The sequence below is a fragment of the Diceros bicornis genome, chromosome 35, assembly GCF_020826845.1.
Source record: "Diceros bicornis minor isolate mBicDic1 chromosome 35, mDicBic1.mat.cur, whole genome shotgun sequence".
NCBI classification, from domain to species: domain Eukaryota; kingdom Metazoa; phylum Chordata; class Mammalia; order Perissodactyla; family Rhinocerotidae; genus Diceros; species Diceros bicornis.
In genome coordinates this window covers 9,248,132-9,318,780 of record NC_080774.1, presented here as the reverse complement: position 1 = coordinate 9,318,780, position 70,649 = coordinate 9,248,132, and the positions used below count along the sequence as shown (strand labels likewise).

General features: G+C 51.9%; 2 protein-coding genes across 2 annotated transcripts; one reads left to right on the top strand and one right to left on the bottom strand.

Annotated features, from left to right (window-relative positions):
- Positions 1-7,894: 7,894 nt before the first annotated feature.
- On the top strand, positions 7,895-14,609 carry MYL2 (myosin light chain 2). Its single transcript, XM_058532271.1, has 6 exons — positions 7,895-7,978; positions 10,560-10,635; positions 11,787-11,891; positions 12,714-12,792; positions 12,878-12,926; positions 14,511-14,609. The coding sequence occupies exons 1-6, from the start codon at positions 7,943-7,945 to the stop codon at positions 14,607-14,609; spliced, it is 444 nt and encodes a 147-aa protein (XP_058388254.1). The 5' UTR covers positions 7,895-7,942.
- Positions 14,610-17,521: 2,912 nt separating this feature from the next.
- On the bottom strand, positions 17,522-48,003 carry CCDC63 (coiled-coil domain containing 63). The gene is made up of 10 exons (XM_058532270.1): positions 47,824-48,003; positions 44,802-44,991; positions 37,498-37,617; positions 33,989-34,170; positions 32,520-32,701; positions 31,573-31,793; positions 25,789-25,863; positions 22,963-23,155; positions 21,204-21,407; positions 17,522-17,719 (listed from the first exon to the last, which is right to left on the bottom strand). Exons 1-10 carry the CDS (start codon positions 47,880-47,882, stop codon positions 17,568-17,570), a joined length of 1,578 nt encoding a protein of 525 aa, XP_058388253.1. The 5' UTR covers positions 47,883-48,003; the 3' UTR covers positions 17,522-17,567.
- Positions 48,004-70,649: the final 22,646 nt, after the last annotated feature.

Below are 70,649 nucleotides of genomic sequence, written 5' to 3'. Positions count from 1 at the left end.
TTCCGGCCTCCTCAGCGAGGTGACGGCTGGCACTTCTCCAGACGTCTCCCAGGCGCCTCGTGGACCAGAAAGGCCCCAGTGGCCCGTGTGTGTGTGTGTGTGTGTCTGTGTGATGACACCATTAATGTGAAAAAGTACATTTGTATGTGCATGTATGTGTGGTGTGATGTTAACGTGAAAATGTATATTTGTGTGTGCAAATGAGAGACTGAGAGAGAGACAGAGAGAAGTGGAGAAGTGCAAGGTGGGATCCTGGCTTAGATCCTGGAACAGAAACAAGGACAATAGTGGAAAAACCAGTGAAATCCAGATCAAGTCAGGAGTTCAGTCAAAAGTAGTGTACCAACATCGGTTTCCTAGTTTGACCAACACCCCACGGAAACGTAAGATGTTAACATTAGGGAAACCGGGTGAGGGGCGTGTGGCGACTCTGCCACTTTTCTCTAAGTTCTAAAATAAAATTTTTATTTAAAAAAAGTCTGGGAGGAATTTTCTGAACTTCTAGAACAACAAAACTAATTTATGGCGCTAGAGGTCAAAAAATGGTTACTTTTGGGGGTTTTGACAAGGCGGGGTACCAGGGAACCCTCTGGGAGCTGGAATGTTCCATGCCTCAACTTGGGTGGTGATGTGGTGTGGACATACGTAAAAACTCATCGCTCTGGGCACTTACGAGACGTGCACCTTACCACAGGTATATCTCGATTTAAAAAAGCAAAGAATAAAAAAAATGTCTGACAGACTTCACACCAAACCACAAACACTGTTCCCTCTGGGGAGGATTTGGCCGCAGTGACAGAAAGGAAGCTTTTTATTTTATTTATTTATTTATTTATTTTGCTGAGGAAGACTGGCCCTGGGCTAACATCCGTGCCCATCTTCCTCCACTTTATATGGGACACCGCCACAGCATGGCTTGACAAGCGGTGCGTCAGTCTGTGCCCGGGATCCGAACCCATGAACCCGGGGCCACCAAAGCAGATCTCAAGAAAAAAGGAAGCTTTTTAGTCAAAATATTTCTGTAGCGTTTTATAGTAAGAATGTATTCATTCACGTCCTATTAATTTGAACTTTTATGGACATGTAACATGCATACAGGGCAGGCCACAGGTCATAAAAGTACAGCTCGACAGATCTTCCAAACACAAGACATGTGTGTGACCAGCTCCCAGGTCAAGAAACAGAACATGCCCAGCGCCCCCAAATCCCCAATTATCGTCATGTATCTCAAATGCCGATTTAACTGGGCGTTCTGTTTTTTTTTTCTTTTTTGCTAAATCTGGCAACCCCACAGATTCATTTTGCCTGCTCATCCATATGTTTTAAAATGTAAAATGTTAATGTTTACTGTAGAAAAATACCAGGAGCAGGGATCAGCCAAGCAGAACCGAAGGCTTATAGGAACCCAAAGTTCCCTGACTTGTCCCCCTCATTCCAAGCCCCCTGCTCCCCATGGAAACACAGTCCATCCGGGTGAAGGCGCTGGATTCGAGTTCAAACAGAGGCATTGGCCCTGAGGCCCTCCCCGGTGAATGGTCATCGGAGAGAGGATTGGTCCCCCTCCACCGAGTTAGAACACGTTTTCCAGGCCTGAGAAAAGGTTGGAAACGTCCCGGCCCCACGTCTTGGTCGCCGGGTCTGCCAGTCAAGCGCCCCACTAAGCTCGGTGGCTGACGTGTCTCGAGGGCCCGCAACGCCCTGATTTCATCCTCATGACAACCCCACGAGGCGAGCGCTGTGTCGTCCCCATTTCACAGACCAGGAAACTGAGACTAGAGAGAGAAACCTGCTCAAGACCACACAGCCAGCCTGGACTCAGACCCTGGATTATTTGATTCCAAAACCCTGAGCTACCACACGAGGCCACCGCCAGGAGACTCAGTAGGAGACGCCCCTCCTGTCCTCCATCTGGCAGGTGACCAGTACCTCAGGGACCACAGCCCTCTGTCCTCTGACTCCTTGCTTCCGGGGTTGCCCAGGAAACGTCTGATGACAGTCAGGTTTTTCCCACTGGAGCTGTGTTCTTTCTGCCTGGAAATATGTCGGATTTTCTCTTAATCCTGGAGTCCGCGAATTTCGCCAGGCTGTACCTCGAGGCGCGTTTCTCCCTCATGATCCAGCACGGAGCTGGGAGTCCTTCCAATCTATAGATTCCCTTCTCCTCAGCTGCAGAAAACTTTCTTGTCTCCTTCCGGGGCTCTGAGCTATTTCCCGCGCATCTTCCAGGCCACTTTCTGGATTGCAGCCGCGACCATCCTTTTCTGTAATTCATCTACTGAATTTTTTTGTTTAGAAATCAGTTCTTAAACCTCCAGGAAGACATTTTTGGGTTTCACATGAATTTCTCTAAGGTTTTTTTTTTTTCAGCTTTACTTTCATGGAGTAAATCAATACTTGGGCTTTAAAAAATCACGTACCACTACATTTTCAACATAGACGATTATTGTGCCGTGTTACAGTTGAGCATAATTTCTACTTTTCTCAAATTTAAACTGATTATGTGTGTCTCTCCCCTACCTGAACGAAACTTTACTAATGTACATCAGGCCCTTAGAATGGGCCTGCACATCGTAGGGCTTCAATAAATAGGTAAGTAATTGATGTCCTTTGAATGGGGGGTCGAAATCATTCTTGCTGAAAAGCAGTGTGTGTCTATAAGCACTAGTTACATTGTTTCCCTCTCCTCACCCCTTCTTTTAAAATTGTCAATGGGTAATTTTTAAAATTACTATTCAATAAACTGACCTTTTTTTTTGGTGTAGAGTTCCATGAATTTTAACACACTTAAGTTTTAATGTTGTAATTAATATTACTCAGCTGATGATCTGTTTCCTTCGGCCATTCTATTTCTCTAGATGCGGTCGGCAGCATAAAAGTTCCCCAGAGACGCCCACGTCCTCATCCTCAGAATCCCTGAGTATATTAGCTTACACGGCGAAGCGCACTTTGCAGACGTGACTAAGGATCTGGGGATGGGGAGAGCATCCTGGATCACCCAGGTGGGCCCAGGGCCATCGCAGGGTCCTTAGAAGATGGAAGAGAGGCTGGAGGGCCAGAGAGGTTGGAGTCAGGGACTGAAGTGACGCCGCCACGAGCCAAGGAATGTGGGCAGGCTCCAGAAGCTGCAAAAGGCAAGGCATGGACTCCCCACCAGAGCCTCCAGAGGGAACGCAGCCCAGCCGCCCCATTTCCAATTTCTGACCTCCCGAACTGCAAGGTAATAAACGGGTGCTGTTTTAAGCCACCAAATTTATTGCCATATATTTATAGCAGCAACAGGAAACTAATACACTAGGTTTGTTTTCTGATTGTTCTGGAAGTTGCTGTTCTGATTCTCCTGCCCAGTGTTCTTCTCTCTGGCTTCTGAGCACGTCAGGTGGGCAGTTATTTTCTCTTCGGCCCCATGGAATGCAGGTCTGGTTGCTGGACACTCCTCAGCTGTAGGAAGCCCATGGGCAGTAGAGAGGTCGGGGTCTCGGCCCTGGGGGCCGGTGGTTCACAGGCAGGATGTCTTAGCCCCTCCAGCCTGAGGGCAGAGGAGCCCCAGCCCACCCTCTCCCTCCCGGATGCACTTGTGGTTGATCCTGAAGTCTGCACAGACCCAAACCCCAGGTCTCCCCAGATTCTCCGCTCCCAGCCCAGGGGAGACCCAGCCCATCTGCAAGGCGGGAGCCTCTGCATCTCTGGTTCTCTCAGCAGAGCCCCAGCCCTGACCCACAGCCTGGGGCCCAGTCCCAGCCGCCACGTGCCCCACACCCTGTTCCCAGGATCCCCCGACACACAGCATCTGACTCAGTCCTCCCAACAGCCCTGCGGGGTGTGCGCTACTATGGTCTCCATTCTCCAGAGGAGGGTCAGGGCCCTGTTTGAGGCCCCACACCTCCAGCTGGTGAGCCAGAACTCCCCCCCCAGCGCCCTCCCAAAGGCCCAGGGGAATAAACGGTGTCTCGGGGGCCTAGTGTGTGAGTGCCCTTCGGGGGCACACTTACACACCACCGCCTCTGGAGGGCCCGAGCCCACCCTAACCCCAACCCCACCGAGCTCTGCACACCCGCCGTGGGGCAGTGACCTTGCTGCTCGGCCGTTTACCACTACTGGCTGCTCGCACGGCCTTCTAACGAGAGTCCGTGGAGCACGCTGAGCGGGGGAACATTTATTCTGTGTTGACAGAGAGCTGGACAGAAGGGCTCTTCTAGCCCGTCTGCGTGAGCATGCTTGTGTGCATGAGCGTGTGCCTCTGCGTATGTGCACGAGTGCAGGGGTGTGTTTCATCTGTGCATGTCTGTGTGCGCGTGTGTGGGTGTGCGCACCCACTCGAGTGTGTGTGTACATGTGTCTGTGCACACACAGGAAATCACACCTTTTGTTATTAAAGATTCTGCTAGAGAGGCTCCTGGGTAATTCTGACCCATGTGTGACCGGAGAGAGGGAAAAAAACCACTTTTTTTTTTGTCACACCAATAAATGGCCCTTGGGTTAGTGCCCCCACAATTGAATTTTTTTTCACTTGAGAAGGGAAGTGAGTGACGGCTCCACTTCCTGAGGGCCTGCCTGGGCCTCACCTCCTTTAACCTTCCAGAAAACCTCATGAGGACGGGCTTTTTATCGTTCCCACTCCACGTGCTCAGAGAGCTGGAGTCACTTGCCCACGGTCACACAGGGCCCGGGTCCAAGTGCAGTTCTGTGTGACGCCCCAGCCTGAGTGCGAGCTCCGTCACTCCCCTCCACCGCCTCAGACCGTCCCAGGCGGATGGAGAGGCTCTAACACTCCCACGCAGGCTCTCGGCAAGGAGGGCAACTCGGCGTTACCAGTTTATCAACTAGTTTGCACATTCCTGGGGGCCAAGGATCTTGCCCATTTTCTCCAGCAACATCCACAGAAGGTTCCAGCACATCAGAGCAACTGAGAACATGTCTGTGGATTGATCTGGTTGACAGGGTCTCATTCAGTGGTGCTGGTCTTGTTCCCAATCAGGACGCCCCTGGGCAGTGGCAGCCCCGGGCCCGGTTAGACAAGGGTCTCCTGCCTAGAACTCCCCACCGCCCGCCTGGCTTCTAGAATGAACCCACGGCCGTTCCCGTGATCTGCGCTGCCTGCCATGCTGGCCTCACCTTGTGCCCCGACCCCTCACTCGCTCTGTTCCAGCACCGCGGGCCCTGCTGCTCCTCGGAGACGCCCCATCCACCCTCCTGCGAGGTTTCTGCTGTCCCTGGCCCCCAGCCTGTATGAGGACACCCCTCCCTGTCATCCCACGGAATATTGTCACTACCTGAAATTCTGTGGGTCGTGCGTCTGTTTATGTCTGTCCCTCTGCCCCTCGCACACAGTGTCACGGGGACAGGGAGCTGTCACTGGTGGTGGTCTCCCCTGCAGCAGCACCGGGCCTGGCACACAGAGGGTCCACAAAGGGGGACGGACGCTGGCCCAGCCACCGGCCTGTGGCCACATCACCAGGGACAGTCGAGAGAATGTTCTCCTGCTCAGAGGTGTGAACCCTGGAGCCGGCACCAGTGGCCGCTCAACAAGGCCACAACTTGATCCTGGGTCCCAGAGCTGCCGGTGAGGCCACGGAGGAAAGCTACCCCGGGGAGAGAGTAATAACTATGGAGCCTCCAAACCACCCTTTCCGAGAGCCCGGACCCTGGAGGCAAATGGGCCTCGGATCCACTCCCCGCTCCATCACTGCTGACTGACCCCAGGCTGCTCACTTCAGCTCTCAGCCTCAGTTTCCTCATCTGTGAAATGGGGACATGGAAGAAAAGGTGGTCCCTACCCCACAGGGGGGTTGGAAAATTAAATATGAGCATGAGACATGTGCACATGAAGCTGAGCGCACAGAAGCACGTGGTAAGTTGGAGTCATTTCTTCAGTGAATCAACAAACATTTGTTGAAGAGCTGCTTTGTGCCCACTGTGAGCTGGGAGCCAGGGAGAGAGTGGGGAGGAAACAAAGGAGGCCCTGCCCTCGTGAGCCAGCTGTCCCCTGACCCCGAACTAAATAAGTAAGTGAATTACATGGTATGTCAGGAAGTGATGAAGGCTGTGGAGAAAAACGAAGCAGAGAAGGGGCTCTGGAGGGCGGGGGTGAAGGGCTACTTTAAATAGGGCAGTGGGGAGGCGTCACTGAGAAGGTGACATCTGAGCAAAGAGCTGAAGGAGGTGAGGGAGAGAGCCTCGCAGACATCTGCTGGAAAAGCATTCTAGGCAGAGGGAACGGCAGGTGCAAAGGCCCTGAGGCGGGACCCATGCCTGATCATGTCAGAGAATTTTAAGTCTCCTCTCTCTGCCATTTTCTTTCTCAAAACTGACAAGCACAAGTGTCGCCCGCCCCAGCACCGCAGAAAGCCTGCAGCATCCCCCCTCCCCTGCCGGCCAGCCGGCCGCCGTCTCTTTAACCTTGAATGCCTCTTTGGGTCTCACGTGTCACCCGGTGGCGAGTGAGCTGCCCTTACTTCAGAAGAACGGCATGGGGTGGGGGGGCCTTAGGTGGTGTCCGCCTCACCTAGCACTGCCAAAAGTGGTCATGGGGTTATTTTTAAACATGGAGAGGAAGTATTTATTGTTCCCGGGCCGAGGAGAGCAGGGCAGTCTGTGGGGTCCTTCCAGAGAGGCGGCTCCGTGTCCTTCCCACCATGGTGAGTAGCGAGGCTGGGAGCGAGTGATGCTCCGTGGGCGAGGAGGGGCCTCCACCCACAAGCAGAGGACCAAGGGGGAGAGGGAGGAGGGCGGCTTTCAAGGGCCCCAGACCTGGTGGAAGGAGCGCCGCTCGCTGTGTGCGCGCAGAGGACCCCCAATCGATGCCCCATAAGCCACAAATAGCAGCTCCCGGGGACTCACAAAAACAAAATAAAAGCGTTGGCTTTTTTATGGCTTGTCTACTGACCTCTCGGGGAATCGATAACTCCCAGGGCTTAAGAAATGGGATTGAATGCTTTTAAGGATCAAATTGTAATTCTTTTCTCTTGTTCAGGCAGCCGGGGAAAAGAATCTTTTTGTCTTCACCTTTTGAACTTGCAAATTTAGAACCTTTCTCCCCGTGTTGTTCCGTTGGGTGTCCCCCTCCCCAAGCAGGAAGCCCCCAAATAAGGGTCAGCGTAGGAGAGTGGCTGGGGCACGGACTCTGGAGGCAGACACCCCAGGTCAACGCCGGCACTGCTTTTTTGTGGCTGTGTGACCGTGGGCAAGTGACCCAACCCGTCTGAACCTCAGCTGCCTCCCCAGGAAAATGGCAACAGTGATAACAGCATCTCCTAGGCAGAACAGTTATGAGGGTTAGATGAAATAACGCATGTGCAGGGTTCAAGCGTTTGCTGTAACTATTTGAAGTCAGAGGGAAGTGGGGTGGAGAATGCACTGTTCACACGGTGCGCGGACGGAACATCTAGAGAGGAGGTCTCGCTGCCATTTGGAGCAAGGGAGAATGGCGTGTGTCGGGGGGGAGCGGTTGGGTTTTAACACCCTGAAAAAGTGTCATTTCATCTCGGCATTCCTCACGGTTTGGTGAGCCCGACTTTTTTTTCCCCTCCGATCAATTCTCCTTCTGTGCATGACTGAACTTTTTGTGAAACGCACGGGAACAAACGCGGCCGGGTCCTGCCGGGGCTGATCTCCAAGGGCGGCCCCCGCCCCCAGGGACGCGCCTCCACCTCCCTAGTTTGCAAAGGATGCTGCAGGATCCACCATCTCTCATTCTCCAGGAGCAAGGTGCCTTCGAGAGCCGTTATTTCGGGGCCTGCATCCCTCCAGGATCACCGTGTTGAGATGCGTGTGGGGACCATCCACCCACTTCACAGACGAGCAGCCAAGGCTCACCCAGAGATGGCCCTTCACCTAGTTTCCTAAGTCCCGCTTCTGACTCTTTCCATCCATGCTTTTCTCTCCCCCCCAGTCACCGAAGAAAGCCAAGAAAAGAGCGGATGGCGCCAATTCCAATGTCTTCTCCATGTTTGAACAGACCCAAATCCAGGAGTTCAAGGAGGTGAGTGCAGCTGTTGAATCCTCCACCCGGAGGGAGATTCCCACCGGTTAGAAAGAGCCTTCCGCTCGTCCCAGATCCCCAGCAGGGACCTCCTGGTTAGACGTCTTTATCCTCCAAACAACCCCCAATTCAGTCTGAAGGTGTGCGTGAACCACTTAAAGAAATTATTTTTAATAACTTGGCTGATCCTCAAAGTAAAGCATATTTCTTGTTGAAAATGTAGGGGAAAATTTCAGAAGCACACGAAGAAGAAAATACAAATGACCTACAATTCTATGACCCACAGACGACCAGTTAGCATTTTCCTATACATACTTCGAGTAATTTTTGTTATATATGTATACAGTTATAAGCTGCACAACAATGTTTGAGTCAATGACGGACCGCATATCCGCGGTGGTCCCGTAAGATTAGTGCCATAGGGCCTAGGTGTGCAGTGGGCTCACCATCTGGGTTTGTGTAAGCACACTCGATGATGTTCGCACAGCAACAGAATCACCTGACGACGCGTTTCTCAGAACCTATCCCTGTCGTTCAGCGACGCCCGACTGTACATTTGTTAAAGTTACGATCTCCTGTGCACACTGACTACTATCTGCTATCTTGCTTTGAGCAATTCAGCACCAACATTGTCTATCATTTATTTAAACCACTTCCTCTGGTTGGGTGTTACACGTGTCTAGTATGTTTCACTATTACGAAGAACACAGCTTTGCTCGCATCTCTGGTTATTTCCTTGGGGTAAATTCCTAAAAGCAGAACTGCTGGGTCAAAGGAACTCGGAAAAAAAAAGGAACTAAAACCGAGTAGGCCAGCCATCCACACTGCCCTCCAGAAATGCTCGACTAACCCCGCCTCCCGCCAGCCCCGGGACGAGACAGCGCCTTCTCCCCGGACCTCCATCAACACTGGGTATTAATAGCCTGAAATATTTTTGCCAATCTGAGATGAAAAGCGGTATCTCTTGGATTTTAAATGTTATAGCCCTGGCTTGTCGAATACTAGGCAGGTCTGAAACCCCATCATGTTCGCTGGGATGCGCCTTATGAAGCAAATCTAAACACCAATTAGGCAAAATTAAGCCACTGCCCGGAGGCTTCGAAGGACAGACTGAATTCATCTTCCGGCCGTGGCGATGGCCCACACTGTCACCCACACGCTCACCTGGCCCTTCAGAGGAAATATGCTAAAGAGGCCAGTGTGTTTTACATCAAAGGGGAAACCACTTGGGGCTTCCAATGGGACATGCACACTTCTGCCTTTTGTCCTCACTAACTTTCATTGTTTTTTTTTGGTGAGGAAGATTTCACTCTGAGCTAACATCCATTGCCAATGTTCCTCTTTTTTTTGCTTGAGGAGGATTTGCCCTGAGCTAACATCTGTGCCAGTCTTCCTCTATTTTGTATGTGGGTTGCTGCCACAGCATGGCTTGGTGCGTGGTGTAGGTCCAAGCCTGGGATCTGAACCCACGAACCCTGGCCACCGAAGCGGAGTGTGCCAGACTTAACCACTATGCCACGGGGCCAGCCCCTGTCCCCACTAACTTTCAGATCGCAGGAATGCCATGTCCCACAGGCCCCCAGGAAAGAGGAGTTCCTGGATGAAATGTCACATTGAACTTGAAATAGTCCCCTTCCAGGGGGAAAACAGCACCCCTCCCATCCCCCTGTCCCCACCTCTGGAATGAGATCAGCTGTGGGGGCGTGGGCAGGGGGCACGTACCTTCAGGAACCAGCTGCACCAGAGAACTCGAAGCACGTGGAGCTGCCCTGTCGTTTGTGAAATCCCTGGGCGTTGGCAGAGCTCTCAGCGTCTCCCTGGGAGCCGGTGGGCAAAGACCACCGGGCCCATTTTACAGATAACGTGGGCTTGTGAGTTGGGGGGCAGATGAGACCCCAGTTTTTAGCTTGTTTTTTTCTAATAACAGCTTTACAGGGATATAATTCACACGCCATAAATTCACCTTCTTAAAGTAAGTGGTTATTTAGTGTCCTCACAGAATTTAGCAACCATCACCAGTATCTAATGTCAGAACGTTTTCATCACCCAAAAAGAAATCTCACACCCACTGGCAGTCACCTCCCTCTCCCCCTTCCCCCCAGCCCTGGCAACACTGGCCTATTTTCTGTCTCTGTGGATGACTTATTCTGGACATTTCATAGAAATGGAATCATATATTCTATATATGAGCTATATATCCCTAATATTCTATAGTGCGGATAGACCACATTTTATTATCCATCATCGGTTGATGGACATGTGGGCTGTTTCCGGTTTTTGGCTGTGAGCAATATCGTGGCTACTGAGTGGATATGGACACTTGTGCACAGATTTGTGTGTGGAGACGTTTTCAATTCTCCTGGGTGGATGCCCAGCAGTGGAAATTGCTGGATCAGATGGTGACTCTGTGCCTAACATTTTGAGGACTCGCCAGACTGTTTTAAATCTTTGACTCTGGATCTAATGTCCTTCGATGCTCCTGGAAAATCCCAGAATCCACTTCCCCTGCCCGTGGCCCAGCCCCTTGGGATCCTCCCCTCCTTCCTCCCGGACTGAGTGGCTGACCACCTCCCTCTCACAGGCCTTCACCATCATGGACCAGAACAGAGACGGTTTCATCGACAAGAATGACCTGAGGGACACCTTCGCTGCTCTCGGTATGTCGCCCCCTCTGGGCCCGCAGGAAGGTCTCCTCACCCCACGCCCACGAGGGGCGGGGGGCGGGACCACCCACAAGGGGAAGAGCTTGTCATTTTCCAAACCAATGGCTCAACCACGAGTGGCCTTTAAGACAAATTTCAGAGGATAGGAAAGAAGTGTTTCATCTTTGAGTGTCTTCACATATCTAATTTTTCTTTTAAAATAAGTTGTGTGTGTGATTTTGAATGCAATGCCAGCTCACAATAGAAAACCTGGAAAATTCAGAGAAGTATAAATAAGAAAACAACAAACCCATTAGGCAACACTCCACGGTTAACATTTTAGCCTCTAAGTCTTTTCTAGGCAGATCTTGTGTGTGTGTGTGTGTGTGTGTGTGTGTGTGTGTGTGTGTGTGTGTGTTTAACGACTGGAATCATTCTATTTTGGATTTAGCTTTTTAAATTTGACATCTCAATAGTGTGAACATGAGTCCATAGAGCTTTTTCAAAATATGCATGTCCAACCTGCCACCACGCACACCCCCTCCACCCCCACCCCCAGAACCACCCCCAGAACTCAGGGCTACCATGAACAGCTGTGCAGGTTGTGCACTGCACAATTCTACAGGATACTATTCATATATGTAGCCACTGTACATTTTTACATTTAAAACATAAATTATCTTAAGAAGGGGTGGCTTTTTCTAATTTTCACAAGGGTACTACATGGGCTTGTGGCAGGGGCTAGCGCAGGTATATCAGAATATCAAAGCTATGGACAACAGGTATAATTTGAAAAATTCCACTCAGGTGATTCTGATCTGTCTCTCTCACCCCCCAACTGAGAAGGGCTAATTGATAACATGAGCATTTCCCATTGGAGTGAAATATTAAAATATCTGCATAAAATGTTCCAGGTTCTGAAGGCACTATTTTAAAAATAACTAACCCCTCCCCATGTCGACTGTCTGGGTTGTTTCCAGCTGTCTGGCTATTATAAATAACACTGTCGAGAACATCTTCTCACGTGAGGCTCTGGCCCCGTCCATGCTGTCTCTGATTATTCCTAGACTAGATTCCCTGAAGTGGAATTACAAGGGCGAATGCCAGCGCCCTGTGAGCTGTGTCTGTCCCGGCTCGGGGCTCTGAGTGTGCGCTTCCTGCCCTAGGGCGTGTGAACGTGAAAAACGAGGAAATCGAAGAAATGCTGAAGGAGGCTCCAGGTCCCATTAACTTTACCGTGTTCCTAACGATGTTTGGGGAGAAGCTGAAGGGTGAGCTTGTGCCCGTCTGTGTGTCTGTCTGTGTGTATGTGTCTGTCTGTCTTCATCTTCGGGCGTGAATTAAAGCACTAGGAGAACAGACGGGGATCAGCAGAAGACAGAGGCAGAGTAACACTGGGGAACAAAAGAATAAAAATAGCAGCTGAGGGGCGGCCCGGTGGCATAGCGGTTGAGAGTGCGTGCTCCGCTTTGGTGGCCTGGGGTTTGCAGGTTCGGATCCCAGGCATAGACCTACGCACCGCTTGTCAGGCCATGCTGCGGCGGCGTGCCACGTAAAGTGGAGGAAGACGGGCACGGATGTTAGCCCAGGGCCAGTCTTCCTCAGCAAAAAGAGGAGGATTGGCATGGATGTTAGCTCAGGGCTGATCTTCCCCACCAAAAAACAAAAACAGCAGCTGGCATCACTCCAACACTCACCCCGAGCCAGGCCCCACGCTAAGCACAACCTCATTTAACAGCATCTAGGAGGTAGGTCTATTCTCGCCCCTAGTCCACAGGTAGGAGTTGAGGCTCAGAGACGGAAAGCCACTTGCCTGCAGCCACACAGCCAGCCAGCGCTGGAGTCAGGATTCGAATCCCAGTCTTTCTAAATCCAGATCCACGTTTGACCTTGGTTTGCTCAGAAACAGCCGGCTCCTTGGCCCGCTCTTTCAAAATACCAAGGCTCCGTGCTCGGACGGAGGCCGGGCTTTTCCTCCCAGCAAAACGGCTTTGCTCTGGCCCCTCCAGCTTTGGGGGGACTTGGGCCCCTCCTCTGGGGGCCACGGGTTCCCAGCCGCTCACGGCACAGTTCCACCCTGTTTTCTGTTTCAGGGGCGGACCCCGAGGAGACCATTCTCAACGCGTTCAAGGTGTTTGACCCCGAGGGCAAGGGGGTGCTCAAGGCTGATTAGTGAGTGGGATCCGTGGGGAGGACGTGGGGGTCCCCTGCTCCCCCCAACACACCTGGGGCCAACACCTTCTTTTCTCTCTCGCAGTGTTCGGGAGATGCTGACCACACAGGCAGAGAGGTTTTCCAAGGAGGAGGTAATAGGGCCCTTCGGACACTGCACCCCAGCTCCCAGCCTCACTCTTCTAGGGACCCTCCTTTTCTAAAACACCCCTGACCCCACACTGAGAGAGAACCTGCTATCCTTACTGAGCCCTTATTTCATTCTCTCAGTCACCCTATGAGGTAGGGACCAGCATTATTATAATTTTATAGATGGGGAAACTGAGACCCAGGGAAGTCAAGTCACTTGCCTAAAAGGACAACACTAGTGGTAAATGCCAGGGCCTGGATTCAAACCCGGGTCTGTCTGACTCCAGGTTCTGCCTTCCTCGCAATGCGTGGAGACCTGGTTAGAGCATCAACTTTCTGTTGGAGTAAGGGCAGTGAGCAGGGTCACCACGTACTGTCGTGTAGGTTGTACACTGCACAATTCTCCTGGCCGCTGTTGTAATGTATATGGTAGAGTATATGCTTGTTGCACTAGTTTTCCAGCAGATGGCAGTAAAGTGTCTTGTTATCATTTTTTAAAAATCAGCATATATGACTTTTTCTGGCAGGTGGCAGTAATGTGCCCGGAAGAAGGGGCGCTTTTGCTAATTTGCAAAAGTCCTGTATGAACAAGCAACTGTCCTGCCATTATTATTAATGACCCTTAATGAGCGTATTTAAAATAGCCCTTTAGCCTCTCAGGCCTGATTCCATCAAGTTCCCCATTTTACTACAAATTTTACTTAGATTTTACCCCAAAACTCAAGCAGTGAAAAGAGCCAGGCTTCACCTCCCACCAGCTTTGTGACTTCCGACAAACTCCTTAACCTCACTGTGCCTCAGTTTCCTCACCTGTAAAGTGGGGACAAGAAGAGCAGGTGGCTCCTGCTGTGAGGGTTAAATGAGTCAATATGTATAAAGTGCTGACATGAGATAAGGGCAATGTAAGTATCACCTATTATTAGCCAATACGTGTTTTAAAACATTCCTAGCCAATACTGTTTCAATGTGGAAGTTGCATGTTTGAAAAAACCAGATTCCTAGTTTCCTGCAAAGAATCAAATTCCGTCATAGGACTGACCTCCTCGCCACGTGGCCACAGTCGGCTGGCCCTGAGCATCTGCCACCTCCGCAGATGGCTGAGTCTCCACTTAGCCACAGTCCCCACCAGGCCCAGCTGGCTCCCTTACGTAGCCTGCCCGGCCCCTTGGCGCACTGGAGTGTGCCATCCCTGATTCACCCACACAGGCTGGTTCACGGGAACATCCCCACAGGACGGCCCTCGGGGTCAAGACCTGTGGAGGAGCAAGGACGGGCCAGGAAGCCGGAGGGCACGGAGGGAGATGGTGACCCGCAATTTAGGCCCCAAAGAGCGTGCTGATCACCCCGCAGGGAGCCCTGGAGCGGGCACAGCCCTTCCCAGAGGCCCCACGTCGGCCCCACACTGATCAGCGGGCTGCGGGCTGCCCCCAGAAGGGCGTGACCCGCGGCTGGTGGCCCCCGCAGCAGCGGGTGACAAGGCCTCCCTGGCGGGGTCTGGGGTCCCGTCTCCACGTCCGCCCCCCGCCCAGCCGCCTCGCCCTCGGCCGCCCTGCACTCAGCCCTCAGCACCTCTTGCTGGTTCGTTGCAGATCGAGCAGATGTTCGCCGCCTTCCCCCCGGACGTGACCGGCAACCTGGACTATAAGAACCTGGTGCACATCATCACCCACGGGGAGGAGAAGGACTAGGGGCTCGCCGCCCGGCCCCGGCTGGCCTCTGCGGGGGACGGTCCCTGCCGCCCTCTCACCTTGCCCAGCGCCGCCGCCACCCCTGCCCCTGGCCTGTTAGCTGTGTGGCCGCCTCATTTATCCACGGCCGTCATCTTCGCAGCCTGGCTGGCTTGTAGACGCCACACAGCCTGCAGATGGAACTCCATCCAGAAGGCGTGTGCGAATAAACAGGAGATCGTGTAGTGCTCACGGTGTTTCTCTGCCCCGAGTGAGGAAAGTCCTTTGCTAGTTCTCACGAATGTGGTGTATGATCTAGTGATGGCCCTGCTGTCATTATTATTGAATCTTAGTGACTCTTTATTCAAAATAGACCTTCGCAGCCACTCAGGACCATGTCCATCAAGGGCCACACGTTACTGGAATGTTAACTAGAGGACCACAGCCCCTTCTCCCAAAGAGCTCAAGCATCTGTAGAGCCCAGCTTCCGTGACCCTCTTTCCTTGAGGATTCCATGAGAATGCTTCTCCCGTAGATGTGGTTGAATAGGCCCATGATAAATTAAGAGAAAGAGGCCTCACGTGCATGCTAAGAATACGGCTCATTTGGCAAAAAAGATCACATCCATTAATCATAAGAGGTTAATTTCTAATTTTAGATAAAGTAGAAGTCTGTACTTCTCTCCTGGCAAAATGGGGGAGGGGTGCTGATTTCTGACCCTGTCTGAGGCCCAGGAACCAGCTCTGGGCATGAGTGGACTCTTGATTTTGAGTGACCCAAGTTACTGTTGAAGCATTCAGGTCTCTTTTGGCTGTAAGAATCCCAATTTAGGAAACAAATGGGTTCACATAACTAAGTCCAAGGGCTTCAGGCATAGCTGCATCCAGGAGCTCACACAGCCATCAGAATCTGAGGAGGCCTCTCCACTGCTCTGCTTTTTTTCATGTTGCTCTGCTCTAGTTGATGGCAAGATGGCTCCCGTCTATGCCCTCAGCAATCCTAGTGGAAAGAGGGCATCTGTTTTTCTCCCAGCTCCACACAAATCCCAGAATAGGGCTGATGGGGAATATGAACCAACCCTGCAGAGCTCTGACGGGCAGACCTGGGTCACATGATTAACCCTCATACTAGGGTTGAAACTGGCCCCTTCCTGAACCATGTGGCCTGAGGGTGGGAGGGCCGTTCCCCAAAGGAAAATCCCCATGCCTTTCAGGAAGAAGGGGGCGTGGATGTTGGGCCCTCTCAGTTCTCGAGAGACTCCCAAGGACCTAGGACACAGGCAAAGCGTGTGATGTGATGGGGACAGAGAGCTGAACTGGGGGTGGGTGGCAGCTGAGGTCACCTAGAGGGAAGGAGGGGACCAGGCGGGCGGAGGAGCCAGAACTGGAGCACGTCTTCAAGGCTCAAGAACAAGGGAGCCCCAGCAGGGCCCGGGGTCTGTTCCGTCAGGAGGACAACGACACCCCCCGCCGCAGAGCCAACAGCAAGCTGGGCTGGCGGGGACCCCGGGGCCCAGCCCACGATGACCCGCCGTGATCCACACCCCGCGACGGCCACCGCCCCCACGCCCCCCACGCCCAGAACCTGCTCCTGGCGCTCCTGCAGAGAGAGGCCCCGGCCCAGGGCGCTCACGGGCAGCACCGTTCAGGGCAAGAGGCCCAGGGCACAGCTCCGCAGTGACACGCTCATCCACGACACACACACACAGAGACACACACAGATACAGACACAGAGATAGAGACAGACACACACAGAGACACACACACACAGATACAGACACAGAGATAGAGACAGACACACACAGAGACACACACACACACAGAGACACACACAGATACAGACACAGAGATAGACACACACACACACAGAGACACACACACACAGATACAGACACAGAGATAGAGACACACACACACACAGAGACACACAGACACACACAGAGACACCCAGAGACACACACAGATACAGACACAGAGATAGAGACACACACACACACAGAGACACACACACACACAGAGACACACACAGATACAGACACAGAGATAGAGACACACACACACACACAGACACACACACACACAGAGACACACACAGATACAGACACAGAGATAGAGACACACACACACAGAGACACACAGACACACACAGAGACACACACAGAGACACACACACACAGATACAGACACAGAGATAGAGACAGACACACACAGAGACACACAGACACACACAGAGACACACAGAGACACCCAGAGACACACACAGATACAGACACAGAGATAGAGACACACACACACACACACAGAGACACACAGACACACACAGAGACACACACAGATACAGACAGAGATAGAGACACACACACACACAGAGACACACACACACACAGAGACACACACAGATACAGACACAGAGATAGAGACAGACACACACAGAGACACACACACACACAGAGACACACACAGATACAGACACAGAGATAGAGACAGACACACACAGAGACACACACACACAGATACAGACACAGAGATAGAGACAGACACACACAGAGACACACAGACACACACAGAGACACCCAGAGACACACACAGATACAGACACAGAGATAGATAGACACACACACACACACACAGAGACACACAGACACACACAGAGACACACACAGATACAGACACAGAGATAGAGACACACACACAGAGACACCCAGAGACACCCAGAGACACAGACAGAGGCCCCGGGGCGGCCGTCAGTGCTCCGGCCCCCTGGCCCTGCCCGACTGGGGCGGCCGTGCCGCCTCCGCCTCGGGGCCCTGGGCCCGGCGGCCTCACACGCTGCTGCCCCGCTGCCGGCTGCGGCCCCGGCCCCCCGCCCTCTACCCCGGCCCGGCCTGGGCGCCCCCGTCTCAGTGCTGAGCGGCAGGAGGCCGGGGCTCCGCAACAAACCTTTATTCTCTCTGGTCGTGGCACACACGGGCCCCTGCACTCAGACGGTGACCCTCTTCTTGGGCCTCGGGTCGTCCCCCCTCTCGGGCCCGCCGTCCAAGAGCGAGTCCCGCTCCCGCGTCCGGGCCTCCCTGGCCGTGTAGCTGCCGAGCACCAGCTGCCGGAGGCTGCCGTGGTCCAGGGGCTGCTCCGCTGCGGAAGACGGGCTCGGTGAGGACTCGGGGCGTCAACCCAGCACAGGCGGGCTTCCTCCCGGAGCCCTGCCTCACTGCCCCGGCCAGGGATGCCCGAGCCTGGTCTGAAGTCCCTCCACAGTGCCGGGGGTGGGACTGTGGACATTCTCGAGGTGCAGGGACGGGGGGATAGGCAGAAACATACTGCTCATGGATGCCCAGACAATAACTGTTTTTTCTCCCAGACAAGGATGTAAAGGTGAGTTTCGTTTAATATCAAGGAGACAGGGCCACCATGTGCAGTTGTTCAGGACGCAGACTGCACAAAGACACCTGGTGGACACAGGTGAATGGGTGGGCTGAAATCCAGCCCCTACTCAATTGCCAAGCCATGTCCACCCAGAGAGAGGGGCACTCTTCCTAATTAATCTGCTCAGAGGGGTGCCTCTTCTGAGTCACACAAACGAGCTGTAGAGGCTGGTGGACTAAGAGAAGCCAATGTTTACCAACATTCCCCAGAAGAGAAGTGAAGACGTCATCCGGAGGCTCCTGTCCCTGTGAGGACGGTGTTCCCAGCCGCTGTGCCCCGCCACCTCCTCGTTCAGGAAGTCACAGGGCCGAGGGAAGCGGTGCTACAGTGGCTGACACCAGACCCCGAGCTCACTCCGGTTGAGCTGCAGTCGCCTCAACTGAATCCAACAGGAGGCATGTGTGTTTGCGTGTGAGTGTGTGTCTGCACCCACAGGCGGGGCAGTCCCCTCCCTTCATCTGTGGCACACCTGCACGCTGCTCAGAGAGGTGGCGCAGCTTGTTAAAAAATCTATTTTTGTTCTCTGATTACTAAAGTCACGCAAGGTCAGTGTAAAAGAAAACTTTAAATACAGAATTCTTGAACTTAGAAATGCAAAGTTCTCGGGGCCGGCCCAGTGGCGTAGTGGTTAAATTCACATGCTCGGCCTCACTGCCTGGGGTTCACCAGTTCAGATCCTGGGCGCGGACCCACTCACCGCTCATCAAGCCGTGCTGAGGCGGCGTCCCACATAGAAGAGCTAGAAGGACCCACAACTAGGATATACAACTATGTACTGGGGCTTTGGGGAGAAAAAAGAAAAAGAGGAATATTGGCAACAGATGTTAGCTCAGGGCCAGTCTTCCTCAAAAAAAATCAATTTTAAAAAAAGAAACTAAAAAATAAAAATTATTAAAAAAAAAAAAAAAGCAAAATTCTCTGCAAACCACCGCCCAGAAATACTAGCTGTAAGTCAGCCTATACATCCTGTTTTTATGCATAATTGAGATACCGCCCCTTCCCTCCCTCTCAACTCCTTTCCCTCCCCTCCTCCTCCCCTCTCTCTCTCTCTCAATATACATATGTGTCAGTTTTGTCTTGGACCCTTGAATAAGTTTTTCTTGAAGCATCAATTTCCACAGGTGAGATTACAGGTTTAACAGGTGTACCCATTCCTCAGGTTCCCATGTGTGTTGCCAGACTGCCTTCCAAAACCCAGGCGGGGCCAATTTTGTCCCCATCCTCAGAGAGAAGGGCTGGGTCCCCGGGGAGGGGAGAGTCATGAGCTTCTGCCTCAAAGGGAAGGAAGACCAGCGGGCCAGCGCTCGGAAGGGCCACTGTTAAGCCTCTGGCTTCCGGCATGAACTGAGTCTCAGCTGCCTCAACCATGGGACTGGGGGACATGGACGGGGCAGGGCCACAGGAGGTCACAGTTGGAGTAAGACTCAAGGGCACAGGAGGAGGGTGAGAGATGGGATCAAGGAGTCCTGTGTGCCCGCAACTTGCCAATTTGGAAAGTTTGGACATTTTAAGGTTCATTTTAAAGGGTCAGGAAGTAGTTGTGATTTTTAAAAGTATCCAGGATAATTAAAGTTCAGGATCTGTGGCTGGGCCATTGAGCTGCAGGGTGGAGCATCCTAAAAAACCAAGTCAAGTGGCCACAGCCAAGACGATACCCAGGGGAACTGATGGTACCCAGGAAACTGATGGTATCCACTAGAACTGTTCGTACCCACTGGAACTGATGGTACCCCGGGGAACTGATGGAACCCACGAGAACTGATGGTACCCAGGGGAACCGATGGAACCCACTAGAACTGATGGTACCCAGCGGAACTGATGGTACCCAGGGGAACCGATGGAACCCACTAGAAACTGATGGTACCCAGCGGAACTGATGGTACCTAAGGGAACTGATGGTACCCAGGAGAACTGATGGAACCCACTAGAACTAATGGTACCCAGAGGAACTGATGGCACCCTCTGGAATTGATGGTACACAGTGGAACTGATGGTACCCAGAGGAACTGATAGTACCCAGGGGAACTGACAGAACCCACTGGAACCGATGGTACCCACTAGAACCGATGGTACCCACTGGAACTGATGGTACCCAGCAGAACTGAGGGTACCCACTGGAACGGATGGTACACATTGGAACTGATGGTACCCAGAGGAACTGATGGTACCCAGAGGAACTGATGGAACCCAGTGGAACTGATGGAACCCACAGTAACTGATGGTACCCACTGGAACTGATGGTACCCAGAGAACTGATGGTACCCACTGGAACTGATGGTACCCAGGGGAACTCATGGTACCCACAGTAACTGATGGTACCCAGTGGAACTGATGGTACCCAGCGGAACTGATGGTACCCAGCAGAACTGATGGAACCCACTAGAACTGATGGTACCCAGGGGAACTCATGGTGCCCACTGAACTGATAGTACCCGGGGGAACTGCTGGTACCCACTAGAACTGATGGTACCCAGGGGAACTTATGGTACCCAGGGGAACTGATGGAACCCTCTGGAATTGATGGAACCCACTGGAACTGATGGAACCCACTGGAATTGATGGAACCCACTGGAACTGATGGAACCCACTGGAATTGATGGAACCCACTGGAACTGATGGTACTCACAGGAATTGATGGTACCCAGGGGAACTGATGGAATCCACTGGAACTGATGGTACCCACTGGAACTGATGGAACCCACTGGAATTGATGGAACCCACTGGAATTGATGGTATCCAGGGGAACTGATGGAACCCACTGGAATTGATGGAACCCACTAGAATTGATGGTACCCACTGGAATTGATGGAACCCACTGGAAATGATGGTACCCACTGGAACTGATGGAACCCACTGGAATTGATGGAACCCACTGGAATTGATGGTACCCACTGGAACTGATGGAACCCACTGGAACTGATGGTACTCACTGGAATTGATGGTATCCAGGAGAACTGATGGAACCCACTGGAATTCATGGAACCCACTGGAATTGATGGAACCCACTGGAATTGATGGTACCCAGAGGAACTGATGGTACCCACTGGAACTGATGCTACCCAATGGAACTGACCATACCCAGGGGAACCGATAGCCCACGAACCCACAGAGAGAGCAGCACTGCCGACCTCCCGGCACAGGCTCCCTAGGACCCTGACCCAGTGACCCACGAAGACCGGGGGGAAGGACTCACCTTCATCCAACCTGTCGCTGAAGGGGTCAGCTCCGAGCACCGGGGGAACGACCTTGACGGGCTCTGCAGGCTTGAGGAGGGCAGAGCCGCCCCAGAAAGGGTTGATGAAGGGGGGCGGGACCTCGGTCTCTGACCCCTCCATCTCCAGGATCCGCTTGTAGGACTCCAACAGCAGCAGGTCATTGGCCCTCTTCTCAATGACGGCTGGAGAGAAACAGCAGAACCCAGATGGCTGTCAAGACGGGGGCTCCCGGGATGTGGGGGCGCCCCTGCTACAGGGGAAGGCAGGAACGGGGGTGGATCACGAGATCCTATAGGGTCAAGGGTTTCCCTTGGGTTACATCATATGCATTCTCAAGGGGGCAGCATCACCCCCTAGAGGGCAAAATTTGGTTCTTGAGAAGCCAAAAATATCTGACTCGAAGTCTAAAGCACAGGTGTACATACAGGACATCAATAGCCATGCAGTAAATGACAGTATTAAAATTTCATTAGGAAAGAAACGTCTACAAAGGCTCCTTAGGGCATGATAATGAAAAGAAGGTTGAGAAACACCAGTTACACTAAAACTTGGGAGCCACGGGCAGCCCCGCCTTAAACTACTGACTTTTCCCCAGCGCTCTCTGTCTCAGGCTGCGAGGCCTTCGCCCATGCTGTTCCTTCCACCTGAAATGCCTCTCCGCCATCCTTCCCAGAATAGCCCCTACTGGTGTTTGAAGGCAGGTCCCGCCACCCGCAGGAATGTTTCCCTGACCCTCCTCGTTTGGGGGAGCTGCCCTTCCCACTGTGTTTCCTAGCCCCGAGCAGTCACCAGAGTCGATCATTCACTCGTTGACTCATTGATTCATTCCACAGACCTCTGGACGCCCAGCACGCCAGGCACCGCGCTAGAGGCCACGGACGCAGAGAGGAAAAACAAGCCCAAAGAGGCGGGCCCAGCCCGAGGGAAGCGCGCACACTTCAGCGCGCGGGGGATGGAGACACAGGAAAGCTCAACAGACGCACGCGTGTATCCCGCACCGCCCAGATGCTCCTCATCGCAACTCAGCAACCACCAGACTTGGAAAATCTTTGAATGAACCTCACACTATCTGTCCTGTTGCTATTCTCTCTGAAAATCAGGGACCAGATGGATTTGCATCTGGAACTTGCTATCGGATCTCAAGACTCTCATAGATTCAGAGAGTGACAACTACCTGGGTGAATGTTAAATGATAGGACATCACCAGAGGGGATAATAGCTGGGGGGGGGGGCAGTGAACGATAGGACCTCAGGAGAGGGGATAATGGGGGGGGTGGCGCCAGCTTCAGAAGGGGCAGTGGCGGTGTTTTTGTAGATGCCCTTTATCAGGTTAAGAAAGTTCCCTTCTAGTTCTGGTTTGTTGAGAGTTTTTATCATGAACGGATGTTGAATTTTATCACATGCTGCTTCGGCATCTATTGAGATGATCATCTAGTTTTTCTCTAAGAACTGTTAATTTATTTAATTCTCCCAACAACCTTATGAGGTAAATACTGGATTTACCCCTCATTTTTTTTTTAGATGAAAAAAACTGAAGCACAGAGAGGTTCCGAAAGTTGTCCAGAGTCACACAGCTAGTTAGAGTAGAACCAGGATTTGAACCCACGCAGGCTGGCATTAGCGCCCACGTGCTTCTCCACCGGGCTCGCTACCTCCAGAAGAACAAGCCCTCGTGCCTAGTCACAGAAAGCTCTGGAAATGGTTCCTAAGAGTCCAGTGGGCCCCAGCTTGACTCACCAAAGTACTGCGGGAGGTTGGCATCGGTGATTTTCCCCGTCTCCCCTAAGTGCACCAGGATCTTGGTGGCGTCACAATTGATCTTCTTAAACAGATTCTCCACCGAGCTCTTGAGATGCCCCAAGGTCTTGTCGATCTCCCTGCAGCTGTCCTCGTACATGTCCGCCTCCTCCGTGGTCCTCGTCAGTTTCTCCTGGGGGCGGACCCGATCCCACCCGGCTCAGCCAGGCTGCCCCCTGAGCTCCGCCCGTCCACGAGCACTCTCGGTGGGGAGGAGGGCTTGGGACCCTCTGGAGCCAGGCTTCCCCAACTGCAGTCAATTTAATGGGCCTCAACGGGCATTTTTAAAAAATGAAACAAAACAGACCAGAAAAGAAAGGAACAGAAAATGCTAGTAGACATTGCGAGTAGTAAGGGTAAATATCGTTTAACGTAAGTTTTGTTTCACTTACGTATATGTGAGTGTGTCTGCGTGTGTACTGGATTACAGTATTTTTTCAAAGCTGGTGACTCATTTTTTAAAAACTGTGGCCCATAGAAAGAAATACAATTTACCTTGCAGCCCAATAATATATAGATACATACATGTGTGTGTGCGTGTGTGTGTGTTTATATACATTATCTAATCAAATGAAATTAAAGTTTCACAGGTCAAAATTCTTCGCGGGTACTAGTATTTTCTATTCTGTTCTGTTCTATTCTGTCTTGTTTTTAAATGCTGGTTACAATCCAACAAACTGATTTCACCACCCACAATTTAAAACAGAGGCTCTCAAAGTGGGGTCCCGGGATGGGCAGCATCAGCTTCCCCAGGGAACTTAGAGAAGCAATGTGACCTTGGCTTGAGTTGTCCTGTCTTGAGGTGTCCAAGTACCCAACCTTGGGCACAGCTCTTTACTGGGGCAATTATTTAGTAACACGGTGAGGGAGACTTGTGGTTTTACTGACTTACAGGACAAACAACATCATGACAGCCACGCCCTGCAGTGTGCCAAGCGTGCACACACGTGATTTATTCAACCTTCACAGCCCTAGGAAGTGAGAGTGACGATTATCCCATTTTACAGGTGAGAAAACGGAAGCTCAGAGAGGTTAAGCCACTTTCTTGAAGTCACACAGCTAGGAAGGAGCTTTCCTGAGAGGCATACCCGAGTGTTTGTTCCCCAGGCCTGTTTGCTCAGCTCCTGTGTTGCTCCCTCCTGTGAAGGGACAGGTCCCCCCACTTCTCCCAGAGGGGCAGGAGACAATGACACAGAGGGCGTGTGGAAAGGTTCCAAGAATAGAGCAGACAGAAGTGATCTTCAGCAGAGGCTGAGAAAAACGGGCTCTGTGAGGCCACTGCTGTGAAGACAAATTCTCCGTTTAGAGTATTTGCATCTGCAAAGAGGCCTCCGGAAGTCATGCTCAACCCAGAGGAGCACAGAGCGGAGAGAGGACCTCAGGCAGAGGTGGGGCGATGCGGAGCGGCCCCCGTCTCAACCCTACGGGAGCATCTGGACGCCCTGAGCCGAGGACGGGGGCCCAGGCGTGTGCCCAGCCTGGGGAGGGTCTCCTCGGGGCGGCCCTGCCTGGAAGTCTCCTTCCCCACACCCTGCCCTGGGAGAGGCTCGAGGGGCTGCAGGCGCTCTGCTGCCCCCAGTGGCCCCGCAGAGAAGGCACTGGTGTCGCCGTCCAGCAGGAGCACGCCAGGAACAGAAATAAGGCGCCGAGAAGGGAAGGGAGACCGCCCAGGAGCAGGTCCTGAGCCAGGAACTATCGGACAGAACAGGGCTTTGCCATAAAACTCTCTGGGCTCATTTCTTTGTCAGGCGTTTGCTATCCATTCTCCCCTTACACCTTAATAACAAGACCCCGATTATATTTGGGGTGGCAATGTGCCCAGCTAAAAGTTATATTTCCAGCCCTACTTTACAATAGGGATGGCCAGTGAGATGTCAACACAGAAGCCATTGGCTGAGACTTCAGGGAAAGAGTTTTTAAGCTGGCTAACTCAGTTAGCAAGGCCTTTTTTGCCTCTCTCACTTTCTTCCTGCCTGAAATGTACATGTGAAGGCTGGATCGTGGGCAGCCATAAAGCAACCATGAGGCATCCTTGGGGAATGTAAGCCACACACTAAAGATGGCAAAACAGAGAGGAGGAGCCTGGGTCACTGACGACATCATGACCAGCCCTGAAGTGCCTATCTCCAGACTTATTTCTTAACAAAGTAAATGAACTTCTATCTTGCTCAGGCCATTGTTATTTGGGGTTCCTGTTATTAGCAGCTGAATACAATGCAAAGCTCACACAGTATCCCAGCTCCATGATGCTGGTCAAGTGACTTTACCTCTCGGAACCTCAGTTTCCTCATCTGTAAAACGGAGAGATCAGAGCACCTCCTTCACAGGGCTGTGTGAGGAGTAAACGAGATAGCGCTGCCAGAGCACATGGCCCAGTGCCTGGTACACAGTAGTTACTCAGGAAACGTTTGCAATAAGTATTATTGATGGAGAACAGGCCACAGCCAGGACAAGCGGGAGAAGAGTAGAGGCTGAGGGAGAGGCGTGTCTGGAGTTTGCAGTCGGGGATGAAATCACAGCACGAGGGCCTGGGCTGGGCTCCCTGAAGTGGGGAGTCTTGAAAGTGGACAGAGAGACCCTGGGGACAAGATTCCGCAGCAATGTCTGGGGTAGAGGAAGGACACGCCAAGACGTGACCCAGGCCACTAGAGTCATAGGGTGGACGTCCTTCTCCTCCTGGGAACCAACCGACAGGCCCCTGGCAGGCAGGCAGACAGACAGACAGACAGCAGAGACGCCCGCCTCGCTCCCCCCGCCCGGGCTCACCTCCAGCTGTCTCAGGACCGAGCGGCCGTCATCGTGGAAGGACTTCTGCTGGGCTCGCAGGTGGATGATCTCATCCTGTGCGGAGAGAGCCAGACCGTAAGGAGAAGTGGGGGCCCCTCCCACCACCCCGACAAATCAGCCTGGGCCTCCAGGAGTCGACGAGGATTTGAATTATCCGTTTCAAGGAGCCCCAGGACCCCCAGACCCCTCCTATGCCCACGGAGGTCCTTTCTGATGTTTCTTAATTAAAAGAAGGATGAGGGCATGGAGGGTGGGTTTCTGGAGAATTTTCTAGAACAGCGTAGTCAGTAGAATTTTCTGCGATGGTGGCGACGTTCTGTATGTACCGTCCGGTAAGGCAGCCACTAGCCACACACGGGTATTGAGCACTTGAAATGTGGCTAGTGCCACAGAGGAACTGATTTTTAAATTTAATTTAATTTAAATTGGTTTAAACTTGAATTGCCACGTGTGGCTGGAGGCCCCCGAGCAGGGGTGCTCAGGCCCAGTGAGAATCAGAATCTCCCGGAGGTTTGTGGAAACACAGACGGCTGCGCCCCGCTGCCAGAGGCTCTGAGCCAGGAGGTCTGGGGGGGCCCGAGAACGTGCCTTTCTCACAAGTTCCTGGGAGACGCTGCCGCTGCCGGTCCAGGGGCCAGATCTGACGACAACCCCTGGGCTGGAAGAGCGGGTCCGAATATAAAGGCACGTGCCTTCTGACCCAGCAAGTCCATCCCCAGGAAGCTGCCCCGCGCAAACAGCAGGACATGTGGGCAAAGACGGCTGCTTGCGGCTGGCCATTGTGCCACTAATTACAACGTCCCCCAGTTAGGGACATCCAAAATGTCCACTGATAGGGGGTCAGTTACACCAATAACGGTACATTCATATCACGGGGGAAAGGGTCTCAGATAAAAATATGGTAAATTGCAGATTCCTGGCCCATTCTCAGAGGATCTAGGTTTGTAGGGATGGGATGGGTCCTGGGGATCTGCATTTTTAAGAAGCATCTTGTGATTGCACCACAGAGGATCCAGGGTCCCCAAGAGCCATTAAAAAGAACATAGAAGGGGCCAGCGTGGTGGTGTAGTGGTTAAGTTCACACGTTCTGCTTCAGCGGCTCAGGGTTCACAGGTTCGGATCCTAGGAGCAGACCTACTCAGCGCTCATCAAGCCATGCTAAGGCAGCGTCCCACATAGAAGAGCTACAACTCTACAACTATGATACACAACTATGTACTGGGGCTTTGGGGAGAAAAAAGAAAAAGAGGAAGATTGGCAACAGAAGTTAGCGCAGAACCAATCTTCCTCAGCAAAAAAAAAAAGAACATAGAAGATGTTGGGAGGCATCAAGGAAGAATTGTTGGGAAAAACGTTCAGAAACCAGCAGGAACTCTAGTACGACCCTGGTATTATAAACGGGCATCTAGGTGTGTGTGTGGGGAGGGTCTGCAGGGGTGAGTGTGAGTGTGTGCGTGTGTGCCAGAGTGACACACTCTGTCTTCATGAAGCAATGTCACCAGAATCTGGCATTATCTCCCAGTGGTGATTTTGTGACTTGCACTTTTTCTTTATATTTTTCTGAATTACATTTTCCCTGAGGCATAAATATGATCTCTCCAATCAGAAACATAATTATTTTATTTTGGGAAAAAAAATTAAAAGAAGAGAGCCTTCCAATCTTTAAAGAAAAAAAAAAACCCCAAGAAGGAACTCTGCCAAAAAGATCAACCAGTGCTATGTCCAAGTGATGGGATTCTGCTTGATTTTGGGGTTTATATTTATACTTTTTAATATTTGCCAAATTGTGTGGATACCCGAGTCGAATGGTGTTCCTCCTCTGCTCAGAACTCTCCCACGGATTCTGTTTCTCAGAACAACCACCAAAAACTCTTCCAGGAATTTGCTCTCCCCGACTCCCAAGCCATCCCTGCCTCTCAGACATGGCCTCCTCCCCCTCCTATCTCTCTCTCCACGCCAGGTGCCCTCATGCCTGAGGCACTTCCTGCCTCAGGACCTTTGCACTTGCTGTTCGTGCTGCCTGGAACATTCGTCCCCCAGAGATCTGCACAGCTTATTCCCTCACCCACAAGTCTGCTCAGATCTTAACTTCTCAATTGCCCAGGCCATCACCTGCTGCAGAACCCTCAGGACCTGCTCCACTTCATCTTTTACCCACACCACATCTCGCTTTCTAACACACTCTATAATTTACATATTTATTAGGCTGTTGTTCATTGTCTGTTTCTCTCCGTCAGAACAGAAACTCCATGAGGTCAGGGCTTTGTGTCAATTTGTTCACTGCCACGGTACTAGCGTCCAGAACAGTGCCTGGCACACAGTAGGGCTCAATAAATACTTGCGGGATGAACAAGTATTTAAAAGAACATTTTTTTCAATATATGACTTCATATACTATATAATAATCACTATGTTAAGTTTTAAAACCATCACCAAAAAAAAAAAAAAGAATTCAGAAGGAAACATATCAAAATATCAACAACGATTGTCTCTAGGTAATGGGATAATGGGCAATTTAAAAAATCATACCCTTAGGTAGTTTCCAAATTTCCTACAATGAGCATATCTTTCTCTTATAAGATTTTTAAATTATTAAGCCTTCCCATTGGAAACAAGTGTTTTCAGGACTTATTCAATAGGCGTTTGAGGCTCTATTTAAGTCCCAAAATGCACAGTTATTAACTTAAAAAAAGACCTCAGAAGCTACTGTTCTGGTCCAAACATCGTGCCACAGACGGGGACACTAAGCCCAGGGAGGGCAGGGACTCGCCCATCCTTCATCAGACACGCTCGTCCTACGCCCGAGACGGCTGTGCAGCCAGGAGAGAGGGACCCTCACGGAGGGGGGAAGATCAAGGTCACTTCTGCTCAGGAACCTTTTCCTGGTCGGCTCAGTCTGCGACTGGCGTCCTCACATCCTTCTGCTATGGCTTTTCTCCGTCATCCCGCTGACGGCATGTAAGGTGCTCCCTCCTGGAAAATGAGGGTTCAGAGTCCTGCCCACTCCCAGGTCCAGGGGGACCACCCCACCCTCCTTCCTTCAAATCTCTGCCCCCAAGACCCTCCCTGCAATGCCGCAGATGGCCACCAGAGGGCAGTGGCGAAGCGCCTGAACTGGGGGTCGCAACCTCAAAGGCCCTCGGGGCTCGCGGGCCTGGATGCCTCGGACGCACGAGCAACTCAGACTCGGCTGTCTCGGCGAACGTGGGCGAGTGGCCTGGCCCGGTTTTGGGGGCAGGGTGCTCAGCATCCGGCGGGAATGTGGGCTGGAGTTGTCAGATCTCATTTTCCAAAAGAAACCAGAAATCCAGATTTTCATGTGGAATATCCTGATTTTTTAAATGTGGTAAAAATTGAGGGGTGGAAGAGACCAAGCAAAAGAAGAATGAAGGCAGGATTCAACCAGTTTACGACCTTTGACCCCAGCCTTCTAGGTGGGGGTGACATCAGATGTTAGAATTCTAATTGTTTTTAACTTTTCTCTCTCTCTTTTTTTTTTTTTTACCTGAACCCTATTTTGAGCAGAGGTGCCACAAGAAGCAAAAAGGTAAGGTCCTGGGCACCCCCTCCGAAGACGCTCCCCACCCCTTCATCCGGGACTGCTCCATGTTATCTGTTTTCTATACCGGTGTTTCCTCCTAACTGGGTTTCAACAGAAATGTTCCGTAGCTTTTTTATAAAAGTTTGGAACATACTGCTCTAGTCCAAGTACATCACGGTACAGATGGGGAGACTGAGGCCCAGAAAGGGCAGGAGTCTGGCCGTCTTTCTTGTCCTGATGCCAGAGACAGGCTGTGGGGCTAAAGGACGGAAGGAGAGTCCGCAAGAGGAGTGGGAAGGTCACGTCAATTACTGCGGAGGGACCACTTCCTGGGGCCTCCCCGGTGTGCAGGGCAGCCCTGGGCCCTGGGAACGCAGAGGGAGTACGCTGGGGCGCTGTCCTCTGGAAGACCGCCTTCCAGAAAGGGGACAGAGGCTTCCCTCCCCCACCCCCCACCCCACTCCTCACACACACCGGCTGGACATTCTCCATGTGTCCCCCTGCCCCAAATCCACCCACCTCCCCGACTCGCCCTCCGTCCCAGGCCGGCAGGGGCTGCCTGCCCTCTGGCCCAGGTTGGGCCAGCCAATGGGAGACACCAGGGAGATGGGAGGGTGGGAGGGGGGTGAGGTTGGGGCGACTTGCCCACCCCCTGGCAGGTCACTGGCTTGGCCACATCCCTCCAGGAAAGAGGCACGGACAGCCTTCTCCACACACCTCTCCCCAGTTCCAGAAACTGCTCCCAGCCCCCATCTCACACCCCTTCTGCAACCCTCTCTTGCTGGCCCCGTGCTCTCTCAATGTCCTTAGATTAGTCAATCGTCTCTTTTTAAAAGCTCTCCTCAATGTACCCATTTTGGGGTTGCGTCTGTTTCCTGCGACAACCCTCACTGACGCAACCACCACCATTTTTGTGTGCCGCCTGTCCTATTACTATCTATCACTCTCTATTAGTACCTATTAATAGTTTTCTTGTAATCAACCAATTTTATTATGTTGATCATTATTTGTTTACTGTTATTATTATTACTTATCACCCTAAGTAATCATATCCATTAAATCACAAGTTTGCTCGGCAAGCTATATTTTTCCTAATCCTCATTAAACTTAAGTCATCACTAATAAATTAAAAGGTTTCACCTATATTTTGGCTCCTACTCACTTGTGCGTGCCAGCATCCACGAACCGGCATTCAGGAAATAGTGACATCACAGAAGGAAGTGGCTCCCCTTGTCATATAAACAGGGAGGAGTGAAGAATTCCCAGAGGAGGGGACATGCGTGCAGGGTCAGGTCTAAAGAGCAGTATTTCATCAGAGGAAAAGCAGGGGGGCGGGGGGGTGTGTGTGTGTGTGTGAGAGTGTGTGTGTGTGTGTGTGTGTGGAGCAGCCCGAGAAAAGCCTCAGAGGAGGGAAATGCATGGGGCAGCTGCAGAGGGCGCCTTGGGGGTTGTGATGGGAGCCAAGCCTGCAGGGGCAGGTTGAAGCCAAATTTCGAAGGGGCTGCCATGTCACACTACGGAGTTTGTTCTCTGTCCTGTGCAGACGGTTCCAAAGGCTGTTTATGTATGTTCTGGGGAGTCAGTAGCGAGGGAGCCAATTAAGTTTGGGAAATTATGAGTTCAACACAGGTAAACAGGTTTCTTTCCTGGAGGACTTGTCAGAGCCTTGACTCTGCTCATGTACCTCAACTCTCTCCAAGATAAACTAACCATCTCTCCTCAGTTCTGTGAAGCTGTTGATAAACAGAGGTCAGCAAGCTTTTAAGGCAAAGGGCCAGATATTTTAGGCTTTGCAGGCCACATATGGTCTGTCTTGAATATTCCTCTTTGATTTTTCTTCTTACAACCCTTTAAAGATGTAAAAAGCCCTTCTTAGCTCATGAGCTGTACAAAAACAGGCCCCGGGCCATATCTGGCCATCACTATAGCTTACTGAACCCCGGATTATAAAACACGCCATGGATTATAAATGTCACTTATTGGAGGTGAGGGGAGATGACCACATTAAATGTCTGTATGGATCAAAAGACAAAAACCAATTTCAGAAAGGTTAAAATGTAGAGGGGAACCCTGGGGGAATATAGTGTTTCCCAAACTGATTTGACCCTGAGGCCCTTTTTCCTGCAGAGCATCTCAAGGAGTGTCCCGAGGAACCCACTTTAAGAAAGGCTGCTGTGGGAGCGGGCGGGTCCCAGTCACGGGAAAAGGAGGGCTGCCCCGACCTGGATTCTCTCAGTCTTCTTGTGCATCGTCTCCATGTCGCTGTTGAGCTCCGAGACGTACGTGAACCGAGCAAAGTTCTCCTCCTCCTTGGCCAGAAACTCCTCAATGAGCTGATTCAGGTTCCCGTCCTCGGCCAGCTTCAGCAGCCGGAGGTGGGCCACCTCGTAGCTCTCCAAACTCTCGCCCTTATTCTTCTTCCCGCGCTTCTTTGCCTTGAGAGCTAGAAAAGGGAGAAGCGTCAACGGTGAGTCTGAAAAGCAACCACTCAGAGCAGTGCCAGGCAGAGAGATGCGCTCTGTATCGTTATCGTTGTGCTGTGGGGGGGAGGCTCAACTTTCCCAGGAGACGGGGTGGGAGCTTCACTCCTTAGTCCCTTCACAGGTATCTAACTTAGCATCTACCACGCACCAGACACCGTGCTGGGCTCTGCAGATACAAAATTCCTGCCCCACGGAGCTTCTACTGGAGGAATCAGACAAAAAGAGAAAAGAAAAAGAGATATCCAAGTAAACAGAAAAAGAAATCCAACAATTACCACTGTGGCCCAGGCAGTGGAGGAGACACAAAATGTGCTGTGATGGGGGAGCGAGGGAGCTGGGAAGGCCTCTCTAAGGAGGTGACGTTTGAGTAGGATGAGGGTCAAGGAAGCCCTGTTGGCAGAGGGCCTTCGACAGGCTCAGAACTTGGAAAATTCAAGGAATCAGAACCAAGAACATTCTCCAAGCTGCGTTCTCTCCAGCCTGACACCTGCAATAGCCCCAACTCTCCTGAACTCAGTCTTCTTTCTCTGATTTGACCTCCATGTGGCAATCAGAAGGATCTTTCTGGATCTTTCTAGGCACGTGACCCTCTTACATGTTGTGGCTCCCTGCTGTCCTTGGGATGGAGCTAAAGCTTCTCAGCATCGTTTAAGGTCTGGTCCCCTCTACCCCTCAGGAGACTGTACCTTCTTCCTTTTTGGCCTGCTCCTCGAACTCGATGCGATCATTCAGCTTGACAAGCAAGAAGGATTTGAGCTTGGTCTCATGGTCATAGACACGCTCCAGCTCCCGGATCTCCAGGTTGTACTGAGAGATGTCCTTCTGCTGGCGGTCCTTCATGGCAGCCATTCGGGCCATGGCTTCCAGCCTGGGCGAGGAGGGTGCAGAGCCTGAGTGTCCAGACGCTCCTCCCTTCTGCTCCCCTCTCCCAGCCAGTCCAGAGGGACTTTCTGCCAATGACCATCACTTCTTTCAATCATGGTAGTTTCTGGGAGTAGAGGAACAACCCTCCTTACCTGAATGACAGGAGCTACTAGCTCTAGACCACCCCCAGGAAATGATTTTTCGATCATCCTCATCGACATCACCATCATCACCACCACCATCGTCATCATCACCATCATCGCCACCATCACCATCATCACCACCATCACCATCATCACCACCATCATCACCACCACCATCACCACCACCATCATCACTACCACCAACATCATCATCACCATCATCACCACCATCATCATCACCATTATCACCATCATTATCACCATTATCACTACCATCACCATCACGATAATCACCACTATCATCATCATCACCATCATCACCAACACCATCGTCATCATCATCACCACCATCATCATCACCACCACCATCATCACCACCATCATCATCACCACCACCATCATCATCATCATCATCACCGTCACCACATCGTCACCACGACCATCATCATCATCAACACCACCACCATCATCACCATCATCACCACCACCATCACCACCATCATCATCACCACCATCATCATCATCATCATCACCATCACCATCGTCACTACATCATCATCACCACCATCACCATCATCACCACTTGTCAATTACTGTGTCCACTCCCTTATGTACATATATTATTATTGAATCCTCACTACCACCCCCAGAGGTCCTACAACAATGTAGTAGTGATGGAGCCAGGATTCAAACCTAGATCTTTCTGACTCCAAAACCTGTGCTCTTCACAGCCAAAATATATGCCTCTTGCCCCTGTGAGCATGAATCCAGGAGATAACCCAGACTGAGAGACTCCTAGGGCCAGCGGCTGGGGACCTTGGGGAGATGGTACAACAAAGGTTTGGATCTCAGCTCCACCACATCTGCCATCTACCTGGATCTCAGGCAGGTGTTTTGGTGTTTCTAAGCCTCCATGTCCTGGCCTGTAAAATGGGGGTAATAATCCCTAAGGCAGTTGTGAGGGTTGAAATAACACCCAGAGCCCTAGCATCACACCTGGCACAGTCAGCGCTCAGAGTTATTCTGGTGACGACTTAAGGTTCCTCAACACACAAGCACAGGGGACAGAGGTGGTGCAGAGTAGGAAGCTGGGTGCTAGGCAGGGGGCTAAGAGACACGTCTACCCCAAGGTCTCTCCCGCAGCCCACCTCTGCTGGTAGGCCTGAGCAGACTGCTCAATGGCGGTGTTCATGGTTTTCTTCTGCATCAGCAGGCGCCGATGGAGCTGCTGGTAGACGTGGTCATAAGCAGCCTTCTCGTACCGCAGGTCCTCGATCTCCTTCCGGAGCTTCGCGTTGGTGGTCATCATCTTGTCAAAGTGCATGGTCACCTGTGGGGAGGGCCATGCTTCAAATCAGGGCTCACTCCTGGGGCATGACAGAAGCTTCCAGAAGGCAGTGGGAGGGTTGGAAGGTCTTCCCCTCACTTCCCACTCCCAGGCCCATAGACAGAACAGCAACTGGAGTGCTGCGAGAGAGGCTTGAGTTGGCCACCAGCTGGCTAAGCAGCCTTTGGCAAGTTCTATTGTCCTGGATTTCACATTTCTCAACTACTTTTATAGCTAATTTCCAGTTTTTAGCCATTACGGGGGAGAGCGGAACAAGCTAAGTGACACCATGAGGAAACGATCAGCCAAATCCAGAAGGTAGGACTTTCTACAGGAAAGTTGGTGGCATGAAGAGAGTTGGGGGTGCTGTTTTAGGGCAGGGTTTCTCCAGCTCATCACTGTCGGCATTTGAGGCTGGATGATTCTTTGTGGGGCCGTCCTGTTCTCTGTAGAGCATTAAAGAAACATCCTTGGTCTCTACTCACCAGATGCCAGTAGCACAGTCCCTCAGCCCAGTTGTGACACCAAAGCTGTCTCCTTGTGGGGACAGTGTCCCTCTGGGGGCAAAATCACCGCTGACTGAGAACCACTGTTCTAGATTAAAGAACTTGAAGAGAGCTAACAATGATCTGAACTTGACTGGCTCCAACTTTATAAGACATTTGGGGGCCAGTCAGAGGAATGTTAATATGGGCAAAATTAAGGAAATAGTATTAATTTTGTAAGGTGGGATAATGGTCTCATGGTTATGAAAGAAAATGTTTGATTTTTAGAGATGCAAACAGAAGAATTTAGGGGTGAAGTGTCACGATGTCTGTAATTTACCTTAAAATATTTCAGGGGAGAAAAGGGTGAAACGAATACAGCAAAATGTTAATAATGATTAAATCTAAGTGATAGATATGTGGGTGTTTATTATTTTAGTCCCTCAACTTTTCTACATGTCAATAAAAAAATCTAAAAAAAAACCAAAAAACAGGTATTGTGAAGTGCTCCCATAGACATTGAAAAGAAACAACTACAAAAAGTATTCCTAAGGGTAAGGGAGTAGATTTGATCAGAGATTTTCAAAGCACATTCTGAGAACCTTGGGTTCCTGCAGGTGAGGAAGCCAGGGTGCAAAATTTAAGGAGGCATGCAACTTTCAGGCTTGTGGAAATGGAGAGTTGACCGGGGACGCAGTGAGCGCCCAAGTCCCAGCCCTGGGTTCCTCTGTAGAGTGTCCGTAGCCCCCACACAACGGAGGGGAGCATGGGAACAGAGCATTCTTATGCTACCTCTGTATCCTCTACCCACACTTAGGAAGATATTAGGTATCAGTCATTTACACTTTAGGGTGAATTTTTCTCCAGGACTGTTGGCATGCTACCGTCCTCTAACTGTGGGATAAAGGTCTGACTCCTGGGGAGGACTCTCAGGCCTCACTGTGTAGGTGGAGGAGACTTTAGGGTCATGGGGTTTTCTGGGGCCCTGAAATAACCTGTAGAGATGGCTACCTAAGCTACTAAAAGGAACAGCCAGACCCGGTCAGGGAGGAAGGGAAGAGGGGACCAGTTTGCAATACAAAAAGGCAGACCTCTTGGAAATGAAAGAGGAGACATCGCTATAGACCTTACAGAAATAAAAAGAATGATAAGGGAATATACTAGGAACAGCTGTATGCCAACAAATTAGGATAACTTAGATGAAAGGGACAAATTCCTAGAAAGAAACAAACTACCGAATTGACTCAAGAAGAAATGGGAAATCTGAATAGACCTGTCACAGAAAAGTGAACCTCTACAGACATCATTAAATCATGCATGCATTTATTCATTCATTCAGTCAGTCAACAAATGTTTGTTGAGCACCTACTCTGAGCCTCACACTGTGTCAGGCATTACTGATTCTTAACCAAGGGGACCTTCCACCTCACCAGGGTTGTTGATAACAGTGCAGATGCCTGGTCTAAGCCCTGGGGGTTCTCATTCAGTGAATCTGGAGGTGACCCAGGAATCTGCATTGTAACACACATCCTTGGCATTCTGAGGCATGGCTGCAAATTGCTATGCACGGATATTAAAAAGACGCTGCCCTGCCCTCAGGCCACGTCCAGGCTACTGGGGGAGGCGGACGGAGATCAGAACCGATTAGCTGCAACCACACCCGGTGGTCAGAGTTTTGGGGAAGCTAAGAGCTTTGTGCAGTGAGGCAGTGACAGGCTTCCCTCCAAGTCAATTCAGTTCCCTCCCTCCTGGCTCATGTTGTGGGGGCTGCAGTTTCACAAGCCAGACTGGACACTGTTTGCACCTGCCCAGCGTTCCTTCTCCCTTTCTCTTTGCTTTTCCAGGGGAACCACTTCTCCCCGACTCTCAGCCCACATAGGTGTATAGGGCTGCCCTCCCCCAACTTGTGGGGGGGCGGTCCAAGGGTAGTCTCGTGACTAAGTCCATGTATTCCATTCTTCTGACCACAGCGATTGGTTTGGGGATGGGCACATGATAAAGCTGGCCCAATGGGAACCCTCCCTGGGACTTGTGATTGAACAATTAGGGAAGAGATGCGCCTTTTCTGCTGGCATTTGTTGACATTGGAGACTGCCCAAGAATGAAGTCATCTCCACCCAGAGGAGAGATGGATGGAGAAAGTGTCCTAAAGACATGTTTGGAGCACCTGGATCCAGCTATGCCTGAAGGTCCTATTTCTCCTCCTGAGTTTTTCAATTCTGTGACCAATACATTCTCGGTTTTTGCTTAAGCTAGTTTGCAATTTAGAGAATCCTGCTTAATGCCAAAGTCACTGTAAATTGAAGATGATCCAGAAACACCACTTTTCTCTTTATCAAGTCATGCATGTCTATGCCTGATATTTCTTAGAGACATCATCAACAACCAAAAGACACTAGCTCTAGTAGAGGCATGAGCAGATTGCCACAGGGGATGAAGGTCTAACTAATTCTGCCTGGTGAAGGGCCATATTTGAGCTGCATCTCAAAAACGAGCAGGAGTTTTTGAGGCAAGGAACTAAGACAGGCATCCCAGGAGGGTGAGAGTTGGGGTGAGGGGGACAACAGCACGTGCTGAGGTGCAGAGAGCAAGGAGAAAGGCGCCTTGGACAACAGTGGGCCACAAGTGGGTGGAACAGAGTGGGTGGAACAGAGAGGGCGGAGCAGGGTGGCTGGATGGTGAGTGTAAAAAGCTGCCTGGCCTGGACGAGCACCGTTAGTTCACCTTCTCCCGAGTCAACCAACCAAGTGGGTTGAACGCTGCTAACGGCTCCGCAGACGACACCCCTACTCTGAGCAAAGGGAGGCAGAGCTGTTTGCAAAGCTGCAGAGAACACCTTACGTACGAGATTCAAACGGGTTTCCAAAACGTGGATCTGTTTTTGCAGTTTCCGAGGGTTATTCGCCTCCTGCATTTTTGTGAAGATCTGTTTTTGGTTTATAATTTTTTTTTCCATCTGAACAATCTGAAAAAAAAATGAGAGAGAGAAAACCCAGCTGTGTTAACATCTGTATGGGTACAAATTCTACAGTTCAGTAACTCAAATGTGCTAAAATAAAAACTGCAATCTTCTTTCTTTTCCTAACAATGGAATTTTAATTTCCCTCTTGGATGCACGCTCAGTTCAACTTAATCTTGGCCAATTTGGGGTAAACTGAGGCAATTTAGAGTTTTTGCTCTTGCCCGTGCGTGTAAATTTCACTCACCCGCGGGCATAAATTCCACTTCACCCTAAAGCCGAGGCTTCCAACAGAAACAGCATTGTCCCCCCGGGGGCCTCCTGTAGTCTTGTGGAGTGTTTCTGGGGTCTTGCAATGATAGGGGCACTTCGTGGTCAGGTCACGAGATGCCACACTGGGTTTGGAGAGGCCGAGGTCCTTGTTGACCCCGAGAGCGCGGTTTTGGTGGAGGGGACGTTGCTTCCATCACTGGGAGAGGTAGGGGAGACAGTGCCCACCCTAGAAAGGGAAACGGAATGCAGACGACTCCTTCTAGACAATTCTAGAAAGGGGGAGAGCTGGCAGTAACTTGGAGCTGCAGGAGCGTTGTGTTTTGTGTTTGGTTTTTAGATTTTTTTAAGATAAAAGAGACAGGGGAAGGACATCTTGTGGAGAGAAGGTAGAGAGGAGAGCAAGAAGGACGGTCACTCATGGAGCCAGGCCTGCACGGAGGGCGGTGGCACAGGAGGGCCCGGCCTTGCAGAGGAAGGGCAGCGGGCACCTCTTCTGAGGCCCGCGGAGGGAGCAGAGATGGAAGGATGCGGGGCCGAGGGGCAGGGGAAGGTGTGGCTGCCACAATCTCTTAAAGCAGGTGAAACTCCGCTGAGGCATCTATGTCCAGAGGACTCCCTGCCAAGTCAGAAGTAAACATCCTCGATGCAGTGTGCTGCCCTGGGTTGGACCTGGGACGGTAAAGGGACATTAATGGGAAGACTAGCCAAATCCAGAAAAAATCCGAAGTTCAGTTAATGGTATTGTACCAATGTTAATTTCTTACTTTGACAAATGTCCCACGGTGACGTTAAGATGTTCACAGGGGAAACCGGTGGGGGGTATATGGGAAGGCTCTGTATTATCTTTGTAACGTTTCTGTACACGTAAAATGATTCCAAAATCAAAAGTTTATTAAAAAGTAATTGGTGAGTAAATATCCTTTTGGTGCAAGCTTCTCTTTGGTTGGGTGCTATGTTACCTGCAGCCCAAAGCATTCCTAGCTGACACGCCATGGACCTTACTCATGAGGACAATTGATTCTGACTTCAAGTAAGTGAAATACACCCTGCCACGGCCGGCAGGAAGAAATTCTGATGTCTCTCTCGACCCTTGTACCCCAGCCAAGTCCCCAGGCCCAGACACTTCCCCGGCACCTTCCAGAGAGCTCACCCCATTGTTTCTCATATGAGCGCCAGCAGATCGAGACACTTTTGCACATTGCCAACAGTGTGCATGATCGACTTCCCGTGTGGCTTTGGTCCACACCAGGCCACTATCTACTTTATCTGCCCAATATTTGGCCCCACCTAGAAGCAGCTGCCTCCTGCTAAATCCTAGTGGGTTCTAGGGAAGTTTGTAGAATTGTCATCTGAAGAAAATGCCTTTGAAGACTGGTGAGTGCAGGTCCTGAGTGCAACCCGGGTACTTTCGTTTCTCAAGGTTTGGGCCGAGACTAAGCGCTGAGACTTTTTTGGAACCATGGTGGGTGAAGGCAGCAGGGAAAGGAAGGGGATGCTGTCATTTTAAACGACCTGGTGTGTTCCTCTTTGTCTTAGAGGTGGTGGCTGGAATTCACCTTTGAGGATAGTCTGAAGCCCAGCTCCTGTTCTGGAACGGGGATGAGAGAGGTCAGGTGCTCGGTGTGACGAAATATAAAGTTTCTCAGCCATGTGGAGGCCGGCCTCCAGTGCAGAGCTGGGGCTGATAAGTTCTAGGAGCAGTTGCATCTGGGATCCTGTACGAGCATCCGTGAGTCTTAACTCCCTTCAGTTACCTATCCCCAAGCCCTCAGGAGAGTCTATACAGCACCGTCTCAGCTATCCCCGTGGACATTGAGAGAAAAATCTATACCAGGGGTTGCAAACTGCGGCCAGGCAGGTGGCAAAGAAGAGTAAAGTGGGCCAGGTCGAAGACAACGTGCGATGGCAGAGACTGTAGCAAACTGGAGTACCCACACCGGGCTTGAGGGGCAGCAGCTTGTATCAGGAACACATGCAACTACGAATTACAGAAAGCTAACTACACATGGCCGAAAAAATTTATGGTTTATCTTGCTCTCATAATAGGTTGGTGGCTTAGGTTTAGTAGCTCAAGGAAGTAAGCACAAGATCTCTGTAATGCACCTGGCCTTTCCCTTATGGTCAAAAGATGGCTGCCACTGCACCAGCCTTCACAGTCATGTTCCAGGGAGGAAGGTAAACGAAGCAATATGGATGAAGGGGTAGGACCTATATATGGAAAGCAAAAGCTTCCCAGACACCTGCAACAGACTTCCCCTTAAATTTCATTGTCCACTTTTAGCTGCAAGAGAGGATGGGAAATGTAGCTTTTCAGCTGGGCACATGACCACCCTGAACAAAGTCAGGAATGAGAGAGGAAGAAGCAGAGAACGGGTAAACAGCTGGCAGCGTCACCCACAGCACTATTTAGGTCCTGTTGCCCCATGGAAATTCAGGCCTGATGTCGCCAGATCTTCCGGTTTTTGAAAGAGAAGCCACATATCCAAATTTCAACATGAAATCTCCCAACTTTTAACATGTTGTTAACTAATTAAAATAAATTTTAAGCACGGGGCCAAAGCCTTCATGTTGCCGGGCTTAAACTGTCCTGAGGCCGCCCGTCTGAGACCCTCGGTCCACACCCACATTTAGGGTGAGGAGGAGCCACAGCAGACTGATGAGAGGTGGTTTCCAGGCAGCAAGCGATGCCAAGCAGAAGACAGAAGAGTGGTCCCGAGCCAGAGAACTGGCAGAGGTGACACCAGAACTGAGATGGACATGGCGGGTGGCCGACCGCACGCCTATCCCACCCCAGAAGCCTGACCCAAGCCGACCACGGCAACTCTGTTCTCTCTGCCTACAATTTACTCATTCAGGGCCGGACAGAACCAGACCAGCTGGTGCCTCTGAATTGAGAAGGGATGCCTGGTAAGGAAGCTTCTGGAAAAAGTTTCCTCATTCCTAAAACAGAGTCACAGGAGGAGATGGTCTGTCTTCTCCTGAAGATATTGTCCCATCTGGATGCAGTGCCTGGAATCACGCTGCCATCTTGCCCCCAAAGGATAAAGACAAACCCCTTGACAATCCCTTGATCATTGAGCTGCTGAATCAACCAACCCTAAAGCTTGCCTTATCTTTGCACCTCCTGTTAGACGAGATAAAAACATTTTCTTTTTGCCAGGAGTCTACTCAGGGAAGGTGGGCTCTGCCCCCAGCCCAGGGACAAATATTAGTCTAAACCAGGGGGTGGAACACTTTTTCTTTTTTTTTGTTTTTGTTTTTGTTTTTTTGGTGAGGAAGATTGGCCTTGAGCTAGCATCTGTGTCAATCTTCCTCTATTTTTTATATGTGGGATGCTGCCACAGCGTGGCTTGATGAGCAGTGCACAGGTCTGCACCCAGGATCCAAACCTGCAAACCCCAGGCCACTGAAACGGAGCGCATGAACCTAACCACCATGCCACCACATCGGCCCCTGGAACATTTTTCTTAAAGGGCAAGATAGTAAATATTTCAGGCTTGGAGGACCAAGAAGCTATTATGTAGGTACTCATATAACCATTCTTTGCTGGAGGGCCATACACAGACCAGATTTGCCCTTGCACAGTAGCCTGCTGCCTGTGGTCTACCCTAAACTAATTATGGACATTCCATTTGCCAGTGATTGGCCTAGGAGTGGGCATATACCCTAGCCCTGGTCAATGAGGGAAAATCTGCTGGAGAGACTTTGTGAACTGCTCTCTCCCTCATAAGAAGTGAATATCATGTGAGAAAACCCCCCAGCCCTTCTTCATATCTTTGAATTTGATTATGTGAGAAGCTACACCAGCTAACTTTTGGCAGCCATCTTGTGACCATGAGGAGAGGGCTGACCAAGAGGATCAGAGAGAAAAATACCAACCCGTCATTGTAGAGCTGCTAAACCATGCCCGGGATGACCTATTTCCAGACAGACATCTTATACGTGAGAAAAACAAACCTCTATTCTCCCAGCCACTTCCAGTCAAGATTTCTCGTACTTGCAGCCCAACACATTCTCACTGGTACATCAAACAAGATGGCAGCTCAGACGATCAGGCATCAGGGGAACCGCTGGGTCTCACACAGACTGGTGAGGCGTATGAACGCTGTTTAGGACTGATATCAGCCAGGCTTCGGACTTCAGCTGGAAGACACGCACCCCCTCCCCCCCAAATTCCCTCAGAGCATCAACAAAGCTGTATCAGCCCCGACACAGTCAGGTTCCGGTCAAGTCGGGGTCCCTCTCCTGTTTGTTCTCTCCTGTTCTACGCACAGGCAGCATCCTCAACACAACCCTCCACCAACTCACCTATGAAACAAACGGCTCTTAACATACGGGAGGGCAGGGTCCCCAGACCGCGGTGTCGCCTGCTCTGAGGGCCGCCACCCCCGCCGGAGCTGACCCCGGTCCCCAGGCCCCAGCTGCTCGTCCAGGGCAGCTGCGGCGCGGCACTCCCCGTGGCCCCACGATTGACTCCAGCGCGCTGTTCCCTTTGGCACCTTATGTCAGACGCGGCTTTTGTGACGCTGGGAGTGACTAGGCCTCGGCTGGATGGGAGACGTTACCCAAGGCAGTGACAGCAGATCTATGGCCTGCACACGACGCTGTCCCCGCAGGGAGGCACAGGCCTGCTCCTCATCCTGCGCGGCCGGGTGGGCCCGGTGGGGCGGCCTCCAGCGCCCTCTGCGGGGACGAAGCTCTGGGCGGCCGTGGCGCCCCCAGCAGGAGGCGGTCTGGGGCCTGCCCGCCCGGGGCGGCACCGGGCAGAGGGGCTTTTGTGTTGGGCAGCGAGCACCATGTTCTTTTGAGGATCCCAAACGAGGCTGCCTTTTCCTAACGTTCCTGAGGAGCCACGTCCCCAGCTTTTCTTCTCTTTTACTGCCTCCTCTCTCCTTCATTCATATATTCATTCATTCATTCATTCCTCAATGTTATTAGCACGTCTCGGTGCTGGACAGCAGGGGTGGGGCGGTAATCAAGGCAGAGGGGTCCCTGCCCTCAGGGAACGTCCAACCCGGGACTGGAAACAAGCCAGGAAGCGAGACGGGCCCAGCAGAGGGCAGACAGGAGGTGCTGTGGACGCGCACAGTAGGGGCACCCAGCGGGGAAAGATGAAGGGCCGACCACCAGCAGAAACAGTGTCAGAGCTGAGACCAGAAGGATGACGAGGAGTCCCCACACAGAGAGGACAGGGCAGGGCACTCAGACGGAGGGAACAGCACGTGCAAGGGCCCGGAAGTGAGAGGCAGCCCGGTGGGTTCATGAAGGCGCCAGCGTGGACGGACACAGAGGAGGCGGGGCGGGACAGGGGGTGCAAGGGCAGGAGGGGCCGCTGCAGCAGAGCCTGCAAACCACACGGGGGTCTGACCTTCATCACAAGAACAACAGGAAAGTACTGAAGAGTGTGAAGCAGAGCAAAGACGTAACAAGATTTCCAGATTCAGCCGGGGAATATTTACCGAGGACCTACTATGCGCCGGGCCTGGGATGGGCACAGGGGGCACGGGGGGAACAAAACAGACATGGTCGCTGCCCTCGTGGAGGTGACGGGTTAGGGAGATGTCAGAGGACACCGTATTAAGGCATAACCACCACTGTGAGAAGAGCTAAGGAGGTGGCGCCATGGGCGTCATAAAGAGGATAAGGGGGTGTGCTGGGATCCTCCATGTGCCCCCCAAGATCCACTCTCCGCCCCGCCCCACCCACCCTGCTCCGTGCCCCAGGAGGCTGACTGGGAAGGAGCCCACAATGCTCCCTAGCACTGGGGAGCAGAGGGTGAGAAGAGAGAGAGGGTGGGGTATTTATTCCCTCCCTCCACTTGCTCTCTGTCTTCAGGTTCTAGAATGTTCCCCCTGCCCACCGTGGCTAACCCTACAGTGCTCCAATGTCCCTACTGCATGCTCACACCCTTGCAAATCGTTCCTTCATAAAACTCTTCTCAAAGTACCCTACTGAGTGTGCTGTTTGTTCCCGGCCAGGAATCTGACTAACACAAGGGGGACTTACTTTAAACTGGAGAGAGGACATAAGAAAGGCCTGCCTGAGAAAGGCACGTTTAGGTTGATATCAAAAGGACAACCAGCTGGAGGAAGGAGCACGTGCAGAGGCCCTGAGGTGAGAAAAGGCTTAGCATATTTGAAAAAAAGTCTTGCGGCTGAGGTGAGATGAGTTAAGGAGGGAATGGTGTGGGTGAGGCCAGGGGCAGGGGCTAGATCCTGCATGCCCTTCAAGCCATAGTAAGGGATATAGATGTTAATGCTGTTCAGCAAATGTCTCTAGGTCTTTGCCTTCCGGATCCAGGGGAGGGCTGTACTTCCTGGACCCTTTTGTGGATGGGTAGAGTTGACTATTTTGGGTATGGGTATGGGTATTTAGGGCATATATGGGTTTGGTAGACTACTTTGAGCCAATCAGTCATGAGCAGAGGTGACACACATCACTGGAGCATTCCATTGCCCATGTGAGACCCTCCAGAATTCTCTTTTTCCCTACCACAACACCTGGCAATGTTCAAGATGGTGGCTATCCCATCAGCCTGGTCCCAGGATGAGAAGATATAAGAGCCCCTAGGCAATCCATGACAGACATGAAGCATGAACGAGGAAGAAACCCTTACTGTTTTAAACCACTGAGTCGGGGGATGTTTGTTGCTGCAGCATAACCTGACTTTCCTGACAGATACAGTGAGGATGTGGGAATTTATTCTAAGTGCAGTGGGGGTGGCGCCGAGACCACAGTGGAGGAGTGGATCAACAGAGCTGGAGGCTAGGGCCCACGGGCGGCAGAGAGAGTGGGCACGGTCATGTTTATGGTCGCAGTGGGTACGGGGGTGTCAGATCTGGCTAAGGCATCACGGGTGCCGCCCCCACTCCTCCTCCTTGCCCTGCTCGGTTAACCCTTGCAGAGAAAGACCACACCTTCTCGTCCAGTTCGGCCAGCAGCGTTTTCATGGATTGAATCAGGGCCTCGTAGTCGTCCTTCGTTTGCAGCAGGAAGCGCAGCTCCACGTAGTTTCTCTCGTTCAGATCCAAGTTCCTCGAGGACTTGACGAGACTCAAAAGCAGGGCGATCTCATCCTGCTCCTCCTGCAGGCTCTTGATTTCCTTGCTGTTGGGGAAGCAGCTCACGATCAACCCTGAAGCCCCGAGCCTACCTTGATCCGACGCTCCAGGCCCCTCCGTCCTGAAAGGAGACTCGGAGACGTCCCTCCCGCCTGAGCCAGGGCAAGGGACCTGCCCCAGCCTCCGTCCCGGCCCAGAGCTCAGACCGCCCGTGCCCCGCTTCCCGGCAGCTCCCACTGCCCCCCTCCCTGAGAGGCAGTTTCCCCCAGGGAACGACTTGCCGCTGTGCCTGTCAGAGCCCGTTCCCTAGACGTGGCAGGAGCCCCCAAGCTCTCTTTTGCCGGTGGCTCCCTGGCATCTGTCTGATTTCACAGCCTTGCCCTCCGGACTTTACAACCAATTATCTCTGGTAATGAGACGCAAACCCATCAGGCAGGATTCTTCAATTTGGCATCAACACAGAGACGCACGGTAACCTCTAACCTCCGCCAGCGTCTCGACTCGGGGTGCTAATGATTTATTAAATTGGCTGACACGCGTCTCCCCCTTTCTCTCCCTCTGTCGACTCGGGGGATGCGGGAAACAGGGATTTCAAAAAGAGAAAAGAAGGCTCTGGTGACGGCACAACATCTGAACAATGGGAAATGGCCCGGAGGCTGAGTTTCTGGCAAAGTCTGAGCACCCTACACCCGCTACTCAGTGCGGCTTGTGGACCAGCCGCCTCACCATCCTTGGGAAACTCGGGGAAATGCAGACGCTCAGGCCCCAACCTGGGACCAGGGGAATCAGAACCTGCTTTGTAACAAGATCCTCAAGTGACTCGTATGCACGTTAAGGTTTTGGAAGCACTGCTCTAGAACACAAAGAATGTTCTAGGGCAGGGGTCTGCAAACCTTTTTCTGCAAAGGGCCAAAAAGTAAATATTTTAGACTATGCCGGCCAGATGGCCTCCGTTGCAGCCACTCAACAAAGTGACCACAGGAAATGCGTAAGTGAATATGCGCGGCCGTGTTCCAATAAAACTTTATTTACAAAAACGGGCTGCCAGCCAGACTGGGCCCATGGGCCGTGGTTTGCCGACCCCCGTTCTACAGCAGCCCTGTCCAACGGAATGTTCTACAATGATGAAAACGTCCTCTATCTGCGCTCTCCAATAGCATCCCCCAGGCACGTGTGACTCCTGAGCTAGCGCAACTAAAGAACTGAATTTGTTATTTCATTGATATTAATTAATTACAAATATAAATGGCCCCTTGTGGCTAGGGACCCCCGGACCGCACACCTGGGTTTAGAGCAGCTTGTCTTCGAAACCCAGCAGCTGGCTTCTCCCCCTCTTAAGTCCCTCTTGGGAGGCAGTCTTGGTTAAGGTGCAGAGAAAAGAGACTGAACACAGCAGCCTACCAGAGTTAGGCTTGCAGGGGGAAGAGGGGTCATAAAAGGAAAAGAAGGTCTGTCTGTGTTGTAGGCAGGGCTGGGCCTGTGAGGCCGGGGTGAGGCACCCACACTTTAAGGTCTTCATTCCCAGGGTCAGCACTGGGAGAAAGCGCCTCCTTAAATACTGCACCCGAGGCACCCCACTCCCCTCACCCCAGTTCTGGCCCTGCATACAGCTGTTTCACTCTGAAGAACGGAACATCTCCACGCTTCCACATCCCCCTCTTGAGTTCCATCACAGTGAAACCAGATCAAATGGACTGGGGTAGGGTAGTGTGGGGGTGCAGAAGGGTAAGTAAGATTCAAGAAAAACTGTCAGAGACACACCCGGAAGCAGGCATTTCCTGACGCCCACCAGGGGTAGGCTGTGAATCAGGGTCGCCAGGCACAGATGTGCAGGTTGTGGACTGCACAGCCCAAGGGAGCCCCATCTGTTTGAAAAAACATCACTGATTTGTTGATTTATTACACGTTTCTGAGAGACACTTTGTCTTGTTCTAATAAAATCCCTACAGAATGGCAACGTTTCCAACAGATGGCAGTAAAGGGTCTGGACAAAGGGTGCCTTTTTCTAATGCACGTGAAGATCCCATATGGACCAGCAGTGGCTCTGAGTGAGTGAAATCCTTTTCCCTGTCCTCTGAACTTCACACACCAGCTAACAGTAAAATTTTCTTTCTAATGATGGGTAGTTTCTTCCTGTATAAACATTGTGGATGTAGCTAAGGAATTACGCTCCCTTGGAGGGCATTTGAGAACACTTGTTTCATCTTTGTTTATTCAACCCCAGGAACGCCTTTCTATTGCCCAAAGAAACTACACGCCATAATTTCCAGGGCAACCCAATTTTGAATATCCTACTTTGCAGATCCCATCAAGACACACAGGCAGGAAACGTTTGGGGTATCCCAGCCGGGTGACAGCCCCTTCTCTGGGAACTCCTGCCTCCACCACTAGAACGGTGGGAACAGTACCCACCGCCACTTTTTGTCCTGTGGTCCAACCCCCGCCACAGCTGATGGGACAGGAGAAGACACCTGACCCCAGATGAGCCAATCAGATCCCCCTCTCCTGGAATCTGGGATTGGAATCGAATCCGGACTGTCTCTCTGTGTGGCCTTGGGTAGCTCAAGAGCTGGGGGCAGCCTGTCCCACCAGCCAGGGCTGAGATTCGGAGAGAGAAGAAAACCCACGTATAAAAAGAAACAGGAACCACGAGTGGTTTTCATCTGGGTCCTTCCCTGAGACACGGGTGCCCTGCGCCCCTGGGAGTCCGGAGGCACCCTGATTCTGAGAATAAAGCCCTCTCCCCCCTGAAGCTCTCCCGGGTGGGTGCCCACCTGGGTGCAGAAGTGGGCCCCTGCCCCAGAGGCCACGTGGGAAGGCCCACGCAACCAGAGCCCCGCTCTGCTGCGAGCTGCCCGCACACAGCCCCGCTGCTCACCGCTGGCCGGAGATCTTCCGCTGCGAGTGGAAGTTGAAGGCCTGCCGGCTCTCCACCATCTTCCGGAACTGCTGCCGCAGCCTCCGCAGCTCCGCCTGGGCCAGCTGCTCCTGGGTCCTCTCCGAAGGCTCCTGGGGATCCGCGGAGTCTTTCCTCCTGTGCTTCTTAGACTGGGTGAGACAGGGGGCAGGAGCAACGGTTTAGGTAAGTAGAGAAACCCACATTGCAGCTCAAGGGCGGAGACAGGAGGGGTGTCTGGGGCGGGGCTGGAGGTGGAAGACCACTCTTGGGTGATGTCAGCTGCTCATCTGTGACATGGAAAACCCGCCCTGGGTTCAGGGTGGAGAGGAGGCTGGCCTCATTATTGCATGCGGAAGAGGCGGCCTTGCTGTGTGACCTTGGGCGAGTCACTCAACATCTCTGAGCCTCCAGTCTCTCGTCTATAAAATGGTCGTGCAGAGATCTGTTGTCAGGATTAGATGAGCTAATACCTGTACCGTGGCCAGCACAGTGCCTGACCCACAGTAAGCGCCGGGTACACAGGAGCTGTTATTACCTACCATGGGCATCTTGAAGGAATCGTGCTTCCCCTCTGCGCAGACACCGTCGTACTGAGGGAGGTCAAAGCCGGCGAGTGCTCCTTTCTCTCTCGGTAGTGCCCTGTCCACAGCGGTGAAAGGAAGAGACCTCGAGAGCCACCCCGGCAGCCCCCGGCGCACCCTCTCCCCTCCCCACCCCTGCATCCCGCCCCCGCCCACCCCCCAGCTTGGCGCATGAGGAGGACAGGCAGATAGATGGCTGTCCGGCTGTGAGAAGAGGCTTCTTTTTTTTAAAGCCATGTTTGCCTGAAACCCGTTCCTCTCCCGATTTATTAGTAGGAGCCGGGCAGGTGGTTCCCGCGTGTCGGTTACCCTCCTGCTCCCTGTGTTCCCAAAGTGGCATCAGGGCGTGTGTCCCCTGATGGGGTGATGGTGAAATTTGCCCAGCTTCAGCTGTGGGGGACCTCCCCTTTTAAAGCAGGAGCCAGTGGCACTGGAGGCATTTTTATCGTGTCATGACTTGAACCTCATCTGGCCCGTAGGTATTCAGAGGAGAGGACGACATGTTAATCCTACCAGCCCTACAGGGCTGTAAGGCCACTGCATCCTGACTCCCAGAATTCGAGAGCTGGATTTCTAAGGCAGAAACTTCTAGCTTTGCCACCCACTGGGGATCCTGCCGGGCCGTAGTTTAAAGCATTGGTTGTGTAAATCATCAGATCTCAGCAAAAATGCCTCCTCGGCCAGTTATTAACTTTGGGCAAGTCATTTCAGTTCTCTGGGCCTCGGTTTCCTCATCTGGAAGACAGGAGACATTCTAGAAGCCATCTCGCAGGTGGTAGAGCCTGTAATGCACTGAGCCTGGCACGTGGTAAGTGCTCCCTAAACAGTGGCTGGTGTGAGGTGGGTTGTTCGTAGTGTGAAAGGCCCGTGAAATGAATGTTTATGAGGCTTGAGGGGTCCAGTGTTCCTGCACCTCCTGGTAACAATACCTGGAATCTCCCAGGAAACCACGCCCTCCCTCAATCGGGGTCACTTTTTGCCCACCTGGTCCTGACCCCGCCCACCAGCATCAGGATTGGCACATATGACTCTGGATGGGCCAATCAGAGTGCCAGATCCCTGGCTAACCTGCATAATCCCTGCCCCCTGGCCTGAGTGATCGGTTCAGGGATGGGCACCCGACCCTGCTAGTCCGTGCAGAAGGAACAGTGGCATTGAAGCTCTGACACTCTGGAAGAGAGAGACTCTGTTTCCCGCTTCACCTGAACCCGGGTGAATGAGGTCGGCAGTGGCTGCAGCCACTGCCTCTGCAGGGAGCCTGAGAATAAAGCTAACACGGAGGAGAGAAGATAAAATGGAGATTGAACCTTGGGGACATCATCCAAGCCCCTGGATATAGCCAAGCCTGAAGACACCTCTGCGTCATGTCCAATTACATGAGTCAACATATTCTCTCAAGGCAGTCTGAGATGTTTTCTATCGCTTGCAACTGAATGAGTTCTCATGCCTGAAGCACTTAGATTCATTTAACACACAAACTAAGCACCTACCATGTGCTAAACATTGTGGAGAATGAAGTGGTAAGTCAGCCTTCAGGGTGCTGTGAATCCTGCCCAGGGTCAAATAGTGGAAAAGGCTCCACAAAGGAGGTAACTTTTAATTTGAGTTTTGAAGGATTAATAGGAGTTCACCGAGCAGAGAAGAAAAGTGGGGGAGGAATTCTGGGTAAAGAGAACTGTCTGGGCAAAGGTTGAGAAGCAAGTGGGTAGAAGGACTGTTCAGAGAGTGATGTGTGGTCCAGAGTAGGTGGCAGCACCCACTGGGAGTGACTGGCAAAGAGGTCTGGAAAAGCCTGGATGTTCCTTAAAAGCAAGGAGGTAATAAGATTGGCCTGAAAGAGATCAGTTAACTGCCCCCCCAACGGCCACTTCCCCTTCGTGTAGAATGTGAGGAGGACACTTCCCGGCCCCTCCTGAACCCAGGCGGGGCCACTCGATGAGTTCTCAGCAATAGGGTGTGAGCAGAGGGGAAAGGTCCAGACCATGACTTCTTTTTTTTTTTTTTTTGTGAGGAGATCAGCCCTGTGCTAACATCTGCCAATCCTCCTCTTTTTTTGCTGAGGAAGACGGCCCTGGGCTAACATCCGTGCCCATCTTCCTCCACTTTATATGGGACGCCGCCACAGCATGGCTTGCCAAGCAGTGCGTCGGTGCGCGCCCGGGATCCGAACCAGCGAACCCCGGGCCGCCGCAGCGGAGCGCGCGCACTTAACCGCTTGCGCCACCGGGCCGGCCCCCAGACCATGACTTTTAAGAAGAGGATGTGACATTTCCATCCTCTCTTCCCCCATCTGACATCGATGGGAGGGGGAGCCACAAGACAGGCCCCCAAATCACCCATAGAAGAAGTCACCCGCCAGCCATGACGTCCTCATTGAACTGTTACCAAAGGAGAAATTAATTTCGGTTGTGTTAAGCCAATGAAGTGTGGGGACATAGTTGTCACAGCAGCTAGACTGTGACTCTAAGAATTCCCTAACTTCTTCTTTCCTAACAGGACTCTGGTTTTGTCCCTCCTCAATGTGCCCAGTCCCAGCAGATGAAAGTGATTGGTTCCCACTTCCCTTGGTCAGTGATTCATCTAAGGATGGACATGTGACCCAGATCTGGCCAATGAGACATAAGGAGAAGTCTATTTCTATGCCTTTGTGGAAAAAGAGTTTGTCCATGTTCCCCTTTCACTTGCTTTGGGAATGCATGATGGTTGGTGCTGTGGCAGCCATCCTGTGTCCATGAGGAGAAATATCACTGTCACACTGAGGAGAGCAAAGAAGAAACATGGGGGGAAATTTAGGTCCTATTGACACTATTTGCCACTGCTCCGTCCCTGGAACTGCCTACCTCTGGCTTCTTGTTAAGTGAAATAATAAGTAATACTATGGTTTAAGGCACTCTTATCAAGTATTTTGTTCATTGCAGCCTAGAGCATTCCTATCTTACATGATCCACACCTTGAAAATGATTCTCAAGCTGCTGTGAGAGGACAATAGTGGCTGACCATGTAGGAACCTCTGGCTTCTCCCTGATATGTTCTAGAGGGTTTCTAGAGAGTTTGGGGACTAACTGAATTTTGGTAAATCATATTTGATGGAAAATATCTAATTTTTGGAATTCCCACAGGCAGGAAAGTGGGAGAAAGACAGTGGTTCCCCAGCTTGCTGATTTCCGGAGGAGCCCTCAAGGTGGGGGTAGAGGCTGCAGCGGGATTTACCCGACTGATAAGGTTTGGGCAAAGGGTACTCACTTAGGGACCTCCTTCAACCCTGGAATTTTGTGCAGCTCCAATTTCACATCGTCCAGGAGCTTTGCTACGTTCAAGGGCTCTTTTGCTCCTAAGTGGATCTGGAATGTGCCTTTCTACAAGCACGACCCAGTATACCTGACACTCACGGACAGTGTGATTGTCCCTCTCTGAGCCTCAGTCTCCTCATCTGGAGAATGGGGATGCCCACACCCGCCCTCAGCATAAAATAATGTATCTAAAGCTCCTACCCCAGTGCCTGGCACATGCCAGGTGTCTGATGCACGCAGCTTGTTGGTGGATTGGGATTTTTAAGTATCAGTTTATCTTGGCCCTGAGTTAACTGGCGGTGCTGTGTGTTTCTCCCCAGGAGCTGAGGTTCCATCAGCTCCTACCTTTGTGTTGATACAGGCTCACACGCACAGAGCCAGGCTCCCCTGGGACACGGCTTCTCTCCAGCCTCCTGACTGTTGGCCGAAAGGCCAACACAGGTCTTTCCCTTCCTCTGCCCTCTGTTCCCTGGGAACAGATCCACCCCCATTCTCACAGCTGGGCCTTCAGAGAGCCCTCAGGTGTCCTGGCCCCTGGCACATCATTCAGGGTCTCAAACTCGAGGCCCACAGGGCAGATTCAACCTGACTCCCGGTCTGTTCGGCAGCCAGTGTTTTAAAATGGGAATGTGGGTCGTGCACTTACTCTCCTGGCTGCAAACTCCACTCCTCCCTACTGACTACGCCCTCCCCCCAATTCCCACCTTTCCTGGAACTGCCTTTAGCCAGCAGGAATTTGAGTTTGCAGTTTGGGGAGGAATCTCAAAGCTGCCCCCTTCTGGGGAGCAGTGTGTGCCATGGAAAGCGCTGAGAAATCCGGGGCCCGGGTCAGGGAGCATCACCAGGTGCCTCTGGCTCCCTGGGCCTGGGTCTACCCACTACAGTATCTGCAGTCCTGGGCACAAGATGAGCTCTTAGCAAATACTGTGTGAATGAGTGCGGTCTCATCCCAGCCGGAGACCATCTTTACTGTCTAATATTTCATCAGCTGGCTGGGGGGCCGGCTTCGCCGCTGCTGCTGATCTGTAACCACCTGCCTTTAAAAGAAAAGCCTGACCCGTGGAGGGCTGGGCAGGCCCGGGACAGGCCGCTCCCCGGATTGTAAATGCCAGGTCTGAGAGGAGGCGCCTGTAAAAACTGCCAGGGCTGCAGAACCTGGTGGAATGTTAAACACACGCTTGGAGCACCGGCCGAGCAGGGGTGCAGAGACACCCACAAATTAAAGAAAACGTTCGGGATCATTATGGGGAGAAACGGAAGTCTGTTGGACTTTGTTGGAGTTATCTTACACACTGTAGTTTATGTTTAACGGAGGGGCCGTGGTATTTTCCAGGTTTGAACGGGCTGGGGCCGCCACCCCTCTTTGCCCTTCCCCGCTGGGGGAGCCGTGGGGCAGCGCGCGGCCGCGGGCGGCGCAACTCACCAGGGGCGCGTGCGGGCCACTCGGACCGCCTGTCTCGCGGCGGCGGCTGCGTGTCCCACGGCGCCCGGAGGACCACCTGCTGCGCGGCCGCAGCCCACGTCCGGGCGTTCCTGGACCCTGGAACGGGCGCCTTTGTGACCCGCACAGACGGGTGTTCTCCCCTGGAAGGGGGGAAGGGCGCAGGGCCCTTTGGTGAGGACCAGAGCAGCTGGGGGGAGGGGAGCTGCTGGGGGCGCGGCACAGTCCTCAGCGACCCCCCCAGCGACCCCTTACCAGACTAGCCGGACCCTCGCGACACTGAGTACTTCTTGACCCAGTCCACGCCCTCGTCCCCCAACTGCCACCGCCGCTCCGTGGCCACCCACGTCCTCCATTCGCTCCCGTCTCTGTTCACGTCTTCTCCGGCTCACACTCACACTCACACTCACGCTCACACTCACACTCACGTGCGCGCAGCTGCCCCGCTGGGCACAGGCATCACAGCCCCGACTCAGACGACCCAGTGCTTCCTGCTCCGCACAAAGAGAGCTCGTTTAAGAGACAACTCACCCTGCGGGGAATCGGCCCCCTCCGTTTTCCTTGAGGAGCACCGCCACACCCCACCCTCTGTGAGCAGGACACGGGGACCCCAGTCTGACCCAGGTCCCCTGTGACTCCTGGCCTGAGCATTTCCCACTGGCCCAACCAAGTTGGGTTGTTTAAAGATAAATATTTTTCATACAAATGGCCTTGAAACACAAGCTGACCACTTCCTCTGGGGCTCAACGCAAGAAGCAGCCACACAGCTGCAGGGATGTCACTGGGGATACTGGCTTTCTCTGGGAATTTTGATTCCATGTGGTTTCTACCTTACCTCCTAGCCCCTTGAGTAAATAGTAGTTCAGCCATAATAAGATCTCCATTCTCTTATCCCTAACCTTGGGCCAAGATGTATTTTAGAACTTACCATAGTTTTGGTTTCAGAAAGGTAATATGGCACACAAGGATGCATGCTGCCTCTTATGTTGCTGGCAGCCATGTTGTAACCATGAGGGAAGTCAGTATGACTGTATATTACCTATGGGGTTTGGGCAACATGTCAAAATCAAACATGCTAACATTTCTGCAAGGAAATCTATGAATACAGTATTAATGCCAAGTAGAATAAATGAAGATTATGAGCAGCCTCATATCAGGCCTTGATGATTCACGAAAAATGTTTTGGGACCAGTGTTACCATCCTCATTTTACGGATGAGGAAACTGAGGCTTGCAGAAACAGAGTGACTTGTGCAGTGAGTGGGGGAGCCAGGATTTGAACTCAGGACTGTCTGTCTCTAGAGCCCCATGCTTTACCCCAACCCTGCGTGAAACCACAGCTCCAAATCTGAGCAGGCCTTCCGGAAACTGGTAGCTACCGTCTCTCTGATATCTCAAGGGCCGCTTTAGCCCTCAGCTCCATACATAGCCCAGTGACTCACAAATTTCAAGTGTCAACGACTGAAAAATGATTAAGTTCAATTAGGTTCAGGGTTTGTCAAGAATAGGCTTCCCTCAGAAGAATTTACTCTCTCTGCCTTCCTGGGCGCAGATCTCAGCGGCCCCCATGCAGAGAAGTACAAGGCTTCTCTTGTACTTTTGGCATGTCGAAATCGATTCTGCTACCGGATCTTCAGCTCCATCAGCGGGGCTCAGAGCAGAGCGACACGCCAGCTTGCCAAAGCGGTGAGCCAGCGGTGAGAAATGCTGGCGACAGCAGAGGCTACAGAATGGAGGAGGAAATTCGAATCAAGCCGCAGAGAGGCTGGGCAGAGGCATTTGGCCAGGGACCAGGAAGTTGATCGTCCAAGCGGCTCTTTGACTAGAAGAATCAGAAACCCACTTGAAATAACTCAAAATGACTTTTTTTTTTTTTTGTCTCTCCAGCATCTGTTCCTCCTTCCTCCTTCCTGGCAAATCCCAATTGGTTCAGGTGGTTACCTGACACGTTACCTCCCCTGGCCTCCGTGACCGGGAGAAGTTGACTTACACAGACATCTCCAGATAGATCTCGATCACTCGTAACCGGTCACGGCCATCCCATCCTCCTTGCCAATGACTGGACCTGGAACCTAAGTTTAAGCCAATCTGTGCACAGCATTCTCCTGGAGATGGCAACCGGTCCAGGAATAGGCACATAACTGATAGTGGCCTAATCAGACAGAAAGGAAGGACTTATAGTCCAGAGTTGGAGGGGAGATACTTTTTCTAGCTCCATGGATGGGAACAAGGAAGCATGTTGCCTCTGTTGCGACTGGCAGCCCTCTTGTAACCAAGAGGGAAGCCAGTGTGAGATCAAAGCCAATACATTATGCAGGAAAGAGCCTAGAGAGAAGTGCAGAACAATGTAGCTGGAACTCTGATCATACCATGCCTGAAATCCACCTTGGGTCTGTACGTCTCATTAAAGGATTAATAAGTTTTCTTATTGTTTATGCCAATCTGGATTGTGATTTCTATTACTTGCAGCCAAAAGCATGCTGAATTATATGAATACTAGGGTTATCGCATGTAAGCTGGAGGCAGACCCCCCCCTGAGGAACAAGAAACAAGAACTAGAAAGCTGTCATAAATCAAGAAAGCTCCTCTTTCCAGCTCTCTCTCTGGAAACACCTGATCTCTCAATGAGGCCTCTTCTTTTTTTAAGACTGTTTTCTCTGCTCTCCCCCCTTCCCCTCAGCTTGCCTCTTATGAGTTCCCATTCTGGAGTTTTAAAAAAATCAATATTCCGGGGCTGGCCCGGTGGCGTAGTGGTTAAGTTCACAGGTTTGGATCCTGGGCGTGGACCTACGCACTGCTTATCAAGCCATGCTGTGGCAGCCGTCTCACATATAAAGTAGAGGAAGATGGGCACGGATGTTAGCTCAGGGCCAGTCTTCCTCAGCAAAAAAAAAGGGAGGGGGGCACAGGCAGGGAGGGCACCATGGTACAATGGAGAAAACACTGAACAAGGGGTAAGATATCCAGGTTCTAGTCCTGGCTCTACCACTGATTTGCTGTGTGCTCTTAGAAAAGTCAGTTGACCTCTCTGAGCCTTCATTTCTTCAGACTGCTAGGGCCAAATTGAGAACTTTAAAACCTGAAAAGATTGTAAAATAGTTCACCCCACCTATGGCATTCAAAATACACACAGTACTAATCCACAAGATGAGTCAGGCAGTCAGACAGGATTCTGACTTCTGCCATAATGCTTTTTTCAATGAAATAAATTATTCTGGAAAAAAAATACCTTCGGGCGTCCCACTTCACTGGGCCCTTGGTACGGGCAACTCAGCAAAGGAGGCCACCCGCTCCAGCCCTGCTCGTCGTCTTCAGCCCTGCGGAGTGGCCTGATCTCCACGTTGGTGGCATATGGTGTCACCCAGTCCTCCCTCCGGCTGCACTGATTGGACGGGAAGAGAACACCCCTCCCAGGTTAGACCAATCAGAGCTGCTTTCCCAGGAAACGGAATTTGGACCCAAAATTCCCTGGGAATCAAAAGCTGGATCAACAGGTGTTGGTGCTGGAGCCACGAGACCGTGTGAGGTCGAGGCCGGGGCAGCCTTTCTTCCCCAGGTGTACGCTGCTGTGACCGCCAAGGCTGACCCCGCACAAAGCTCCATGCTCACGTCTCTTGTAATAAAATCCTGATCTGTGCTCCAGAATTGAGCGGAGAACACTGACTCTCATAGAAAGTAAGCCCCTGAGATCTCGGGGTGGCCGGTGAGATGTGAGGGGAAGTCCAGGGGGATTTTGGGGACAGAGGTGCTGACTGAACGTCCAGGGCACACAGCTCGTGGTGTGAGCTGAATGCCTGGGCCCAGGGGCAGGGGATTCGAGTTCTGTTCCTGCAGAGCCACAAGCCCGCCAGAGAATCTGTGGATGCCTAATTGCCTTTAATAAACTCCCTTTCTGCCTAAAGCAGCTAGAGAGGATTTTGAGAACCATCGTATACCAAGACAGCGGGCATTGTTGCGTAGACAGTCAGATTCCCCCCGGGGGGCACCCAGAACTGCGCCCTCCTCGCATCCCCTCCACTGAGGCCAGAATCACCCATTAGAATCTCAGGGGCAGACTTGTAGACAAGGAGTGCGAGGAATCCGCACATCCTCCAGAGAGTAATGTGGCCACGCACAGCAAGAGCACTAAAAATGTTTACACCCTTCAACCCGGGAAACCTAAATCTGGAGAGTCACCCAAAGAAAATAAGTCAAAGGTAGAAAAATCCATAGACACAAAGATGCCCATTGGAACGTTATCTCTACAGGGGCAAATGGAAATAAGTCAAGATCAACAAAATGAACACGTGGAGTGAAAGAAGCCAGACCCCAAAGAGCTCCTACTGAAGGATGCCCTTCATGTAAAGTACTAAATTGAGGCGCACGGAGCTGTGCTATTGGCAGTGAGAATACGGGGCGTCTTTGGGAGGGAGCTGGAGCAGGGATGACGGGCGGCGGGTCGGGGAGCTTCCAGGGTGCTGAGAATGTTCTGTTTCTTGATCTGCTTACGTGGAGAAGGTCCCTTGTGAGAATCCATCAAACTGCACTTCTGATACATTCCCTTTATCTATGTATATTGTGCTTCAATAAAGCAGTCTCTAGAAAGATGGACGAGAGAAGGATTTTTTAAGTAAACTGTGACATATCTATTATGTATATGCATATTCTGTATATATGGGACATTCTGGAGTATTGAAAAATAGTTATCAAAATAACCACATCTCTTGGGCATATGCATAGTACAGCTGTGTTGTTTTGCCCACCCCACCCCACCCCATCCCACCCCAATCCATTCTCGGCCCTCCCCTGCCTGCCCTGTGTCCCCAGGAGCGGAGGGTGTGGTCCACCTCGCCCACGGGCTCCCTTGCCTTCTGGCTTCCAGTTGGGTTGCGCCAATGGCAGGGGCCCGCTGGAGATCAGAAGGTGGGGTGGGGGGTGGCATTTCTTTCAGACTCCCTCCTTGCCTCGGCGTCCTGTCTCTGGCGGAAGCAGCGGGCCTCCACAGCCAAGCCTCTGTCTAGATGACCCTCTCCCCACTCCCGGCCTCACGGGGCCTCAGTCACACGGCTTCCTGCCCCTGCCTCTCCTGCGCTAATGGCGCTCCTCTGTCCCTAATCTCTCAGGGCCTCAACCTCCCTTCTCTGAGCCCCGAACCCGGCCCACACTCGGAGAGAAGGCCCTCCTTTACAGTCTCTTGACCCATCAGCGTCGGATTCGGATTTCCTCGGCGGCCCTGACTGTCACGCCCCCCCGCCCCCACACCATCCCCTGCGACAAGCAAGTGACCTTCCTGGATTCCGTGCTGCGGAGGCTCTGCCCTCCAGGGAGGATGGGAACCAGCCTGGGAGTGAAGCCAGCATTAATTTCCATTTGGCATCAGGAGCGGTGCCAAATGCTTCCATCTTTTTGAAAAAGTAAATAACTGGGCCCTCCCCCTCCCCATGTGCGCTCTCTTCCTCCCCGTGTGGTGGTCCCACCCCCACCGGAGGCCGTGAACAGGTGCAGCAGGCTGAGCTGGGGAGCTGGGGGCGGGGAGGGAAAGAGAGGGCTCTGGAGGCAGCTACGCTGCCCTGGTGCCCCGAGCAGTGTACGTACCCGCCGTGCCACTCAGCAGCTCTGAGGGCAGATCCTCTCTGGCTGGCGGGACATGGAAGCTTCAGTGTGGCAGATGCCATTTGCCTCCCCAATATCCGCTCTCTCCTTCCTTCTTTCCTTTTCTTACTTTTATTGGGGATAACAGATAACCAGCTTTAAAAACTCCCCCTGAATTGGAGCTGGCCTATGACTTGCTTTGACCAAAGGAATTCTGCAGAAGTGACGCTGTGCCAGCTCCAGGTCTAGGCCTTGAGGAGGCCTGGCAGCTGCCACGTTTACCCCAGAAGCCAGACACCAGAAAGACGCCTGACAGGAATCAACATGTGTTGGAGAGGATGTGGAGAGAAGGGAACTCTCATACACTGCTGGTGGGAGTGCAAACTGGTGCAGCCACTATGGAAAACAGTATGGAGATTCCTCAAAAAATCAAGGCTAGAACTACCATATGATCCAGCTATTCCACTGCTGGGTATTTATCCAAAGGACTTGAAAACACCAATTTGCAAAGGTACATGCACCCCTGTGTTCATTGCAGCCTTATTCACAATAGCCAAGACTTGGAAGCAACCTAAGTGCCCGTCAAGGGACGAATGGATAAAGAAGCTGTGGTATATATACACAATGGAATACTACTCAGCCATAAGAAACGATGAAATCCAGCCATTTGTGACAACATGGATGGACATTGAGGGTATTATGCAAAGTGAAATAAGTCAGAGGGAGAAGGTCAAATACCGTATGATTTCCTTCATTAAGTAGTAGATAATAACAACAATAAACAAACACATAGAGACAGAGATTGGATTGGTGGTTACCAGAGGGGAAGGGGGGAGGGAGGAGGGCGAAAGGGATAATTTGGCACATGTGTGTGGTGATGGGTTGTAATTAGTATTTGGGTGGTGGACATGATGTAATCTATGCAGAAATAGAAGTATAATGAAGTACACCTGAAATTTTTACAATGTGATAAACAAATGTTACTGCAATAAAAAATAAATAAATAAAAAATAAAATGCTAAAAAAAAAAAAAAAAGAAAGTTGTCTGAGTGCTCTGAGACCACCATGCTGTGAGGAAGCCCAAGCTAGCCACATGGAGGCGCATGAGGCCTGGACACATGAGTGAAGATTTCTGCGACCTTCCAGCCCAGCCCAGCTGCCAGCTGATTGTGGTTCAAGGGATGGCCCCAGCCCATGCCACGTGGGACAGAAAAGTCACCCAACTGTACTCACGTCAACCCACAGAAGTGTAAGAAATAATAAGTTGTTGTTTTAAGCTGCTAAGTTTTGGCATGGTTGGTACACAGCCAGAGATAACTGAAACACCTTTCCTTCTTGTTGGGATCCTACATGCGAGACTTTCATGCCTGGAGCCGAGTCAGCTTCCTGGGACTCTGTGGAGAGACATCACCCACATGCTGAGCAGGAAAAAGTTAAAAGAGACAGAAGAGGTCTGGGTCCTGGATGATACTGTTAGTTGACAAACTAAAGCTGGAAGCTTCCACCTCAAGGCTTCTTGTTGGGTCAGAGTGAGTTAAACCTCTTATTTCTTAAGCCTCTGTGAATCAGTTCTTCTGTGACCAGCAGCCGATACAATAGGTTGGTTGCAAATATCCAGTGAGATGATCCTTGTAGGGCACTGTATTAAGCACGTCTTTCTTTCTGATGCTTTGACATCTTGGCACCTTGCTGACACTGGAAGGGACTGTCCCTCCCAAGGTTGGCTAATTCCTCAAGAGAGCAGACAAGTCACCTGGGAGGACCCCTTTCACAGGCAAACCAGCCAGTCCAAAGCCCATGCCCCTGCGTACCTCCCTTCTCAAGCTCTTAGCTCCGGTCACTATCTTCTGCCCTCCTCGCCCCAGGGCCAGGTACCAGACAACTGGGGACAGACGCTGCACCCCAGAGCCTGCTGAAATTATTCACATGAGCCACTCCTAAACCTTCTCAGCCTGCTTACCCTGCCTTGCCCATTCCTTCCTGCAGAAATCACAACAAAGGCTCATGCCCACGTTGTCCCCTCTCCGTCTGCCTCCTCACTGACCCTGGTGCTTCCCCATGTGGCCGCCCTGTGAAATAATAGAAAACATATATTGGTCTCTGCCCTGGTTCCTGGCACAAGCTCCTAAAACCTTTGGGATTTCCTAAGTGATGAGAGCACTTGGAGCATCTTTTGTTCTAATAGTTGGTTTTTGATCCCAGTTCCTGACACAGGGCTCCTAAATCCCTTGGAATTTCGTGGGTCACAGGAGTGTCTTTTGTCCTAATGAGGTGATTCTGGATGGGCTCCTGGATGGGGCTGATCACCAGAAAGACCAAGCCATGATTAGAAGCCTGGAACTTTCAGCCCCACCCCCTATTCTCCAGAGAGGGGAGAGGGGCTGGAAATGGAATTGAGCAATCAAGACAATGTGATGCAGCCTCCCTAGAAATCCCCAAAGTCTGGGGTTCAGAGAGCTTCTGGGTTGGTGAACATGCTGGGAGGGTGGTGTGCTCCGAGAGGGCACAGAAGCTCTGCACCCCTTCCTCTGTACCTGCCCTACATAGCTCCCCAATCTGGCTGCTCCTGAGTTACATCCTTTATCATATAATAAACTGGTAAACGTAAGTCGTGTTTCCCTGAGTTCTGTGAGCTGTTCTAGCAGATAACTGAGAGAGGAGGAGGTCATGGGAGCCCTGATTTGTAGCCAAGTTGGACAGAAGTTGTGGGTAACCTGGGGACCTACTACTTGTGATTGGCATCTGAAGTGGGGGACAGTCTCATGGACCTGAGCCCTTAACCTGTGGGATCTGAGACTATCTCCTGACAGAGAGTGTCAGAATTGAGTTCAGTTGTAGGACACCCAGCTGGTGTCACAGAGAATTGCTTGGTGGGGGGAAATCCCGCCCCCCCATCGGTGTCAGGAGCATTATGAGTGCAAGAATAGAGGAGAAACACGGGAGAAGTAAGTTTTTCCTACACACCTGCGGTGCGCTATGCCTCCTGTTTCCAGGGATCTGAGAGTACAAACTCCTTCCTTCATGACAGTCACATTTATATCTGTGTGTCTTATGACACCTGATTAAAACAGACCCTGGGTACACTTAAAACAGACACCCAGCAAGGTGCCTAGTGCCCGGGTGCCTGAGGGCGTCAGCTGTCATCAGTATCGTGCAGAAGATACCAAAGACGCGGTTTGCACCTCTAAGGGCTCATATCCTAATTGGGGAAATCACGTCTGTGGGGACAAGACTCACATGGCTAATGCCCCAAGCCCAGCCCCATGTCCTCTGTGTACTAAGGGGTGACAGAGCCCTGGGAGAGCTTGGACTCATGGGATCCCCCCGGGCGTTCTCTCCCCTCCTGGGAAGGCTCTCTGGGCAGGATGCTGGGCCAGGCTGGGGCTGAGCGTGGCACGGGGCGGAGGAGCCGGCAGGTGGGAGCCAGCGCCACGGCCCGCAGCAGGAATGGCCAGACAGGAGTGGGCTCACCGGGCAGACGCTGCAGGAGGTCTCCCGGATCGCTGAGCTCCAGAACCCGGCCACCCCGCAGAGAACCTGCAACCTCGACGGGGGGGCGGGGATCCGCCAGGTAAAGGGGCTGAGCCCGTTGAAATACCTGCTCTTCCTCGTCCCCCGCTCTTGGGTCTGCAGTGAGAGCAAGACAACACCCCACAGAGCACAGAGGTGAAGAATCGGGGCTTCAGTCTGACGGACTCTGGTGCAGATCTCGGCTTTGCCTCTAGCAGTTCTGCGGCCTTAGGCAAGTCACTCCCTCTCTCTGGGCCTCAGTTTGTCATCTGAAAAATAGGAGTAAAATCTCCCTGACTCATGGACACTCTGAAAATCAGTGCTCAGGCTGGCCCAGAGTGAATGCGCGATAACCCGCTGGCTATTATTATTCAGGAAAGTCCAATTAGGGACCTGATTACTGTTGACTTGTCAGGAAGGAGAGCAGAGGACAGTTTCTGGGTCTTTCCAGGGCACACTAGTAGATCATAGTACTGGGTATAAGTATTCACTGCCCACCCCTGTTGAGCTCAGAAGTGGTCACGAGACTTGTTTGCCCAATGAAATGTGGACGAAGTGACCCGTCACTCGTGGGCAGAAGCTTTAGGCACCAGTGCGTGGCCCTCCAGGCTCTGCCCTCCGCCGCGATGCCTGGCAATCCCCAGGGAGCGCTGCCGCTCCACTTGGGTCTCGGAGTGAGCAGGGCCCCTCGCTCCATCATGGGCATGGAGCCTATCGGTCAGGGCGGCTGACATGACAGCGGAAACCACGGCAGTCATTTTAGCAGAGGGTTAGAATGGGTGTTGGAGACTGAAAAAGCAGAGGAGAGCAATAAGACGGCGCTGACCGCAGGAAGCAGCCACTGTCCCCAGGGCGGTGGACAAAGGGCAGAGGGTAGAGTGTCAGAGCGCAGAGCCTTGGGGGACAGGCCCCTCGGAGCTGGGACTCGACCTCTGAGTGGGGTGTCGGCCCTCGTTCTTATCTCTGAGGGGACACGAGGAGGCTGTTCTGAGGTGTGTGTGAAAAACCAGAGACTCAAACCAATGTCTACCACCGGGACGAGGAAGGGTTTCTTGGGTGACACTGACCAGAACAGACAACAGAAGGAAGGAGCCAAGTCCCCTCTCTGTCCTCCAGCCTGCCCCCTGTTGGCAGGAATGTGGCTCGCGGGGTCCCAGCCCCAGCATCACAGCGCAGAGTACAGAAGGGCAGCCTGGGAGCCGAGAGACTGAGGCTTCATAACCGACACGTGGAGCGAGAGTGAGACACAAACCCTCGTCTCGGCTGCTGGGGGCTGGGGCTGTTTGTTACTCAGCACAGCCTGGTCTCTCCTGACCATCCTGTAGCCTGGCCCCCGAGCCCGAGTCCCAAGTCCCCCACACACAATGTGGGGCTTCCCTCCTTCCCTCTTTACCTCCTCACCTGCCCTGTATCAAATGCCTTCCCTTTCTAAGAGGTTCTAGAAGCCTCTAAACCCCTAAACATTAACCCTCTGAGAGAGGCAGGACCCCTGATACTTTGCAGAAGAAGAGTGCGGCACAGAGAGGTGAAGAAACTGGTTCAAGGTCACACAGAGCATTATTTGCAGAACTTGGCCTTGACCCCAGGATTCCTGACTCTCACACCTGGTTGTCTGGGGAACTTGGTATCAACAACAACAACAATAATAATAACGATGCCCAGACCCCAAGCCAGGAGGTTCAAATGCAGGAAGTCTGAGGGGGGCTGAGAATGTATATGTCTAATAACAAGAATAATATGTGCAAACATTGATGTGGCACTTTCTGTGTGCGAGACACCATTCTAAGTGCTTTACGTACATGAACGCATTTAATCCTCACCACCTTGTGAAGTCTGTATTATTCTTCCCCCATTTTACAGATGGGAAAACTGAGGCTCATCTCTATAACAAGCAGGAAATCCAATGCCATGGAACATCCGATTCTTTCAGGAATTGCAAATTGGCCCGTGGTGGCCAACGTTCAAAGATCAGGAGCATTCATGCAAGAGAAAATAGAGTGCAGGGCTCAAGAGCAGGATGCTGGTGGGGCTGGCCCCGTGGCATAGAGGTTAAGTTCATGTGCTCCACTTTGGTGGCCCAGGTTCTCGCGTTCGGATCCCAGGCGTAGAACTGCACCACTCATCAGCCATGCTGTGGCAGTGACCCACATACAAAATAGAGGAAGACGGGCACAGATGTTAGCTCAGGGCGAATCTTCCTCAGCAAAAAAAAAAAAAACAAAACAAAACCATAGGGCAGGATGCTGGAGCCAGACTGATCGGGTTTGAATGTAGGGTGATCAAGAGTGGTTGGTTTTCCTGGACTGAGCATTCCCTGGGCTGTGGGGCTTCCAGGGCTAGAAGCGGGACAGCTGGTCTCCCTGTATTCCACTGCTACCCCTCACTAGTGCGTCACTTGAGGGCAAGTTATACGACCTCTCTGTACCTCAGTGTCCCCATCTGTAAAATGGTGTGATAATGTATCTACCTCATAATATTGTGTTAATATTTAAGGAGTTTCTACACTTCCCGAGGGTTGCCATTAATATGATTATTAAATTTTGGATTTCCAGATTTACTTCTCTTGGAAGATTGGAAGATCTGGTAACAAAGGACTCATCTTCTCATTTACCTATTTATTTAACAAACATTTATATATAGTGCTCTTTACTACCTGCCAGGCACAGTTCTAGGCATTTGCAGACATGCATTCAATCAGAACATCTCTGTGGGGTGGCCTCTATTACCATCAATTTTATAGATGAGGAAACTGAGGCACAGGGCGGGGACATGATTTGCCCAATGTCACACAGCGTGCAAGAGGCAGAGCCAGGATCCAAATCCAGCCCGTCTGTCTCTATCTGGTGACGGTCAGCTAGTGCTGGGTCTTAACTGCTCCTTGAGAAGGGCATGAACCTCCCGGGTCACCCCAGCCCCCCACTCCGACCTTCTATTTCCCTTCTCCCCAGGCCCCTTTGGGCTCCGTGTTTTCTGCACCCATATCCCGGGGAGGCCTCAACCCCAGTGGCAGCTTTTCTAAGGGATCCCGGTGAGCAAGCCTGGGGTCACTAGGTCCAACTTTCATTTCTTGGGTCCCAGACTTTCTCGAAAATCATCCTCTCCTCCGAGTAATTAGAGTAATCCCCTTCCTCAGGGGCTCAGGAGCTGGCAGACAGTCAGGTGACCTGCTTTAGCCTGGCCAGACCGGATTACCTGCTGTGACCCCAAAATTCACTCAGCACACCTGCGCCTGAGACGTTTGCTGATTAACAAGGGCAGGGAGCTGGGGGATGGTGTGCTCTCCATCTTCTGGGAACGACTCTGGCCTGAACACGGAGGCCGCCCGAGGTGGGGCTGTAAACACACGGTTCAGCAGCCTCGTCCCATCCCCCCTACTGCCCACCCTGCCCTGAATTTACATCACTTGAATGTTCCACCAAATTCCACATAATTTAACATCCCAGAAAATAAAAGCTGATCAGGTCAATGGTCATCAAATTAAAGAATTTGAGAGCACCCAGAATGTTCTGAAATCATCCCGGTCGGGGCAGTGAGATGAATGGCTGCCAAGTCTTCCTGCCTTCTTGTGGGAAGGGCACCCCAATTTCCCTTTGGAGGGTCATCCCTTGTCCACTCTGGTCCACGAGGTTTGGGGGGCTGCTGTCTGGATGCAGGTGGCAGGGTCAAGGTGGTCTGCGTTCCTCCACCTACAGCCCAGCTCTGGTCTCAAGGCTATGGCTCTCTCCAGATTCCAGAACAGCCTGTCCCCTTGCTCCTTCAGGACCGGGCTCCCTGCTCCCACCAGTCGCAGGAACGTGACCATCCCCTGCTGGTTCCCTTCCCCTGCCCACAGCTCTGCCTCAAGTCCCTTCATTAAGGCTCAGCTGTCACCCCGTGGCTCCTGTGGGACCCTAACTAGCTGATACCCCAGAGATGGATGCACCAGCAGGTGAGAGCTGAGCACCCCTCTCACCCCAAATCTGTTTTCCCAGACCCCTTTACCCCTCTGCCCCAGGCCCAAGCACTCATCTGCTCCCCTTTCATTGGAAGTGCTGCTGCTGCCCTCTCTCTTTTAGGGTCACCGCCTCACGCTTAACTTCAGTGGGGTCAATCTCCCAGCGACCCTCTTCCTCGCGGCTCTGAGTTACTTTCACTGCACACGGGGCACGATGCTCGGGACTTTTGCAGGCATGAGCTGGACAAATTTGGCTTTCCTTCTTACTAGCATGTGACTCTGGGCAAGTCCCTCCATCTTCCTAATGTCAAATATAAATGGAAGCTCTGAAACAGGAAGGGACGTGCCCAAGGTCACACGGCTGGTAAGAAAGCGAACAAAATTATGTCAAAGAGAAACAGTAAGATCCCCTTCCCTACATGCTAGTGTGGGCGTGAGCCTGTGTGAGATTCTTCACACTGCTGGGCACACGACACACACTCAGTAACGCCCGACTTCTGTTCCCTGGCAGCAGCCTTGCATACACTGTTCTCTGGGGTTCACTGGCCAGAATCCTTCCTCGATATGAGACCACAGAAGGTCCCAGAAAGCCCAGGTTATTGGCTCACAGACTTGGGAGAATGCACCCCATGGAACACTGGGGCAGAGTCACCGAGTACCTTCTAGAACCCGGGGCTGGATTCAGGTGCTGTGAGATCATACTCTTGAGACCCTAGTTTGCCCAGCTAAGAGTCAGAGGCTGGAATGCCAACCCCAAAAGGCCCCTCTGACATTCCGAGCTGCCTCCTCCTGCTCCCTCCCTGTGGCCCAGAGCAAGCCGGTGGGCACGGGTTACATAAGGAGCTTCCCAGCCTGTTGTGCAATCCTGGGCTGCCGCCCGGCTGCCAAGAAGGCCAGACCCGGGAGGCTGGGCCCGGCTCTGGACAGACGACGACTTGCTGTGAGACCTGGCTGGCCACAGAAGGCACGACCACTGATGGGTACCCCCGGCGTGGATCTCAGTTCTTCCTTCCTTTCTTCCTGTTTTCCTCCCTTCCTTCCTTCCTTCCTTCCCCTTTCTCTCCCTCCCTCCCTCTCTTCCTTCCTACCTCCCTCCTCCCTTCCTCCCTCTCTTCTTCCTTCTTTCTCTCCATCCCTGCCTCTCTCTCTTGCTTCCTTCCTTTCTTCCTTCCTAACCTACTCAAAACCTACCAATTGAAAACACAGGCCCTGGAGCCATGGGTTCAAATCCCAGCTCCACTAGTTACTACTGTGTGACCTTAAGCAAGTTGCTTAAACTCTCTGTGCCTCAGTTTCCTCATCTATAAAATGGAGATAGTAATAGCACCAACCCTCACAATATAACCTCACAGAACCTACAGCCTAGGAGAGGAGACCAGCATTAAATAAATAATTATATAATTAATTGATTAATTAATTATCAGTGGGCTAAACGCTGTGAAAGACCATGAGTGCATCTAGAGGGAGTTCCTGATCCGTTCTTACGGAAGGGCCGGGGAGTCGGGGAACGTTTCCCAGGGGAAGTGGGAGTTGGTGTCTTTGTCGGCTGTCTATTCATTCACGGTCTCTTCCACCAGCTTGCGAGCTCCAGGAGGGCTGGGGTCGTGTGTGCTTTATGCACCAATGCTCACTTGGCGTTGGGAGGCACTCAGTCACTGTGTTTGGGTCAGTGGACTAAGTGATGTTCCATGGGAGACCAGGAGGAGGAGTACGAGGAAACCGAGGGACGAGAGTAGAAGGAAGAACACCCCAGGCAGAGGGAACAGCGAGAACAGAGGCCCTGTGGCTGAAGCGAGGTTGGAGTGTTTGAGGAAGTGAAGCCAGGACAGTCTGGAGGAAGCAGAGTGACCGAGAGAGTGGGGCAGGCCACACCGGGCCCTGGGAGCCACATGGTGGATTTTCTCCACCAAGCGCCCAGCCAGGGCTGTAATGGGGGCCGAGCTGGGCTGTCACAGAGGCTTGGGTTCAAATCCCAGCTCCCCCGTTTTCTGGCTGCGTGACAAGTCAATTAACCTCTATGAGCCCCAGTTCCTAGTTTGCAAACGGGACATAATAATAGTGACCTATTGCATGGGGCTCGGGGAGGACTGTGGAACACAAAGCACTTAGCCCTTGCCTGGTACACAGCCAGGGCTCCGGAAATGCAGCTGTGGCTATAATAATAATAATAATAATATCGCTATGATTGACCCAGGTCTCCTGGTTCTCTTTCACTGGCCCCTGAAGCTGAGTCTTCCCCTTAAGGAGAGCCCCATCTCCAGTCCCTCCCAGGGACATAGCTGGTCCTGCTCCCCACTCATTCCAGGCCCCGGCTCCCTCGGGCCCTCCGGGGGCTGTTCTCCTGGAAGCTCCCCCAGCCAAGACTCTGAAGAGATGGTTCCCTTGGCTCAGGGCAGAATCTGCATCCACGTTGCTAAGCAACCAACCCCCATCCAGATGCCAACTGCAGCCTGGGCAGAGGGATGAGGAGAAGGGATGAGCGTCAGCACTCCAGGGAGGGCCTCCTGGCACGCCTCCAGGGCCGCAGGCTGCAGCCGGGGCTGTGGCAGGAGAGAGCAGAGGCAGAGGGCTCACGGAGAGTCAGCGCACAGCGGCAGAAAGCCCATGGGGTCAAGGGCAAATGCAAATGCGTTCACACCCCAGCTCTACAGCTTGCCAGCTGTGCAGCCTCCATCAAGTCAATGAACCTCTCTGAGCCTTGGCTTACTCCCCTCACAATGGGACGCAGACCTACTGCAGATCCTTCGCGGGGATCACACGGGATGATGTACATGAAAATGTCCAGCACACAGTAGATGCTCAGAGAATCTTGAAATATGGATGTATATCCAGGGACAAATCCACTAATCTCGTCACCCATCAGTGGTGATAAAGTTCACACTCCTTAGCCTGCCCTGTGGTCCCTAACCTGGCCCCCCAATTTTCTTCTGTCAGACGAATCACCTACTAGCCCAGAGTTTCTCAACCTCAGCACTACTGACTTTTTAACAACAGTTTTATTGGCATATAATTCCCACATCTTACAATTCGCCCATTTAAAGTGTACAATTCAATGCTTTTAGTACATTCACAGAGTTGTGCAACCATCAGTGCAATCAATTTTAGAGCATTTTCATCACCCAAAAAGAAACCTCATACCCTTTAGAAGTCACTTCCCATCCCACCCCCCCCCAAGTCCCTGGCAACCGCTAATCTGCTTTCTGTCTCTATGGATTTGCCTCTTCTGCATAATTCTTATAAATGGAATCATACTGTGTGTGGTTTTGTCTCTGGCTTGTTTGTCTTAGCATAATGTTTTCAAGGTTCATTCATTTTGTGGCATCTACTGGTACTTCATTCCTTTTTGTGGCTGAATAATATTCCATTGTAGGGATAGACCACATTTTGTTTATCCATTCATCAGTTGATAGACATTTGGGTTGTTTCTGCTTGTTGGCGATTTTGAATAGTGCTGCTATGAATGTTCATATACAAGCTTCCGTGTGGATGATCGACATTTTCAGCCAGCAATTGTTTGTTGAGGGGGCTGTCCTGTGCATTGTAGGATGGTTAGCAGCATCCCTGGCTTCTATCCGCTAGATGCCCCCAAGCTGTGACAATCAAAAATGTCTCCAGACATTGCCCAGTGTCATCACCCTGGTCGAGAACCACTGCCCCAAGTGTCTCTTAGCAGTTCCCAAAGCTTGTTCCCTGAGCAGAAGTACCGGGAGATGCTCGGAGGAAAATAACCTTCTGTGGTCAACCCAGTTCAGGGAAAGACACACAGTCCATCTCCCTCGCTCCTGTCCCTGGAAACTCGTGGTTCATATTAGCATTTTCAAGGCTCCCAGAAGGCCTGCAACAGCGACAGCAACACCAACTGTGGGGTGTTGTGCGACTCAACCTTTCTCAAACTGACCTGACCACGCCTTTTTTAATCTTCACGGAACACCCGTGACAGCGACTCTGGGAAACGCTTCTCAGACGCCTCCTCCCCTCTGACTACACTGGTCTGCTGGCCACTTTCTTGAACACACTTTGCACATTTCAGCCACATAAACTCTGTTCATATCGTGTCCCCACTGTTGCAGGAACTGTCCCCAACAACCACTCCCACAACTTGCTTGCTAGAGGAACCCCGATTTTATTTGGGCAGCAATATATCCAACCTCAGGGGACGAATCACAATTAGTCAAAGCCAAATGCGCTAATCCTATTTCTCTTTGCCAACGACTGGTGTAGACGTGGACATGTAGCCAGTCCTAGCCAATGAACTAAAGGCAGAAACTTCTAGAAAATATTTTTCTACCTGATAAAGAGGTGCACAAAAAGAAGACTCTTACCCACTGAGTTATAACTTCATAGTTGGAATGCCGTCTTATTAGAACATGATGCCTGGGGCACATGGCAGCCATCTTGGCAACATGAGGGGACAAGGAGAGGGAACAAGGCAATACACTGAAGATGATGGACCAGACAGATGGAGAAAACCTGGGTGCT

Excerpts from the sequence above, each read along its gene's own strand:
- MYL2 (XM_058532271.1), top strand. The coding sequence starts at position 7,943 with ATGTTTGAACAGACCCAAATCCAGGAGTTCAAGGAG. Across the intron at positions 7,979-10,559 it reads AAATCCAGGAGTTCAAGGAG|GCCTTCACCATCATGGACCA; the intron begins GTGAGTGCAGCT and ends TCCCTCTCACAG. Across the intron at positions 11,892-12,713 it reads GTTTGGGGAGAAGCTGAAGG|GGGCGGACCCCGAGGAGACC; the intron begins GTGAGCTTGTGC and ends TTTCTGTTTCAG.
- CCDC63 (XM_058532270.1), bottom strand. The coding sequence starts at position 47,882 with ATGGTGGAGAGCCGGCAGGCCTTCAACTTCCACTCGCAGCGGAAGATC. Across the intron at positions 23,156-25,788 it reads CGGTCCTGAGACAGCTGGAG|GAGAAACTGACGAGGACCAC; the intron begins GTGAGCCCGGGC and ends GTCCGCCCCCAG. Across the intron at positions 21,408-22,962 it reads CAACCTCCCGCAGTACTTTG|CCGTCATTGAGAAGAGGGCC; the intron begins GTGAGTCAAGCT and ends GTTTCTCTCCAG.